We start from the raw sequence: 72,089 nt of genomic DNA, 5'->3' as shown, positions 1-72,089 counted from the left end.
AACAGAGTTTCCAACATTGCAAGATTGGTTTCCTAAAAAGTTTTCTTGCTAAAAATGGCATGTGACCACATTTCACTGACTGGCCAAAATCACAAGGATGTCTCAAACTAAATTCGACTAGATACGCTTATCGTACTGTCAGCTCTGGCCTTCCTGATGGAATGATCTCCTTTTGGAAACACAGAAACGATGGGCTTAATTAGGCGTTGAACTAAATCTTCATGAGGAATAGCACATAATTACGTCACATTAAACTTTAAACAAATAGCTCCCCGGTTAACGTCTAAGATTTGTTCACTGATACTTATACTGATACTGACATCATGTTCGCGTTTATAGCATATAGCTCTAAACTTTTCGTCTGTGCTTTCCAATAAATGTGAGATATAGTCTTACCTTAAACAAAAACAATGAAGTTGGTTTATTTGGTTAAAGTTATTTACGCCTTGCTCTAGAATATTTCACATACGACGGCGGCCAACATTATGGTGGAGGAAACCCGGAATTAAGAGCCCTGAAAAAAGCACGACCATCCGCAGGGTTGCATAAACTGGACTTGAACTCACAACGATTGCGTTGGTGAAAGTCTCTCGGTTACGGAGGTTTAATAACTACCAGAACATGGAGGCCTCAAACAGAGTATGGTTAACGTGTAAAACAGGCGGATCGTATGGAAATTATACCACTGTCATTGTGGATGATTACTGGATTTTGTTTGTGTAAGTGGATTTTCCAATATTATATTATAACACTGAAACATTTCAGATTCCTTTGTTACCCTCAGATTACAGACACGTGTGATGCTTGAGAAACACTGAGGTAAAAGCCAGGGTCTTACTCTAACCATTCATGTAAATGCATAAATAGTAGCAAATTACAGGTTCCCTACCACCATGGCTTAAGCAGAACTAGGTAAAAAATGAAGTTATGTCATTTGCCATTTATTAGACGCCTAGAATTAGTCAACATGTTGTGTTGTCATCACATTTGTCGTATAGTCACATTAAAACAGTGCAGAGGGACGAGGAATCGGGGTGCTTAGTCCACCTGCTAGTTACAAAATAACTAAGGTGTAAAACTATTTAATGGAATAATTATGAGTCAAGAATCATATGGCAACAGATTGTGGAATTTCTTTGAACGCCCAAGAAACTTTTTGGCCTTGGACATGGCGTGAAGTTAGCTGCATAGTAAATTAGAACTCCTAAATGAGATTGTAACATAGCACCCTAAAATGTGGTAATTTAAATTCTTAGACTGAGATTTCCTCTGTGAATAAACGAGGATGAACCATTCCGTCCATACTGAAGACTTTTTCACAATGGGCAGATTTATCGGTGGATAAAACTGAGGTTCCCTGAGTAAACCACCCCATTTCTTCCGCAACCTGGCGAATCTCCTGACTTAAAATATTAGCCAAAACAAAGCTTTTAGAAGCAGAATTCTCGATGTTACTATTTTAGCATTCACATAAATTGTGGACTGAGAAGGTCACATTTTCTTTGCCAATATATCGATTTTGATTTACACCTGAACGGCTGAAATGTACACAAATTGCAAAATAATGAATGCTAGTGCATGTCTATTCAGACAGATGAGTTTATTAATTTTAGATAAACAAGTGAAAGTCACATTTTTTTAATATTTACTTTCTGAAACAGAGAGTAAATCTAATAGTCATACGTTAATTGTACTGCTAATAAAACTCGTATATTATGCCAAAGGCACAAAAGAGGATGTGTAATATTCCTTATGACAATCGGAGATGCGTTTCCGTTCTGCAAGTTAGATGCACTAGATTTTATTAGAAGACTCGATGACCTCTAGCTGAATCTAACTGAACACAGCTGAATCTATCAGAAGAAATTCTGATTCTTCTTTCACGTGCACATTCCCGAAAACAACTAGGCCTAAAGACGTAGATTGATCAGTGAGGATGCTGCTTAATTTGTCATCGAAAATTATTGGGGGACCATTGTTTGGCTTGTATGATTGCAAGTATATTAGAACTGTAGGTGTAAATGTTTATAAAGGTTTTTGTTTTGAACAGAAAGTCATTCCGCTAAGGTTTCAGGTTAGACTTACAAATGTATACGTAGCACGACATTCTAGACCACTCCGCTGTTTATAACTCCTTACTTCTGTTGTTTGACGTGGACGCTTGTAGCAGGCACATGCAGTCGACATAATTTTTTTAAAATGCAAACTCAGAAAACTCTGACTTGAATGAGTGAATGTTTATTTGTCTGAATGAAATGTATACCAGGCAATATGTAGCATTTCAGCCAGTTCATTGATCTGTAAATCATTGTATCCCGAATTCTCATCCCAGTCCTTGCGTATATAAGTAATGTTGCTTTAGTGAAACTATCCTTTGCATGTTGAAATACCACATCCCTTGGGTCCAAGGAAACAGTGTCCATAAAGCAAACAACAAGCTGTACATTGTACCTCTGGATCCACCCTATACAGCTCTATCCATACAAAACATCTGCGGTACCCTGTAAGTGTTACGCTAAATATCCGTTGCTGGATTTAACATTAAACAATTCAGGAAGAACATCCGATGTACACAGCTGTGCAGTCTTCCCACAAAGTCATTCCAATGTGGGACAAAGCAGCAGCATTAACTTTAAACTGCATGGTTTATATTCAAACCCTTTTAATATGCGTAGAGCATTCAGTACTTAAATGGAGTACCTTTGCAATTAACGAATATTTGTACTCAAACCAGAGTGGTATCTGTCCGTGCCTAATTGTACGTGACAATTGTCGTATAAGACAAACAGCATGGTAAATCTAAACTAACACTGGATTGAACAATATACAGCTGGATTTGGGCCTGGATTGATCGGGAACGTGTGCTCTATATAAGTATGAGGGAGTACTTTCCATAAGTGAAAAATGGATGCAAATATGACTTTGTTCTAATATTTCCTCTTTAATAAGTAAAGTTATAAAGTTAATTGTTATGCTATATGCATAACCATTTGTTTTTAATCAAAAACGTTTTATTCATCCAACAGTCTTGATCAAAGAAATGCGACTGTAAATTTAAGAAGGCAACACATTACAAAATATTAGCTAATATAGTATAGACAGCAAATATACATTTGTTAACACGTTGTATGATTTGACTTCAGCTTTTTTTTATAATTTAAGTAAAAAGCGCTTTTGTTTCACAAACATAGATAGTTTAGCACATATTCTTTGAGAATACTTTCAGGATTTGTGCTTAAGATGCTCTGAATTAAGAATACTATAGCGTATACTCTAGTACAAGTTTTATTCAGCTTTAAGTGGTACTTTTTGCTCATAAATATTTTGTTTAGGGTCTAAAGGAAATTGTTAAAGGAATCATAATGACGTCAACACAAAGCCAACTGTAGTTATAAGAGGAGGGAATCTTTATCTTAACACTACAAAACTGGGAGAAGTAAGTGTCACCTATTACGAAAAGAATGCAGGTTGGAGTAAGGCATGGAATGGGTGGTGCGAGTAGATATGTAGGTAACTGAAAACACCCAGTGGCCCGTAGTGTGGAGAAACACTTAGACGATGAGCTGACTCTTGGGAACTATTTGGACAATCCGGCGAATGAGGTTTCCACAATATAAAGCTATTTGCCACAATTTAGCACGGCTATTCTCCAGCTCGTCATATTGGGTTCCAGCGTCAGACAAGAATTAAGATACTATTCGATGAGAAAGGAGGCCTGTTGTTACCTACCCACCGTGCAAAGTTCTCACCCCAGAGGCGAGCCGGGAAAAGGTGAAAGGCCAGGGAGAGTGGTGGGCGCCATCTGTCGGATGAAGACGATACGAGGTGCAAAAATCAACTGCAGATTTTCACTCTTTTCTCGGCTTCTTGTGGCTTTCGAGTGACATCAAAAGAGTTCTGTATTTGTTTTCTTTATCCCAGGACAAGCTTCTTCTATGGCCATACTATCTAAGTATCCGGCGGTATTGCCAAGCAAGGCGAATGCAACACATAGTTTCATCAATAAAGAATATAAAGCTGTTTACAACTTTGATGTGTCGGCATATACTGTTGTGATAATATTTAGTCCTTATGTTACACCTGGTCTTATCTTGTATTTTATTTTTTTACGCCTCCCTATAGGTTCCGGGAGCAAGGAAAGCAGTACCACTGGGATATGCAAGAAGTCGGGAACATACGCTTGCACAGCCGCATTGGGGGTACTTGTTTCGCCGCCCCCATCACAGTAGAGGGATCATTAACAGCATTGCAGGGATATTTCTGCTTCAGCGGCCACTTGGGATTTCGGATGAACAATATTCGTTTTAACTAATCATATATATGTATATATTTCTGGGTCAAGAGTCTGTGTTAATTTCTGAACACACAAGACGTTTCCATGCACAAAACTGTTCAAGCTAATTTGCAAATCTACATAATTTATTGTATGCAATAGAAATTTTGATACACATTCATTAATGTAAATCATGGATAGATTTTTAACAATTTTCCTGTTAACAAAATCACAAAATTTGAACCTAAGCTCTATAGTGAACTTTTAGTATAAAGATCATTATGTGTGCACTCGCACAATTTGCTTCAAGTACACTGGAATACGTGAATAAAATATCACACATGAACAAAAATATTATTTACTTATTTATTTATTTCCTTTATGCCATATTGAAGAATATACCAATATTTTACAAGTTTCAAAAATTACTCAGTGCATGAGACACAAATTTGTCTCCGTTTCACTTTCATGAAACATTGAAACAAACGTTATTATTATACCTAATGACCACTGTAAAGCTTTTCAATTCCACGGGGGCTATCTAAGCATGCATAGCAGACACACAGTATTGAATTCATCGCCCATACTTAAGTTCACTGTCTTAAAGGGACGTTCTAAATCAACTTGCATCTATGAATTATACCTGAATCAATATTTGACAAAATATCTGAGGAACTAAGGAAGAAAGGAAATCATTTAAACGAAAACAGATGAAAAGTACCATTTGTGTAAACTGTATCACTTGTCAGGTTGATCGCCTTTTTTAAGGTTTAGCAATATTTGTAATGTAAGGCACAACTTTTGTCTAAATAGGTGTATATCGGTAAGATCTAAGCGTTGTTTCCAAATGTCAGCGTGCATGGGAGGTTGTTCTACCTTGACTGACATCTTGCACCTTGTGCCTAGCGTTACTTGAAGGAGATTTTAGGAAGAATAAAATCATGTTTTAAATGATCGATAGCCTTCAGATGACACTTTCTATTTACCTATCTATCTGGCGTTAATGTATAGTTCTTGTTATTCCAAGCCGCGGCAAACTTCAAAGAAATGAGTCATGCATACAAGGATTAAAATCATTCACATCTGCCATACATACCTTACTTGATTTGTAATTTATATTTGTATATTTCAAAAATAACCTCTGTTAAATAGACAAACAGTAAAGCTATTAGTATCGCTAACTACATGTATAACATTTTTTCGTTTATATAAGTTTGTATCATTTTTCAGTTGTATATGATTGTGATACTGAAAATGAATTATTACACGAAGGAAGTGGTTAGTTTTTACCATTCTAAAATAACATTTAGTGCAAGAATAATGAGCTTATTATTGTACTTAAACCTATCATGTTATTTACCCACCTATACCCCATTGGTTGAGTGGTGAAACACCATGCATTTTTTACATTTTTAAGTGACGACCCAATTGAGCATGTAGTATACCTCAACGACGTTAGTACAGTATGATGGCTAGTTGAAAGTGAGAAATTCTTTACGAAAAGCCCTAATGATTATCTAATGAAACGCGAACAGTTTCTTGTTACGTGCATCTTTACATAAAGACGTATTAGTAAATAAAGATTATCGAGAAAACGTGATGGCATAGTCACTATGCATCCATATGAACTGATGGCAAGCAAATATACAATTGTTGAGAAAAACACTCGTATTGTAAAAATGCGCTTTGAACAAAACTGAAGAAGATCTAGCTAATTCGGAATCAACGAATGGACCTTCAAACAATCTCAGCACAACTCAATATTATTAATTATGTTAAGAAACTGTACAAATGCTATGGAAAAAATCATAAATTCAGAAAATTATAAAACAGAAACAAAAATATATAAAAACGTATTTTAAACTTTTAAACAACCTTTTCATTTTTCATGAAACATATCTACAACATAAATACATCATTCTGTTGGTCTGGTTTCTCAATTTCTTACAACAGTCTGAAACAGTAGACCATGGGCATGAAGGTTTATCTTACTTTTCATCTTCCAGTGCATGCAAAAACAACTATTTTATGTTAAGAATGTCGATGTCAATGATTGACAAAACGTACCAAATATTGTCCTCTTGAAGTACCTAGAGATAAGGACAAGAGGCTTGTTAGACCAGATTCTGGGCACAAATCTCAAAACCATCGTCACCTCTTCAAATCGTACCACCCACGATACGATCGCCCATCGCACTTTTCAAAGGACGTTATACTGCCATGTGGGTGGTTAAATTTAAAGCTTCGGCGTGAGAAATCTATTGCAATTCTATAGCGGACATTTGTTTTGTCAATACTAAGTTCATGGTAGAGACATATCAATGACATATATGAACGGATGATGTCTATAGCGCTTAGGATATTACCTATGGCAAGTTAGACAACTCAACATGTTGCCGTACACACAAACAAGTTGTAAGGCTGGTGTGCATTTCATGAGACAAACAGATCTGTGGAACTTCTGGCGGGCAGAGAGAGTTAATGCATTGACATTGTGGTATAGCAGAGGTATACTGTGGATAGCCTCATGAAGCGGACATTATAGTACAAATGAAACAGATTGTTGAATACCCCTTTAGCTAAATGTCATTTTTGCTGTGTTTTTTTTTAGGGGGGGGAGCTGTAATTGAATTAACATGCAACAGTTTGTTGAGTATACCTTCAGCTGAGACAATTTTTCTACATGGGGCAGAGAAAACGACAGATTGTTCATAAAATTCGTGCCGGGGTTGCCCTATTTCTCCTGGCCTGATTTAAGTCGAAAGGCTAGACTTGAATTTCAATCTAGTCAGATGATGAATTTTTTGTTTTAGGACATCGGCTTTACTGTTTTAATGATTTTCGATCTAAGAGTAAAGTATATACGACTGGTCTGCTTTACTGAAGGAAATACTTCATATGTAATGTAAAATGTTACATTATGCCTTGAATGAATAAAGTAGTATCCACTTTGACACGAAAATTTGATACATTCAAAACCTATTGAGCATATTTGTGAGCGTCTTTGTAAAGCGAAAGGTTTTGCGAAAATAAATATTCCCGTAGGCTTTATAGACGAACACAATTTTTTTTATAAATGACAAGATAACCTATGCTCTGCATGGTACAAAACACGATCCATGTATTGAATGTGGTCAGACCACGTGCATGTACACACAACTACAACGTCTTGTCTTATCAGACAATCGTCTAAAGTTTCAACTCTTAAACAATTATTCTCTTGATATAGATGAAATATTTAGTCAAATCAATGCCATTATAGCCTCTTCATACTATCTATCGACATAAATAGTTATTAAGATCACACAGTTCGCTCTGGTAAGAATTAATTATTTATATGTTTAATGGGAAGTATCGCGTTACGGGATCACGATCGTGGTCTCATGTAGCCTTATAAACAATGTTGAAAGTTCATTAAGTCTTCTATTAATAAACTGTGAAACAGAAGCTCAAGCAAGGACCAAGTTTTAGTGTATGAAGAATTACAAACAAAACCTCAAAGGCCGCTCATTGCAAGGAACATATTTATTTGCACATATACATATATCATGATTTCTAACCTCATAGCATATATACCTAAGGGAACATTTAAAAGATTTTTTTAAATGGAGTGTTGAAAATAATAAATAAACTACGATAATATATTGTTAGCAAACATACATTTCAGACAAATCGAATTATATAAAACATACAAAGTTATAATTTTAAAGAACGGAATCAATCAATCAAATGATCGTCTTTACATTGCTAAACTCGCATGTATCTACACGGATGTGCATAGTGCATGGTAACTCGCTAAATCGTGTCATTGTGCTTTTGTCTCTAAAGTCCACATGCCGATATACTTCTGAAAATGGTAGAGGTGAGTTTCTGAATTACAAACTTTATGTGCACCATCGTGTAGATGTGATATCAATTGGTGCTGTAACCTCTTCACAATCTACTGTTAAGGTTATTCTACATCAAAGCCGTGTATATAATGACCGGCTTCAGATTCTGAAATGGATTTACAGCATCGAAACTGTAGTTTTGTGGTCACTGCCTTTGGAATCAAATTTGTTTGATAGTGAACAGATTTTTGGTCGGATGGAAAAGTGACATTTCTTAAATCCAGGATTGCTTTTAAAATAACGTCCGGCTATTAAATCCAACACGTCTGACTTTTAAACAATTATTGAAAGAAGAGCTCTGGTTTGTATTTTGACTTTCCAATGCTTAACCCAAAGCAAGAAAGTTAGTACCAATGTACTGCGACTCGATTTTACGGCCGAATTTTTAGTGTGGCATATACCAGATATAGGCCTGAATGTTAATATTGTACTTAAATCCTAGATGAAGTTATTCAAAAGGATTTAAAGCGCAAATTGCAGATTAATAACCAATTTCCTCTTATCGCTGGATACAGCCTAAACGTCATTTTGGCCTCGTACCAAAATTATGGACGACGATGAATCTGACTCCTAGTAAATAGCATGGCAGCAACCTGCAAAGAAAATTAAAGCTATTTACGTCTTTTCATTGTCCGTTATATACGTGTACACCAGCTATACCATCTGAACGCGACGCGTTTAATCTAGATTGTAAGTTAGGAAGTTAGCTTGTGCTGAAGTTGGAGCACATATTAATGCGCTGGAAAGAGCTATCTCCTTTCGTCGATATCAGTTGCAAAGCTTTTTTCCCGGATGCATAGGCCTATGATAGCAACATCTGCCCACACAGAGGAACAAACATCTGCACTTCCCAAGAACATCAGGCAGTAACAGCCGAGTAGTTCAGCACCAGTAACAGTAATTGTTTGACAAGCCTTAACATTGTAAAGACATTTTCATTTGACTTAATCTCGAGCCATGCCTTTTTAATATAATAACATTTAAGAAGCAAATTTGTGTATTGGTCGTAACAGTTGTAAAATTGTTAAGGCCGTGGTATATGGTCATTCAGGTATATGGAACATGTTATACCTATTTATTTACAAGGGCGTTCCAGCTTAACTTATTATTTTGTATAACCACAACCCTACCCACTCCACCACAGGAGTTTCATGCCGTCTGGATACACTGTAGCAAAACTGCACACCATATTTCTCACACATGTTTGTATCTCACGAAAAGGTCCACCGCCCGGGCAGCTGTGTGTAACTATATTTAAAGGCAAATACAGACGGAACTTTAAACTGGTGCGAAACAACGATAATAGCCACTGAAAAATCTGTCATCGTTAAAATGTTCAAATCTGGAATGTGTCAATTCTTCTCATGGAAGACAGTTTCCCATTGTACAAAATCTCTGACTTAGTTTTCTCGAGTCTACAATGTTTCAAACTCCGTCATACCTCCCAAGCGCAAGTGTGGTTCTTGTTTGGGCCTCGGGTGAGAGGACCGGGTTTACTGGCCGGGGGCTCGGTGCTGTCCCAGCCGGCCTGGCCTTGGAATTCGGCCCCACTGAGACATCCAGCTCTACCACATAGATTCTATTCAACATCGCTTTTATTGTGGACAACAGGTTTTCTCCCTTAACCACACGCAAAACATATAGGTTTTGAAAAACGATAAGTTTTCGTCGATATCTGGGATAATGAAATACTGACAGAGGTCAGCTAAATTGTGTTGTAAGCCTTTATATTCAACATTTGCGTCTACCCTGATAAAGAAACATAAAAGTGAGTGTATATACTTGTATTTGTGTTTTTTGAGTAAATTTTCGTGGTTTTCAAAATTTTAATGCCAACTGTATGACTTCTTTCCGACCCAAAAAGTTGTCACATTTCTTTGCCACCATTGGATGATAAGTGTCAAAAATGCATGTGTCGATTTAGAACGATTAGTCTGTGCAACAGAGCAATCCTAGAAGCTAACAAGCTGGTGGAATATTCACGAACGACTTCACCAATCTTCAACCATATGTTTATTGCTCGTGTCTACTTTATAGCAATCAAGCAGCTGCAATTATACTGCATCTGCTGAAACAGATCACGTCAATCCAATCCCTAGAGTGCTTTTTCAAAGTTTTTGTGATAAAGAAACATCGGTAATGTTAAAAAATTATCTCCTAGCAATGTAGCAATGATAACAGAAATTATTTTTCAACAGTCATAAAAAATTCTGCTTGGAATTTATAATAGATGTGGATTAGATTGGTTGAAAATCATATATATATATATATATATATATATATATATATATATATATATATATATATATATATACAGGTAAGAAAAACTTAACACTTGTGTGTATAGGTTGAAGGTTACCTGCCAGTTATAGGCTCTGGGGTGCACCCTACAGGATGGCGTTGTATTCTGACAATAGCTCACGCCCCGGGGGAGACAATTGGGTACCAATACACCTCTCGACCTGCTATGAGTTCAACTGTCATCTAAGAAACATTATGTTCCCTTTGTTTCAACATGATACACAAACATTGTGGATGGCGCGGCAGCTGGAAGCAATCGATGGTGAAACAGTTACCCGGCTTCAGTACTTAGAACAATCCGGAGCCTTAGGGCTCACTCGCTGGAGGTCTTAGTTATCCGAAACCGTGTGTGCTGCTGACACCAGTGAAACGTCCTTTAGTAAAGTTGCTTGTAACAATAAATTCATCATGCACACAAGTAGTACAAGCCTTGCTACGCTTAACTTTTTGGCAAGGTACATGTTCTAGGTTTCTAAATAATTTGGTTAATAAATGTTTGTAATAGTTTGAAAGAGGAATAAGACCATCGGAATTTCTAATGAGGAACTCGTTACACACGTATATATGTTTAATAAATGTTCACCAGTCGTCAGTTCAAAAGTATGAAATACTTGGGAAGATATTTAACTGTAGTGCTAAAATAACCTCCTCCACCCAAGAGTTAGTAATTAAGCATCTAGTACAATGCATTTAGTATTTCCTTATGTTTGTTGTATGTGTTGATATGTGCTCGTAAAATATTTAACTATTAAATGCATTCTTTGTGTTAGGAATATTTGCTAAATTGCTTAAAATAATTCCTTGCACATAACCTTAGATTTCTAGAGCCATCAGTAACTCAGCGAACAATAATACTGATGGAATAATTCAAGGCTGGAAAACATACTCAAACATCACCTGACCTGAAGGTTTTAGATTAGTCCATCATATCATCTTCATGCCATTTTTTGTCACGCAGTTAAAAACGAACTCTGACGCACAAGTGCGATGGGTTTCTGCGATTCTTCTCTTTTATTTTCTCGGAATCGATGTGTATTTGTCTGAGTCTCTTTGGCGAGGGATAACTGTCAACTTTGTTACTTTGTATAGCTTGAAACGTGTCTAGAAAGGGTGCATAAACACGCACCTTGGATAGTCGGAATCGAAGCAGTAGGCTGTAGCCAAACATCAATGTACTACTGTCACATATTCCATTTCTGTCAATAGTTTTGCCATTCACCGAGTTCGTTATCGCACGAGGTCTGGCCACCCAATACCTATCATTCATCCCCCCCACCACCCTCCCACCCCATCCCCGTCAGGACGATAGCCTGTTTCTTTGTCACAGGAGACACTGTTGGACAGGTAATCCTTATAACTTCATCCTTCTCACAATGTGCAGTTTCAATAAATACTGGTGTCTGCGGGGTCTTGCTTGTAATTCTAGAGTGGGCAAAGCATCTGGGCCAAGCGTGTTATGTATTCCCAATTAAACGCTACCCAAATGCTTTCGCTAGTCAAGAGTACACAAAAGCGGGGTGTGTCGATGACAAAAGATCACAAAAGATATGTTCTTGTCTGATTACAAAGTTGCTCAATTACCGATCATTGTGGGCCAACTAGAGACAGTAATCGCACAGTGTGTATGTTGCAACAACGTCAGAGTCCAGCAAAACCCCGCACGTTATTAGGTTTTATTAACTTTAGTCGAGTAAATGCGGGTCTTTGTTTGGTGACTAGTCTCCGCGGAGAGCGGAGAGGAGGCGGCAGGCGTGGAACCCAGCTGCTAGCACAAACTTCAATTTGGGAAGGTAAATAACACAGCGGATGAGCGCGAAATCAGATACCGGTATCCCAACCGGCAGATACTTGCAGACATTCACAATAGCTATGTTCCATCAGGCACCTCGGAATTACAGTATCGCCCGCATCACTTAAAGGTAACGCTTTGAATTTTAAGTAACGCTGCACCTTTGACCAAAAACCCATTTTGCTCTCCAGAGAGCATTCCCTGGTCTCAAGAGTAAGGTGGCCAAAATTTCCGATCTCGCTCAGGTTTGAAGCTTTACTGTTATATGTTCCCTAGTGCGGGTGAACATGAGAATACCACATACAGGATCATATGTCCGAAACGTCTGTCTAAAGAGAAAGAATTGCCAAACGCATAGTTTTCTAACATATGGACAGTCACGTCGTTCTAATGCGTTATTTAGAAGAAAGTTGTATTTGAACTTCACAAGCAAAGTGAAACAAGGATAGGAAGCCTCTGTAAAGTGTGACGTTCCATGAGCTTCCCCAATATCCAAGGTTAGAGAGCCAGTCATCGGGTTTCTACTCACATTTCAACCCAATAATATGAATAACAATCTCTCCAGACGTTTACACAAAATGCAAAAGCATAAACGATGAAAAAGACAATTAAAACTACGCTTGCAAATAATTTGCTCAATGTGGCCCGTGGGATTTTTGTAAGTGTTGAAGGTTAACAAAACCATGAGTTTTGCGATGTTCTTCCAGGAAGGGACACATGCCATGACGTCGGAAACCCACCATCTTCGGCTCGCGGGTGACCCAATCACCAGCGGTGTCCACTGGCCGGGCCACAGTCTTGAACGACTTAAGAAAACAATGCCAGTCTAGTGGGAGGAGTATACCAATTGTAAGGAAAATGTAATCGTGTAAAATGCTCAGTTAGATATACAAACACAGTCGCAGCCAAAGCTCGTGGGTGTCCGTGGTGAGAAGAGGCTGTGTCTGGTCACTATTGGCAGATCCTTCCTGACCCCAATGTAACATACTGAGTCAAGGAGAACCAGACTTGTTTCCCGAGGGCCTGCGTTTGTTTTGGGTCGCCAGCTATAGTAAGTGCAAGAATGTATCTGCACTAAACAAGGAGGCGGCGCACTGCATTAAATGTAAACCTTCAAAAACTCTTTTCCCTCTTTGTGTCCCAACCCGCCCTCTGTGTTGTCATTCCGAGCTTTATTACCCTTACAAAAAACCACTGGGGAGGTTGATAGAAAGACCTGAAGAGTAGTTGATACGTGCCCAATCCGTCTGGTTGTCATCAGTTATATTTTAGGCCGAGGAAGGAATGACTTGCACGCTGCATATAGCTCGGCTGAGAATAACAATCAGCTGGTCACAGGCTATTCCTCTTGACTATCAAGATTCACAAGATGCTGCCAATCGGTGCAAATATCTTAACAAGCAACTCTTCTCTGGATTATAAGTAGATACAGTCCCTGCGTCTCCGCCCGTCTAGTGTGGGTAAGCCAGTGAAGCATCGTGGAGCCGATTCTCCAGTGAATCTAGGGCTTCGCTAGAGTCGACTCATTTACCCCACCCGTCCGCTTGCCTTCAGATACACACATTTTGTTAAGAAATCGACCCTCCGGGAATAATTAAGTTCTGCCAAAATACCTCTCTGTTTGTTTAAACCCAAAAGAACCTGGAAATGTAGCGTTTTAGCAGACCTGTGTTGCGTTCAAGTCTAACAGATGTACCAGTCACAACTGGCAACCATCGACGTAAAAAAGTCAGATTTACAACAGATTGGCAGCGAACTCATGGGCGGGAGGGAAGTATCGAGATCTATGAAAATGATAGTTTATTAGTAGGTGTAAAAAACTGGCTGAACCGTAAGATGGATCCATTTGGAAATGTCAACGGTGGCTTGTCTCAGCTGCCCACAGAAGCGGACATGTCAAATTCCCGCGGCTCATTTGCACTTAGTTAACTCGTAGACGTTGTATATTTATTTAAGTGTGGGGTAAATGCTCTCGACTTGGAGAGTTTGTCGATGGCAACCATCTTGGACTAAGTCCAATCCCGCTTTGTTTCCCTCTCTTTCCGTATCCGTCACACACTATTTTCGATGGCGTCTCTTTCAGTCTGATTTCTAAGGCCAGCATGGGACATGGGACGGATATCGCTTACCCGCTAACAAGGTTTGTTATTATGAAGAAAAAGAAAGTAACACGGAAATAGCAACAAGGTAACAGCAGTGTATTCGGGATAAATGATATGGCACTTAATCCCCGCTAATGCCAGAGACATGTCAAATGGACATGCAGACCTCAGCGAGTGAATTATAGAAATGGCTTTCTGAGCAAGATCTCCGAGCGGGCCACAGTCGATGGTTTGTTATCCCTGGCCTGGACGTTTTTGCTACAAGGGATGGGATTACTGGCTAATTGGTCGTGTCAGAGTCAGTCATCGGTTCATTATCAGGAAGGGAAAAGTAGCAATTACACATACACTGGAACTAGATCAACACCGGGCAATCCCCCCTGTGATGTGGCGGTGCCGCTTCCCTGGATGTTGTATCAAACTGTAATCGTGCGCTGTCAAAACCCAGGCCCGAAATCCCCCTCAACGTGATGTAACAACCACAGAAGGTCTTTATGGCTTTCGACAAATATCCACCCCGTCCTAACCTCTCAGAGGAGGCAAAGGATCATGGCGATATCAAAAGATAGCGTATCCAGACGGTTGTTTGAGACGAGTGATTAAAATGTCTCCAGTCTAAGATGTTACTTAAAACACGTGAAATCGCAACAATACAAAAATTAAAGTGACAGTTAAGTGTAATAAAACAACAAGGAAAATTGACCCATGACTAAATCGACAACAATGGTATAACCTTTTTGGAAAAGGTTATCAATATGTATAATGTTAAACTACATGTATATATGATAGGTTTTACTTTCTTTGAGTTTACCACGGAAAACGGATGGAGTGACATAAGAGACCTATATGATATGTAAATTTCCATGTCAGACAAACAACAACTTTGGGAACCGATACTTATGTGGTATAATTGTGTGGGTTTTAACGGCCTGCAAATTATATCTAACCTGGCTTTCAAACTGGCAATGAAAATAGAATGTTTCATTGTTCGAAGGGTCCTGGTGACAAGAAGCACTCGATGGCATTCGTCGAGCATTTGAGTCAGTTTTTTGACGGCTTACTGTCTTCAAGCAAACAGCGTGCACGTTTGTGCGTCACAGATGGTAACTGATTGTCACCGACTTTTCCAAAGTCACCATGGTTCCATTAACCAGAAAAATGAAACAAAAGAAAAAAAATCTATTCTGACCTAAAGTAGTAAATTTTTGCACTGTGTGCAACATTCAGATTTCGCATTGGACGACATTAAAACGTCAAAATTAATATATGCTCATTGAGCAACAGTTGCTATTTGTGGATAGGTTGATATTTGTTAAACAGAAACTTTTGATTGCCGATTTTAATATACCTTAAATGATTGAGTAGTAAGGCAAAGGAAACAACCCCAATGCAATATAGGAAATTCGGGGCATTCCAAATACTTCACAATGTTATACGTCTTCATATAAATGTACAGCATGGAAAGTAAAACGGAGCAGCGACGACAGCGTGATGGTCGGCAAATGCATGGTCACACGTAAGCGGTGAAATACAGCAATTTGTCAGTATATCTCAGTCTGGGTTTTATTCTAAGTTTTTATCACTTACGCTTTTTATTTGTGTAGGTCTGTCGATCTTTTCCCATTCAGAAACATACATCGGACCTGAATCTAGGAGCTTACAAACGCTGTGGGATAGCCTCGGAGGTGCAATGCTTCGCTGTCCACTTTGGAAGCTGTTTGAACTTGCAGGGTAACCCGGTTCAGATAATATGAGTTTTCATTGTTCCATCGTTTGTATCCAAACTGAAATATTTCCCTGCACGAAGTTATGGGACATTTTCTAACTGTTCACGTAAATGCTTAAATGGTAGCAAATTACAAACCCCCTAGGATCATGGCTTCAGTAGAGTTAGGTATAGAAAATGTAGTCATATTAATTGCTATTTATTAGACGTCAGTAGTCTAAAAATGAATAAAAATGCAGTGCATGTTGTCATCACATTTAACATACAATAGCATTAAAACAATACAAAGAAACCATGCCTCTGGAATGCTTATTTCACCAGCAGAATTTGCTTTATGCAGGAATACAATTTAAAATAAATCTGACACTTATTCATTTCTGGCTGACGATTTATCTACATGAATGGCAATTACTTTGCTATACTTCCACATTTAGGTAAAGCATGAAATATAAGTGGCTGTAAGCAGATATTATTAACAAAGTAATGTGGACAGTACAGGCAGCTTTTCGTATGTGGTGATCACTAATGTCTGTTGTGTTATTGCAACATAACAATGAACACTTCCCCCCGATAGTTATAATCACCTTGTAATTTGAGTATGCATCTGGTACACCAGTATAGACAGTGTACCTTTATAAACAGGTATACCAGTCGGTACAAAGCAAATTTGTTGCATTCCTTTTAGCAGGAACATCCTGTTTGTGTTGATCCCAAAGATCTTCATCTTCAGATTTCTGTTAATACGCTAATATAATTCTTATCACTGAGCTAGTCAGAAGATCTGTGATTACTCAGGCCAAATCTACCCGGACCACCCAGTACGAAAATCATAGTTTTAGCCTCTCTCGATCTCCAAGTGTCCGGTATGTCGACTGACAGGTCAGAGTGTTATCAGTTTCACGACTTCAAACCAACGCCTCGAGTGTAATTAGAGAGTTCCAGTTGGACAGTCTCTGAACCGGACTCAGTCTAGTTATGCTACATGTACATCACTTCAGTTGAACAGGGGCGATTCCAAAAAGCCCTTTCCGACTTCAGTCAAAATTTTAAAACTTGCTTTGTTTTTGGTACTAGGAGTTGAAATTTGGACACAAAATTTCTAAAACCCCAAAATAAGCTTTGAGATCGTACTTCAAATTCTGACATAAGTTAGAAATGGCTTTGTGGAAACCGCCCCAGAGATTTAACTAAAGTCTGCTTTCAGATATCATTGCAAGGTAAACTTTTAAAAATACAGATGAAATGCGTGCTTGGGAGCCTTGCGCCTTGAAATCAGTGAAAGATTTCTGAAATATGTCTTCAGAGCTGAGTGCAGTGATAGCCAACATTATATCAGCAATAATATTAGCAATTCATAAATTAATAAATCTGAAACCACAATTAGTTCTGATGTTTTATATTTGATTTTGATTTAATTTATGCTCGGTCTCTACTACATAGGTGACTATGTCGTCTTGCTTTTCTTGCCAATCGACCAAAGTTAATACAGAAACACGTGTCAGCCAATCCAAATGTCAAATGTCTTATCCATCCCAGATACAACATATCAACTGCTTCCGGATTAAATGACTTACACAAATAGTGTTATGTAGCAGTGTGTATACATATAAATCAACATGTCAATACCAAGCTAACGTACCGCTGCAAAATATCAATTTCCTAGGTAAAGTTGTGTGAATGTTTATGAAGATCAAATATTTTAGAAACAACGACAATTATTGAATACTGAATTTCGTGCTCCGTTGTTTCATATCTTGATTTTTAGAGAACTTTTGTCAGTGCGTTTATTTTCAGATAGATTTTAAGACGATCAGAGTACCATAAACAGTGAAAACCCAATGACTATTCTATTAACTGTTGAAGCACATAAATATTTCCTGATCTGGTTCAAACAGGTAAAGTTTCTTCAATCAGGCAAAAGTGTGTATATTTTGCAGTAAATTACCGTAAATGTCAAGTACTTAAGATACAAGCAACAAAATGAATAGTTCAGCACATACAGTGTATTTACTTGATGTGCCAGCATGCACTTTCATGTTATGAATACACACAATTTATGTGTTTCAATGGTTTTCAGAAAAGATTTAACAATTAGAATGAAGGTCAACATGATTTGAAACAGTTTACATAGATAATTCATCCAATTATACACACGTCTGGCTTATTTAACTTTTTCTATGCCGTAAAGACGCTTTTATTTGATTGTAAATTAGCCAGGACTGGCGATAAAGTGAAACTTTCTACATGGTGGGCGACCGATATAATGAGGGTTTAAATTTTCAAATTTTCCGTATTTTTTTCTGTTATATAACCACAAGGGTTAAAGAATGCATGTGGGTGGAGTTTGACATTGCTGACTCCCTGGGTTGTAATTATTCAAAAATATTTGCACCACCCCCATTTGTCTAATCAAGATTTGAATCTTTCGCAATGTTATGGCTGATGGTGAAATATCACAGTAAAATTTCAGGGGGCGAGAATCACAACCCAGTCAAGACGGATACAGCATGGGAAACGCTGACTTAATTGCTGTCATTTATTTGTTGAGCTGTTAACATTTGTCTCTGTTAATTTAGGGTATACAGGCTAAACCGTGGGTGTTTAACCCAATATTATTCAATTATGTGTCACACATGTTTCCTATTTATTAAGTAATATACGGTATCGCATTTATAATAAGCTCATTATATAAATCCATTTGGATAAATGATGTACCTGTATGAGATTTTGGTATGAGTGATAGCATGTCAAAACTTGTTCTAAAGCAAAGCTATATGACACTATACAAGATCAATTTCATTTTGTGTATTAAATACATGTAATAGGCCTACCGAGGTACATCCTAATAAAACACGTGACAGCAACGAGATAATCTGTCCTTCGGCCAGTTTCCTTACCGAATCAGGAAACATGTTATACATGTTATTAAGATTTCTAACATTATCACAAAGGTTCGACTGAGATGGACTAATACTTCATGTTATGCTGTGATGTAAGCACTTCACCTTCCACACATTGTTATGAACGAGAAAGTGTGTGTTTTTTTCACAAACTCGGTTTGTTAAAGCTACAATCAAATAACTACAGTTGTAAAGGCAATATTTTGTTTCGTGTAGTGAGGGCATTAACAAATTACATTTTCTTATTTAAAGATGAATTATGAACATACTGCCCTTTTCTCGGTTTATATATATATATATATATATATATATATATATATATATATATATATATATATATATATATATATATATATATATATATAAATTTATAATATATTAGTTATATTAGTTATATATGTATATATAAACCGAGAAAAGGACAGTATGTTCATAATTCATCTTTAAATAAGAAAGTGTATCAAATCATACAATATTAGTACCTATGAAAATTTATATGCACTGTAAGGTTGTGTGAATGCTGGGAATCAAAACAGTATATTATTAATGTAGTCCCAAAGATGTCAATGAAAGTATTTTTAAAATGGAAACAATCCAAGTAGAATGGATAGAACTAGAAGGCGGCAAGTATCTCCCCAGCGTTCCTATCAGCATGAGTGTTTAGAAAGCCGGCAGGAGACTGGGTCCTTAATGTCTGAGCTTGTGAGAGGTAAGGAAAAAGTCAAATGTCAGGGGGTCTGGCTGGCGTTAAGCAGTGATACCTTAGACACAAGTAATGTCAGCTCTACAACAAGAAAACAAGAAAAAGAAAAAAGATACTCGGTCTAAGGTTTTTGCCACTTATTCTTTTCCGGGCGTCAAATCTGGTCCACAGCGATGGTGCTTTGCTTCATTTTGAATTCTAACCAACTTACGCAAGAGAGATGGATCTTAAGCTGCAGGCGTTCAATATTGTCAGTACAAAATATTGGCAGAATACTGCTTAAAATACATAATCAGAAACAAAATGCTACAGATTGTGAAATAAGTATTGACACTTTTCGCATTGTGATCGATGTACTTGGTTGAAGTTGTCTTTAACTTTGAAAAACATCTTTAAAACAAATATTAATCAAGGTATTCTGCTGACACAATTCATATCTAGTAAATATTGTGTATTTGGGTAATGCTTGGAAATCTTAAGATATCATGCAAATGTGTATTAAGCTGTACGTGCCAAAGCACACTTTAGAGGTACATAGTATACACATTATAGGCACACTTTGCGTAAATACATACAGAGGACAGTACTTCTGTATAAATATTCGCTATTTTGTAGCCGTTTAAATTGTAACCCTCTACTAGTCAAATGTTATTCTGTTATGTCTTTCAGTATTTGCAGCGTTTTCTTCGATCACTGCTTACCCTTCTTATATTTGCTTCTTCCCCAGACTTATTTATACGTCAAAATTACATTTAGTCAGTTCCCAGACAATTGTGTGTACAAAAATGGTACTTGGCATTTAACATATAACATAATAATATCATTTCACCAACAATTTGCTCCCCAACCGCTTACACAGACGCATGTGTTTTCTGTTCACCTCGTCACCCCTTCAGCAATACAATTTTAATCGGTACAGCTTATAACAGCTTTCCCCGCCCATGACTCACGTTCCCAGGTTAGCGCCCATGTGGGCACAAATCAGCCCGCTGTATGTATACACACACAGTCACATTTTCAGCATATGTACCCGTGTGCACTGCTCCAGTCATCCGCAGTATTCCTATTGCCAGCATACCGCCGTGACTGGACACTTTTCCTACCTCAAAAGGGTGGAGAGGTTTCCTTACCGGAAGTCACTCCAGAAATAAAAACGTTTGGACAAAAAGACGCCAGATTTTTGACGTTTGGTGAATTATATTTTATGGCAGTTTCCATTATCGTTCTCTGACGAAATGTGTGGCATTGGTAGAAGATATCGAATGAATACTTATAACACAATTCAGATGTCACCTCGAGCAACCTTTACTCGAGTATACCACTACCTCACACTAATATGGCGACATGCACAGAACATGGAACAAAAACGCCTAAGCAAAACGTTTCATTCTTTCTTTCCTAGTTTCAGAGGAAAGAACGCCCAGTCTTTAATGAATACCTATCTATGTACTTACCACGTTGTTCTGGATAATTTCTGATGATTTTTTTACATTATCACATTTCCACGCCATTATGTAAATATTTAGAAAAACCGATGTAGGTCTGGTCCGGGTTTGACATTTTGAAAGTGCTCTTTTTCTCGGGTCCTGCCATACCCAGCCGCTAAGTTTATCGAAAACAATCTCATAGAATGGTAAAGAAGCACCATTAGTGATAACCATTTGCTCCATGTGAGTAACTTGGAGCATTGTGTATGCTTAGAACTACAAGTGTTTAGCAGAATGTAAAATTCTCTGAAAGTTGTATATCTTACAGGAGGAATTATGCTGTTCAGATGTATAGGCATTGGTTAAAAGGAATTTAGGTAAAAATGCCAATTTCAGTGGATGTGCTTTTTAGCTAATGACAAAATCAAAAACAAGTTCCGTTGCGTACTTGAGTAAAATGACATACTATGCTAATGCAGGAAAACAAATTTCGTGGAAGTCACTGGCTTGGAAAGATGCAATTTATAATATTAGTTTATACCATACCGTGTATGGTTACATCTACAAGTAACAGTTCATTAAAAAAGAATATCCTGTAGATTTGGTATAGATATATATCTCCGCGTTACGACTTTCCCTACAACTTATATCAATTTGTCGTTTTGTCATTTTGATGTGTATTTTTTATTTTTGCTTTTAAGTTTTGTCTTGGAATCTACATAATTCAAGATGTAATGTTCAGTTTTATAGACCCGGAAGTGTTCTTGTTTACGCAAAGTGCTGAAAGCTTTCAGGCGCAAACGATGCATCCATTATAATCCAGGTTTTGTTTGGTTGTGTGGCGAAACAGAGGCTGGTCTGACATTCGTCACTTCATCGAAACTGTCACCTTGCAGTCTGTTAGTAAACCCAGGTGAAGCGACGACGCTAATTGAAGGGCTACCGTATACACGAGTCTCTGTACGCTGCACAACTTGGAAACGTTTATTGACATTGCCTTAACCATCCGTTCATTTCTCCCACGGCCAGCTCTGCGGGGCACCTTCAATTAGAACGTCTAGAATCTCTCCGTGGCTGTATCCATGTACACTACACACCGTCTAAGATCAACCAGCAACCGAGATGTTTCTTTGGCTGAACCGGATAGTTTACAAAAGATGCTATCGCTTGGACAGATTTTCCATTTACCGCCGATCCTTTTGACAGCCTGGCTCATAGCGAGCCTTTCAAACGGACGAGCCACTTCAGGCTGTCCATCCAACTCAACACACGTGAATACGGCGAGAAAATACGAGACTATCCGATGATATTCTACACCAGACGCAGGAGTTCTTTTTCTGCAGATTTTATTTGTCCACAGGGTTTCTCTCCGAAGTGCTGAGATAGAAACAAGAAAAGGCAAAGCATCGCGGGAGAGTTGTCGACATAATTATTTGAGTGATACCACACAAGTTAACCTGGCTACTCGCATTCGCCAAAGCTGTACACTCGTGCAAGCAGGCGCCATTTGTATAAAGGGCCAACAGTGCGATGCTATCATTTAATTGACGTCTTACAGCTAAACAAGAAACAAATATACTGGGTATTGTGTCTCTACCGACGTGTGTGTTTATATATTGTGAACTATATACTCTATCTATTCCACAGATATTTGTTGAACAGATTGTCTTACGTATCCACACATACAAACACCAGAAAACGGTCGACAGACAGGCCTTTTTTGTTCACGAATGAACAAATAAACTTATGGTCCAGAAATCCTTGGATTTAAAACCACAGAAACACGTATTTTGGTAGAAAGCTGACAAACGAAAGAAATAAATATTAACCCATTCGGGACATAAATGAAGTACATTCCAAACAAAACAAAAATATTAACTAAATTTTATTACAGGCATTGAGTAATGTAGGGGTAACTTTTCACTATGATGTACATTTATTATACATTCACCTTAAATATTCTTCTGTATTCTTGTTCATCCTTGACCACCCATACATATGTACAAGTAAGTGTGTTTCCTGGCTTGTCCGCTGCACAGATATAAGTATAATCAAGGTATCAAATCATTAATGAGGGTGGATCTTGATTCCACTCACTGATATTTTTCTCAAAGTGCTGCGTGTACTACATCAAATTTTCCATTGATCATTTCAATAAGTGTTAAAATGTAAATCAATTTATTACGTTTCTAAGCGCGACCATTGTACATCTGATTCTGGATCTGCGCTTTTGAACATTTGTCTCAAATTTATCTTCAGTTTTCACAATCACAATTTTGCACAGAACTGTGAATGTGTGTTGTTCAAACGTGTAGTTGTTTTCCAAAATAAGCCTGCAGAATTGTGACTGTATATACTCCATACATTTCTGGATACCTGAAAGTATTTGGTATAATTTTCCCAGGTATAGAGTTATTTAGCTTATTGACGTCACTTGTCGTTTCGGTAATACATGATGTCGTTCCCCGGAGAGTCGGCTTTAGCACCGTGTGTAAATCGCCTGTCAGGTATGTGTTTGTCTGTATCGACACAACCGTCAAGGATTAGGGGGGCTATATTTAATCCCAGTGCTTTACCTCTGTCGTATCAGCTGACAAGCCCGACCGTTTATTCAGCCTCTAGCCTGCGGGTCAGCGTTCAGTCGGTCTGTATCAGTGGTTCGGTTTATACCACAAAGCATATAGATCAATGTAGGTATTCGGTAGTTTCGTAACACAACACCGCACATCAACCCACATGACAACCAGTAATACTGCATTATATGATTCTGGATTCATTGACTGGACGTGCAAGTGATATTTCGTTTAGGCGGACAGATTGATAATTGTATTTATTATTTTATCTACTCGTTAGTAAGCCAGGTTGGTTGAATTAGTTAGTGGTGTATTGATTTTCACCTATGCACGTTTATTCATTAAAACATCGACTGACTGAGTGACTGACTGATTTTGGCAAAAGTACAAAATTCTGAATGATGACCTCACTTAAAAGTGACTATAAGTATGCATTTGACGTAGTAGCTCATTCATTTACTCTTTTCTTCATTTGTGACACATGGCTGAATTGATTGATGGGACGGATAAAGGAATTAATAACTGCTGCCTGTTGTAGAATTTTAGCAGTTTATCTTACAGGCAAATTGAGCTTAAGAGTTCAGATAATACGATATGATAAATGATTAGCCATTTGATTGATTGAACGGAGAATGAATTTTAATTGATACTATTTGCGTGATCAGTTGTAAAGTAAGTCGCCATTTTATCTGAACGAAAATAAGTTAAGCGTCTTTCACATACCATATTTCGAAATACTATTAAGGAAAAGTTCGTATTAGGAAAATAATTATTGAGTATGAAGAAACATTCTTGTCCATATTCATGATTACTCTCAACTCGCCATGGAGTATTGAAGTTTGCTCCTAAATTAAAAGCTCTTGTAGGAGACCTTGGGTGGTGTACTAAATTCCGGATTTTCGTTCATAAATCCGATTTGGTCATCTAAGTCATATATATTTTCAATAGGGGATCACCGCGTCAAGTAAACTGATATTTTGATTTTCCTGAAAAACGCTATCCTTGAGGTATCTAGAACGGCATTTGTGGTAAGATGAAGGTATTTAGTCATCATCCATGCGTTAACCATTGAAGAGCGATAACATGCATACCAAATCCAAAATTTACCCTAAGGATTGCTAAAAATATAAACCCCATACAAAAACAAACTACACGTCATGTATCTATTTAATTGTGGTTGGTAAAATACTTGCGAGATTTGATAGTATTTGCCGTGCGTGGTAGAGGAATCAAACTTGCGATAAAACAAGTTGAAACAGGCTGTGACTACGCAGCTCATCAAAAGTAAAGGGATATTTAAAAACGCCATACATGCGGTGGTCGTTTGTTACTTGCATGTTTGCTGACGATCTCTATCTCTCTACCTGTCCCTACAAATGTCAGGTGTGGGAGACAACTGATAGGGCTGAGGAGGTGACATGGGGGGCCGGGTGCGCGCGCGAGAGAAACATTAGCTTAGAATACACAGTACGGATATAGCCAGGTAAATCAAAGACAATTTATATAACGTGGGTTAGGCAAACTCGGAGGATTTATCCTAAATGAGTTTCATCGAAACGAAGACAATGCGCGGCGATAGTTTGATTCTATCGAGCGTTACCGACGCCACAGACATTAAAAATGATATCCTAGTGCGTCAGGATGATGACTCCTATATATATGGGGTAGGACCAACCACGGACAACACAATACAACAAGTATTGGTATAAACGCCGTTAACAATATAATTAGTTTCAGTGCACATTTGAATACATAGCATACCGATAAACTTTGTATAGGGAGATGTATGCCTCCATTTAAAGATCCTTGGATAATGGCCGCCCCACTGTCAAGTAGTTAGATAGATCAAGTAGGTAGACGTACATACATTTAACATATGTGAAGGGAAACGGTGCGTAAACATTTCTTAACGGACAATTTTATACCATATTGTCCCAACATCAAATGACACATTCAATAAAGCACAATGAACTATGGGATATATACATAATCGAAGACACCGACAGCCCAAGTTTCTGTTCTCCCGATGATAAAGCAATGATACTGAAATCCATGTCAGTGGTAGCTCTTTTTTTGCAAAATATATTTGACTTGTTAATTTAGAGATTAAAGGCATTGATTTCATTGAAATCAATGGAATTGATTTTAACTTGTATTAATGGGTATTTATTTGATTGCGGTTTAACGGAGGTCACTTTTATAGGTTATCAGGGTAAACTTTTCCCACAATTTGCCACATGTGATGCACAGATTTCAACAAAGGGATCGACCAGTAGATAGAAAGTAAGTGATCTCCAACAAACACTAATATCCCGAGAACGGTGGAGGTAAGGGAACCTCGATGATTCTCTATCCTGGGATTAAACCAACAATAATAATGTCAACCACTCCGCCTCCACCGACCCATCTGTGAATTATGTAATAGAGATATAATGATATTATTTTTTTTATCCCATTTTACATCACTGAAAAAAAACGCTTCTATTTAACAAGAAACAGAAAATATTTTTGTTCTGGGTGTCTCTAATCATGGCAACAATTCTACTACGGAAGTTTACTACCTTATATATATTATACAAGAAATATTATTACAACGCCTGTACGAGAAGACATTTTTAAAATCTCCATTATGTATGGACGTCAAAATAGACATTTGCTATGTAGTACAAAATGAATTACGTTTGAAACTGAAATGACAAAGTAAAGTGATGAGCATAATTTGGCTTGTCCCTCGTTTATTCATAAGTGGTACTATGTTACTTTACACTGTGCAGGAATTTGATTAATACCAATATCCGACAGCAATATCTCCTAATTTTGGATAAAAAAGTTTCTGAACAACAGTCCCAAGATTGGGACATATGGTTGTCTAAATTGGAAATGCCCATAAAACCTTCTATAATGCTTTCCTTTGAGACGTAATCACCTTTCTGTATGTTGGAAATTTCAAGTTTTTATCTGAACTATAATCCAAGCATCTATTCAGTGAGTTATCCAATGGTTTTTCAAATGGAAAAAGGTTCAAGAATTCAGTAGATGATAGTTGTGTTTACTGATATACAACCAGTATTCACCTAATACTATCGATCAGATGTCTGAAGTCGAACTGGAGTCAGTGATTTTGTTCCCATTCACTTTTATAAGTGCCCTGTATCATGAAGAGAAAGGGCGTTCGGTAGATAGTCTCAGGTCTTCGTCGAAGTCAGTGCTCTGCCGTGTTAGACGCCTGTGTACTCACTCCCTGGCACTTTCCCTGACTATGTTGACGAATGTATTCAATTCATTGTTACCCTCCAACACTCGAGTCACTTTCGTTGTGACAAGCCTGTGCCCACAAAGAACAGACTATCTTTGCACGGGAAGCATGGAACCCCGTCGCCCCAAACACTCGCACAGACAAGTATAAAACTCAGATTTTGTTAAAGTATAGACGTTTGTGTACCAGGGATGTTTGGCTAAGGGGGTATTGCCGGCAAGAAGGTAAACACACAAACTAAAGTGTTCTTTTCAGCTAAAAGCGCAAACAGCGACCATCATTCATTGCTGACAGCTTACGGACAGTGATAGTCATACACGATACTCCCATTGATTCCCGTCCTACCTTACCCTTACCCTACCCTTACCCCGCCCTGACCAATCCCACCCCACGCGCCCCTGTACTGGAGAGTTATCACCTCGTCGTAAAACCAGTCATTTGGCTCAAACTCAGCGCAATCACAAGTTAATCTCTGGCTGCCTGCAACCATAACAGACCTTCTGTACCTCTATGCTGGGAAGGTCAAAAGGGGAAACAATAACCATCAAGCGGAAATCACAAAAGCTGACTATCAAGCTGACGGCGTGGATGTTTTCCAAGCTGTCTGGAGCGCCTTACCCATGTCAGTTTAGCCGCTTGAGTGAAAACAGAAGGCGTAAACTCCAAATTATATCTCGATAAACTTAATCGCGAAGATAGTTGATGTGCTTGATAGCCAATGTTTATAGAATTTGTTCTTCTCATAGGCACAGTGCCCAAGTTGCAATGCTTCGTAATATCTTCAATCAGAGATATATTTTCTATCACATTCTATTTTTATTGTAAGTTTAATATTCAGAACTTAAATAGTTTTGCAGTACTGTCGGTTAGTTTTAGGTTTAAAACCCCCGCGTCCAAAAGCAGACAATTTCATTTGTTGACACCAATGTATGTTACTTATCAGATGTCAAACAGGTGGCTTTAGTGACACACTATTGTGGGGCAAGATTGTTCACATTCTAGACATCACTAATTGAAAGGGAACATATTGTGCTGAATGTCCAAATATCTGACGAGAGAATTACATTTATCAAATAAATGTAGTCACGAATTAAACAGATGCATGGTGGGAAATCGGGCCATCTTATGAATAAACCTAAATTGGAAAAGAAAACATCTCCGAAGAAAATGCAAGTATATCACATATAATTAGTAGGCCGCACCACAGTCTTGTACAAACACATTCCAAACAATCTACTATATAGGAGAACCTCTAGTGACCTTTGGCCCTGGATAATCCGCTTGAAGGAAATAAAACAATAAATAATAAAAAATATTTCTTCGACCACAGCGTAAGGAAGACACAAAGGAGTTTTAACTGCATGCTACCATAACATTGTGTTCCCTTAGACCATTTTTATGGTGTCTCCTTTTGTTCAGACTTTAGTTGAGGCTGCAATTTATATTTCATTGTTTCTATATCTGAACGATCTATCAGATTCTTCCAAAAAGCCTATTTGTGGATGAATCCTCAGGTTTTCATTAATTTGTAGTCATCATTAAAACTGAGTAAATTTGTAGATTTCCCATCTCCGACTTCTTTTGGGGCATTTATGACAACACGTTTCTGTGGCCGTTGACGACCACTTGTCTTTCGCCAGTACTGTGTACATATCTGTATTTCATACGTGGGAAAGTTTGCAAGTAACGTGCCAAAGGGCAGTGGTTTACCACAGGCAATCCAGTTTTTTCTCTCACAAAACTGACAGCCAGCGAAAAAATGAATAACTCTAGTGTATGGCGATTATAAAATATTAAAAAAAATAAAAATGAACGAGTATATTGGAGATGAATCAGCTTATCCTTCACATTTACCAGACAGCTGTATGCTGCCTGAGACACAACTTGTATTTAGTGTAACAGATCGTAGAAAGACACATGACGTGTATACTATCAGAGAAACATGACATGTACACTATGAGACACATGTCGTGTATACAGTCAGAGACATGTGACGTGTGTATTATCTGACACGTGAGAAACACGAGAGACCCGACGTGTATACTGTCTTGGAGATATCACGTGTATACTGTCAGACACATGTCGTTTTTGCTGTCAGTCACATGACGTGTACACTGTCTGGGAGACATCTCGTGTATACTGTTAGAGACACACGTAGTACTTACTGTATGAGACACACAACGTGTATACTGTCAGAGACACGACGTGAATGCTGCCTGAGATACACGTCGTGTTTACTGCCAGAGACCCACGACGTGTATACTGTCTGAGACATATCACGGGTATACTGCCAGAGATGCCTTGTACACTGTATGAAACATATGATTTTTATACTTTAAGAGATACATGAGGTTTATGCTTTCTGAGACATCTGACTTGTATAAAGGAAGGAACACATCACTTCTATTCTGCTTGAGAAACATAATTAAGGCTTGCGGCTAAATGATCTTCACCACTGAATAGAAATATTATTAATCGTTGTTACCATGAATTGTTTTCCTATTGCGTCGACAGAAGTTCTGCAATTACCCTCCCTCTAAGGATAATACGCTCTTCCTGGAGACTATGCAAGGAAGGAACATTTATCTTGAATAATGTTAAAACTTCGTCATGAGACATCGATATTTTGGTTTGATGTATTGTAAAAACACTAAAACAAAGCAATCAAATTAATTAGGTTTTACGGCACTTTACCGACCACACGTCCTTTGTATAGGACACAATGAGTTATATCAAAATGACCAAGAATTGAATAGATTTTAAGACGTTGACTTTAATTATGACTTTTATAATCCTTCTCATGATGGATATTGTACACTACTTTCGCCATTTACTTTATACAGACATAAAATACAAATTGTACCTCAGAAGAGTTATCTTGAGTCTAATAATCTAATGTCTTGTGACCAAGACTTACATTTCTCGAGTCATACCCCAGTTTCACATTTACGTCACACATCTTTCTGTTACCTTTTACCTTTGTATGCTCTATCACTCTTACACAGCAATATTAAATATGTTATTCATTCATACATTCCATAAGCCATTAACCCTACAAATCTACTGTAACCACTGACAATAATTAGCAAATTGACAGATTTGTAGTAATATATGTACACCTATATCTTAAAAAGTTTGATAGGAATCATGTTTTGATGTAAAAGGTACGTCATATTTAAACGCTCTGAGTAGCACTCCACTAGCAGTTAGTGACATCTATTATTCCACCTAGCTGTTGCACCATTAATGATAATCGCCAAGAGCTCAAACATTGGACACGAACATTTATGCATTATCCCAGCTAGCTGAATAATGCAGATACATTATACGTACAGCGTCAGCTATATATACATGTAGATACACTTCTCAATGACATAACTGCTAATTGAGATAAGATTCTTTTGCAGCCACAACTACATACATCCATGCGAGTAGCATTTAAGAGTTCACATGAAAGCAAAGGTAAGAAATCGTCTTGTATTTTTCCTCGTGATTTCCCAAATGTCAAAGCTTCAGTAGATGATAACACAAAGTGTTACTGGTCAAAAATGTGTACCCGATCCAAATCACAATCTGACTGGTTACGTGAATGGTATACTTGAAAGTAAATAAACGAGATGTGAAATTTTTCAGAAGCTAAAGAAAGCAACCAATCAGGAATCTTCCTATTCATCCGAGTTAAGGAGATTTTGATACAATTATTCATATCAATTAACATATAAATTCGACAGCTGACTCAAGAAGTCCCTTCATCAGACCATTGATTGTTCTGATCAATGAAAATTATATCAACAGCAACAATGTAACTGGGTGTATCGGTTTCTGTCAATGTTCCTAAAACTTCTGGGCATCCTCTATTAGCAATAATAACATAACAACAACCACACAGTGTGTGAACTGGCATCAAATTCGCGACATAGCTCGATCGTTAATCAGTGTCTTTGAGATCTCGATCGTCCCAACCATCAGAAGCTCTGTCAGAATCAGTCATTGGTGATTTTTCACTGCCCTTGTCTGGCGTCCTGGTGCGAGGCGGAGACGTCGAAAGAGTCATAGGTCGGTACGGGTTTAGAAAAAATGGGGATGACACTGAGAAGTTGCCGTGCAGTGACGTAGGAATGGCTCCCAATGATGCGTATCCAAAGTGCGGCGCTGCCGTCAGTAGTTCTGATCTAGAAGGATGCTGGAAAAATGGTGCTCGTAGAGCATCCGGGGTAAATCCTGCTGTGCCCTGGGGTGAAAATGCCGAGTGGATGCCGTTTAAGGAGGTAGTGGGTGTCAGTGGGGTAAAAGCAGATTTCAAACCACCATAAGCTATTTTATTTGTGCCGTTCATTGGGCGGAATGGTGAGCTAGCGTTGACATACGGAGAAAACCTCGGCTCTGATCTGCCATGCAGTACGGCGTGTTGCTGAGCTAACAATGTGTCCTGAGCCGACAAAAAATGTTCAATGGCTTTCACCAAATCTCCATTACAACCCTGCAAGACTAACTCCAACACTGACTTCCTCTGTAAGGGGAAAACGCGCTCCAGAATCTCTAGGTTGGACAATCGACCAGGTCGAAAGCCAGTTGGTGCAGTGGCGGAGTCAGAAGAGGAAATTTTCCCGCTGTGGGTGGACGACGGCTGCTGCTGCTGTTGTTGAAGTTGCTGTTTGGGCGGCGTCTTGGGTTTGGGCGGTGGCTGGGTGGACTCAACCACGGGAGTGCTGGTTGTAGGTGATTCTCTTTCATTGTCACTGCTGCTATCAATGTCCGACTTGCCGCAACCATCTGCAAAATAAAAAAGAACAACATTGTATTGAGTGGGTATGCTCTACAGGTAGCAATTAGCTCACGGAAAGTCAGGAATTCTTACTTATGTACACCGTGTGGAATATCCGATCCAAGTTTTACCTTTCCACGTGAATGTACCCAAGCACTTATGAAAATCAATTGTCCTAACATTTCCATTGCACTTCCGATCATAGGTTACTTTGTAAGTATACCTGCTGCATTCCGAATACGATGACTGCGTGGCGCGAAACTCTCTTGATTAAAAAATACGAATACAACACAAAATTCCTTCGTAATTAAAATTATTCATTAGTGTATATTTGTGTGAACATGAATTTTCCCTGGTTATAAAATCTGGTTTACTGCTCTGGTGTAGAATGTATTTTGTGTACATGACAGAAACTTCTCCTTCGTTGTATGCTGTGTTACTACAACATTGTATGCTATACAGCAGCCATTGTACAGAAAGTAAGCAGTAAGCAACTGCACGAATCATTACTCCACAGAACTGTGTGCATGGCCACTCACTTGTGGCACTGACGTGAAAGTGCCTCTAGAAGAAGTTCCTCACAGTATTCTGTGCTTTGGTTAGAAGCCTGTGTTTACCGGAGTTCACGTTTGGGCTGTGTCTACTAAACGTTCTGATTTCCGACTGGTTCAGCTTGCACATTTGTTGGAGTAAAAATGGACATCTTTGCCTTGATGCATAAAAAGCTAGAAAAATTGTGTCTTCCACAAAACATTTGAGACAAGCCAGATATAAACATCCATCCAAATACATTGCAAGCAATGCTCCATTTGATCTATACGGTGACACATACAATAGGATATATACGTATCTATATCAACAACTCAGAGTGCTTCTTGTAAATTTATAACTTAAACGACACCTTTCCAATGTGGTAAGATCGGTAGATCGGTTATTATTTTATTCTCAATTCTGAACAAATTTTGTGTGGGACTTGAATGGCTCTTGCAGTGGCGACAGTATGTTTTACTTTCACATAATGCATTTGCCTGACAAGAGTTACTTAAAAGGTCATAGTGTAAACCAGGTTGATCTTGGCGGAAGGGATAATTAAAATAAATTCACTGTTTGATATATAAGATTGACATTGATAGCGTATGATCCATTTTACAAAGGAATGAATGATTATGGCTTTACATCTGCCGGATATGGCTCCGAATGCATAAAAGAAGAGTATCAAGATACAGTTGAGAACAATACCACATCTATTGATTTTAGAAATAAAATCGCCCTTTTGGAGAAATTTGGAAATTTATATACTGTATATGTCTTGAATTACTTCAAATCCTAAGGTGAAAGAGGTGAAAGAGCTAAGCACAATGACTGTATCGCTGAACCACGCAGGCGTCATTATAAAAGAAACGTCTATTTCCGTCTTTGAAGACAGATACAGCTCGGCCTGTCCCCCCGGGGTCCAGCGGGCGGCCGACTGACAGATGTTTACACGTCCATCCCTGGACCGGAAGCCAAGTCTGGAGCTGAGTTGGCTGGGTCTATTTGACCCAGGTGAAAAAGCCAACACTGGCTGTACCATTTAGCCGGAAGATGATGCCACTGATTCCTGTTACAAACGAGACAGCTTCCGCTTCCGTAATTCTATAGTTATATCTTAGGTTTTCTTTTCGTGGCCGAACACTTCCAAAAGTAAATGTAAATGGTGGATGCATTAGTGAAGGAAACAGCAGAAAGTGACAATGACATATCATCTCTTCTCTTATGAATGAAGGTCAATTATAATGTCAGGAGATTGAAATTGTAATAAGAAAACATTTACCGTTAATTTCATAATTTATGATGTTAAGTTGAGCTCTTACATAGAAATTCGATGAGAATCCAGGTCATGCTTCATTTGATCTAATATCGCGCATGATTCAAAACTGAGCTAAGGTTGATATGATCAAAACATTCCAAACAATATTCTTGACCTATCATTACAATACATGGCACATCATAAAAAGTTCCGAGGCGAAAATATATAAAATGCTTTGTGTTTATGGTTGGAATTCCAATTTTACTCAGCGGATTATGATGTATAAGAACTGCTGAATACAGTAAACGTCTATAGCTGCGTATATTATGCGCAGGATTTACACCATGAAATGTGAAAAAAATACACAAGGTACGGCTAAATACATTTTTGGCTACCATGTTTTAAGTAAACTTATTCCCTCAAACAAGACGTTTGTGCTATGTTATACTACAGAAAAACGATCACCAAGAAAGTAGACAACAACTGATAATTTCCCCGGCGAAGAGCTAAATCAATTACTTTGTAGAATTTTTATTTTCCGAATGAAATGTTTTGCTTTAATTTAGGTGTGATATAACACAGAATTCAATTTACAATGTAGGATAGCATTTATTAAATGGACGTGGGGTCAAAAATCCATGCATTTAATACAATATACCAATTCTAAGCATCGGGTGTCAAGCCAGTGTGTTTCCAAACTTGTGTTCAATTGTTTTAGTATTCTGATCTATTTTGACACATTTTCTCCACATGGAAGATTATCCTTCAAGTTAACTGGCTATTAACAACAGAAAAACAGGTTTTCTGAGCGCTTCAATTTCCCCTCAAGGGTCGGGTGGCCCCAGTGTGGCACGTAGCCTGCCGAGGCCAATCTACCGGCTCCAGTGGCACAGTGGCTCCTTTTCCCCTATTATTAAATTGTATACAGATATAGCCATAAAAATGTTTGCTGAGAGAAACACACACACACACACACACACACACACACACACACACACACACACACACACACACACATATATATATATATATATATATATATATATATATATATATATATATATATATATATATATATATATATATATATACGGTCAAGCTGTTTAAACTTATATTACATGATAACCGAAGCTCCTGAATTTCAATATTTGTCACAGCTTGCAAAATAAAATATTTACAATAATACTTAGAACATTATTTATGGACAAAAGTCTTCAAGAAACGATACTTTAAAATGTTGAATCAAATGTATTCACGTAGGGTAAGTATGCTTAAGTTACTGAATTGTTGAGATAAAGCCGTATAATATTAGGGTGCCATGGAAAATCAAAGCAAAGTGGTATTTGAAATAGATTAAATAGTTGTAATTATGATGTTTCTTGATTTCTACACTGACGTTTAAGCTCAGCATATCTCCTACATGAAATTGTTCGGAGATTTCAGCTGCACCCGGTATGGTCGAGTCACCGGCATGGTCGAGCATTGAATTGCACTGGCAAAGTGTTCGTCAGTTGGTTTGTGCGAAAAGAAAGTGGTGGCGTACTACAGAAATATGTGCCATAATTGGAGATTTACTGAACATTGTTCATTTGAAAACATTAAAGTTCGCCACATTGCTATGCTTTGCGCAATATACACTGACAACTTTAGATAACTATATGTAGGTTCACATTTTAGAAAGCAGCAGAACCACGTACTGGAAAATTTGAGAAACAATATAAAGTTGATTTCCAGACCTCATTAAATTAATTTAAAGTACTACACTGTTAAGAAAATAATGGTATGTATATTAACCATGACTATTCGACTTATTACACACTAACACACAAGAAACGTTTTCCAAGTCTCAGCTCTTTCACGTATCAGGTATGTCTATATAAGCTGAGAGTCGATAACCGACCTGACCTGCTGTAGGTTTCTCTGTTATGGTGGTCTCCAGTCAGAGAGCAAGCCATGTGTCAATAACACCCGAGGGTCAGACTGGAATCGTCCCCTCTCTCCCCAGTTCACATGTGGTACGGATAAGCCAACAAATACTTCCCTTGCCGCCAAATTGTGCATTTTATATCCTCCGAACCCCTGGAACGTTCTGTTATTATTTGTCTGCACCGTATGAAAATACCTAAGGGAATATATACAATTTAGGAATTTCATATTTTAACAGGATCTACATGGTTCAAGCCGGTATCTCACATTCCTTAACGCTCGTAATTCCTGTAATCACCTCACCAACGTCAACCACTGTTGAAAATGCTTCCCCCCTTTTTTTGCGTTTTCCTTTTCGCATAGAATGTTCTCAGAAAACAATGAAATGGCTTCTGACTCTTATCCCGCATTGTTTTTTTCACCAGGCCTTTACGAACGTAAAAGCACTCACTCGACTTCGAATAGAATTTTAATCTTTGTGTATAATTCTCTTCGACTTCGCCACAAAGTCCCGATACTTTTTAAGCGGGGCAGTTATATGTACCGCGCAATGCGCAGAATTTTGAGTGCTCTACCAGACAAGTACCAGTTAAAAGGAAAATGTTTCTCTTGCTTGTACGGGAGAAATAGAAGAAAAAACACGCCTAGTTTTCGTGACAATGTACTCTGCCGAAAGTGGAATTTTGATACTTTCCATGAAGTGCTTGTCTTTATTCCTCAACCTGACAAGCACAGGTTCGGAATTGGGGGTGTTGTTCAAGGCACAGTTTAGAAGCCCAACGCCAAAAAAAAAAAAAAACGTTTATGCCCGTTAAGCTGTCGAGACCCTTGTACTTAACCGCTGTGTTCGCTCGCCCCATCATGGCGCGCACGTGCAGAGCGAAGCAACAGAAACTTGCTCTAAGCCACTGACAAATTGTAAGCAGAAAAATGTGTCAAGAAAAAGGCTTGTAATTGCTTAAATGTTAGCGCTGTCAGACGGCTGTTTTCACAGGCCAAGTCAGAGATTAAAGAATAACTTCTTGGCATTTTAAAAACATGGATGTCCCATGGAGGCGATCACCGGTAGAGACTATAGTCCAGACAGTTGTACGGACACTTTATTCAGCTGAAAGTATATAACGTGGTGTCATTCATAGATGCTATGCCCTCAAATTGGTGCATATACACCTGTAATCGCGAAGTGCTGAACCCATGATGATACTATAGATACAATTCCAAACAGAATTCTTAAAATTTGTTAAAATGTTGTCATCCTTGAAAGAATGTTTAATGTAGAGTTTCCCGATTCCTTGGAAACATCATGTTTGCGGTTTCTATGGTTTATATATTGATGCTGATGTTACTGACAAGAATCAAATAAAACCAGGCTAATTGCAGAATATCTACCACTCTGAATACCATATTTGAGATTATTTACATGTTATCGTGTAAGAAACATTTAAGGGCTGACTCTAAAATATTTCTGAGTGATACAGTTTATCTACAGTCCCATACTGTCATTTTAAAAACACTCCAGTCAGTTTAAACCGTTTTAAATGCTCCCATAAATAAACACAAAAAATATATAGCACAGGTAAAATCACTAACTTTCCATTTCAATACACTAATTCGAAACAGATCGTTTTCTATATACATTTCATTTTGCTTGTATATATTGCTTTAGACAAATGCGAGATATTTTTTTTACATTTATAGTTTCCCCAATGTCGAACCGTAAAATATATAAATCAATAAAGATTCTAACCAAATTAAAACAGTTAAAGACCACAAAACTAGACAATGGGTGACATATTGCATGAAGTTTGTGGTAGATCTTATATATACATGAGGTCTACCAAAAACTGCATACGTTCATCCTATTGTTTTGGTGTCCTTGAAAACCTTCAAAGCTGGTTTGCTCAGTTTTTTTGAAAGCGTAGGCATTTAAACTCTCACATCTATATATTTGCAACCAACCTTTTTGTAACGCAAATTTCTAGTTGTTGAAGAGACTGCCTGTAAACTTTTTAAACCAACAAATTACTATTACTTTACATATTAGAATTTTGCAATCATGGAATAGATGTAAAAAAGTTTTGGCTCTTATAGTATTTGTTTTCAAGTTTTACTCTTTACTTTATTATAAACGTCCATCCACAAAAATATTCCCCACGTTAAAACAACAATCCCATTTTGATGTGATTTTTAAAAAAATCATTAAATGCTTAAATTAAAAAATCATTTAAATGCTTCTAAAACATGTTTTATAAGCAATTAAATGTAACTCATAAATTTGAACATTTAAAGTTAAATTATTTTATATGTGATGAATAATGATGTGTTGCATAGTTATACAAAGAGAATTATTATAGTTCCTTCACTGTGACACGGAAGAAATCAACATACAAGTTGAGCAATGGCAAAATAAGGTATCGTTTAATAATGTCTTAAAATATTAAATGGTTTTTATAAAATTTACAATCACTGTAGTATGCAAAAATGACTAATGATGACATGCGTGCTTATAACAGGCTTTTACATTCGTATTATAAAATATTTAAGACTCACCGAATAGTATATTGGTCTATACGTACAAATGTTAGACAGCAAATGCTTCGCCGTAGCAACATGCCATTCATGCATGAAGCAATATACACAGTTTTAATTCTCTGACCTCTATTTATATACTTGACTATATCGCTGGAATATTGAATACTTTCATCTTAAGGCATTGCCTTTCTTTATGGCGTATTATACCATTAAAATTTGAATAGTAGAATACTGAATGATCCTGTATTGCTGAAATCGTACAGTTTCCGCGACAAGCAATTCTTGGAGAAAGAGATAATGACAAAGTATGCCGATATAATTCATTGGTAGGCCAAAAGACATTCATGTATGTTCCGATATTCAGTAACACGTATCCTACTTCATCTCGCCAATACATATATCAAGACAATGACACGTCACCTTCACGCAGAAAGAATTTATATTATATGTAACTTTGACAGTTGTGTCAGTTGTTTAGAACTGAATTAATGTGAGACATTAATTCTATTTTACCGAATAATTGAGAATAATACATCGAAAGTGCAAAACCATTTACAGTCGACTATCAAATGACCTGCTGTGTTAAAGTTGACGTCATCAGTTTGTACTAAGAGACACATTTCCCTCGTAACCTGCCGCGCATATATGATATTTAACACAACCAGCAAAGCGATAACTAGATGCATTTATTAGACAGCCAGCCTATATCTATATATGTAACTCTACGTGCCAAAGCGAACAGTTGTCACTGTCATTTAGACGCACTAAACTATTTACACTGTTCAGTGTTTTCCCTGGGCCTAAAGTTTGGACAGTTTGTAACTCAGTTCAAACAAACACCGATCGTGTCACCCATGAGTTCGACACTTATGGTGGTCTTAAAGCACCCTTCCCACCAACACACGCACTCATCCCTTGAGCCACGGGGATTTTTCACTGACGGACACATCTGCCCACTATCTGTTTCCACTATATTCAGTCTGATGTATGTATGATTTAAGACATTCTCCTACGTGTATTACAATGATTAAATCTGAATCATTTAGTTTCTTGAATTGTATTTATTAAATGCGCTCAATTATACGACTGAGAAGCGATCAGTAGTGTCACGAGAAGAACAGTAGTATATTGTCTATAGTAGTGTCTGTAGTTATGTAGTAAACATATATAAAGTGATGTAACCTTTGAGAGGGCTATGAGTAAGAAAATAAAAAAAAATATGACACAAAATAATACACATTCCACAAGCACAAATTATTAAATTTAATCAGTAGTTATTTATTCCTTGAGCTACAGATTTATAGGCAAAAAGATTGGTCGTGCCTTACGATAGGTATTTCACACGTGGGTTTTCTCACATACATTGATATATCTATATATATACATATATATTGGCCGACATTTAAATGCAAACATGACGAACCCAGCTCAAGAAATTTGCCATAAGTACTTCTCACAATATACGATAACTTTCACTTAACATCCTATACATTTCAATGTTTTATTGTGACGTGACCAAATTATCACACAGTTTATATGCTGACATAACAATTTTTAAATTCCAGGAAGTTTATTTCAACAAAATATATATACTTGAGTTTCTAACACTATACCTAAAATGTTCATGGTGTCTATAGAGGCATGACCCTAAACTCGTTATATACCATGAATTGAAAGCATTCCAATATTTTTACCGAGATTTTGAGATATAGACAGATTTTGCTCAGTACACAGCGTTCTAAAAGTTACCAGCTAATTCACATTTCCGTGTGAGGATAATTTGTTTCACAACTCATGGGAAACAGTAATTGTGCGCAGTCGGCGGCATCATATATATGCTTATTACTATTATCGTGTCGTCATCAAAATGATGTCGTGTGATTGTATACACAAACACGTATTTTAGACTCTGTAAAACCTGTATTTCGCAATCGTTTTAGCTTTTACTATTTGTATTTATCTCTAAACAAGTTAGAAATTATGACGTTTTAGAGGAGTGTAAAATATATGGCTCGTTATGTAGTTTTACTATTTTCTCTTTATCAAAGTTTATTAACACAGTACAGCCATGCTAGGGAAAAATAAGAACCGGTCAACGTTATAAACCCATAGACGTTTACATTTATTTAACTGTAGCGTAAAACTAAAATGTTGGTATTTTAAAAATTCGTGTAGTTGTAATGAATGAACGAGTAGCTCGCCCTAATTCATTCAACATTTATAGCCTTTATGTAGTGAAAAACCAACCGGTACAACATGCACAGCATTATATAGCGTTTCACCAGAATATTACGTTTCATTATTGTGACTTCTCAACGTTCAATAATACGTTGTCATTAAAATGATTAAACATGGATATGACAGCTAAGAGTCAGATTGTCAGTCTCTATCACTAGCGTCTCTAATTAAAATATCAAACGGATAGAACGGGTTCATATTCATATCTGACAACCTTTGTTAGCCTTATACATGTAATTTGAAAAACATAAGCTTAGCGTGGATCGATTGTGCAATACAATTTAGAACCTTCGGTATGGCCGACTTTAATAGTGTGTCATTACACAACAATATAATTCGGCTTGCAGAAGACAGATTATCGGGAACATGTGAAAATACCAAAAGAACTGCAAATTTTAAAAAAAAGTTGTCACGCTTAAATCTGTTTTTTAAGATTTTTGTTTTTAAGATAGATAGGCAAATTCAAAAGCATTAAGAACATCAGCTTATGTTTAAAATCAAGGTAAAGGATGTACATAAAATATAACAATAATCCTCGAACAGCTGGCTTTCTCGCCTAGGGTATTGCAGGAACTTATTTTAAAGTCAATAGCACAATCCCGATGGTCTGCTACGGTAATTTACCTTCCCTTCACTCAGAATACAGAACGCCGCGACTTTAAGCACAGTTCAATATTTACCAGGTGTTCTTTTACAATCATTTTAGTGAATTTGAAAGCTGAAACTTTGTCCACACCGAGAAAAAGCTTTTTAGGTCAAACTCCCTTTAATAACCGAACAACAGTGATCGTTTATATAGGTATCAACTATAGGCTCATAGACCCAGCAATATTGAGGTGCATCCCTGCAGGGAACGGTGCATACAGATTTTAATACCCCCTTAGCTATAAAGTAAATTTATTTATCACAAATATGAGGGAAGGAAACTCTGTGATGGGGATTGTGTTTACATCAAATATTTAATACAACTAGATGAAAATTTACTGACCTCAAAAATTCAAATTGCGGTGTTTCAGTTTGTTATAGTAAATCTTCGCACTTTATAAGGCTTCTGTTCTAAAATCAGATAGTTTAACGGCGTAATACGTAATGACAACACAGGTGTTGGTATGACACCTTCAAATACATAATGGTGTAGGTGCACATTTATCCCGTATTTACAAATAAAATTGTTATCACCCACGCAACAGATTACATATCTGAATTAGTTTGGTTTACCTACTCACACCTGCAATAATAGACCATCAAGACCGAGGGTTAATCTCCTGGGGGTGGGGAATGTGCATACATGCACATTTAACAGGGATGTGTGTCTAGGCCTTAGGTTTAAGCAATATAAACCGCATGTTCTGCGACATCGTTCAAGGAATGAAATTACCATGCTAGGGATAGGTTATTATAATCCGTTAAATTTTTATAATGGTTATAAGAACTGAAAAATATTTCTTTCTTTTGGAGAGGTAAAAGAACAACACATTTATACCGTGAAGAATGTATGCATTTTATTACAACAACACATAACTTCTACATACATTACACACATGTATATGTTCTCCATGTATTCATCACAGAGCAAAAACTATCCATGTAAATCTCCGACCAGGTATCCTTTATACTATTTTTGATTTGGTTTCAGAAACGATACATCTCCAGGCACAAGTCAAAATACACTTCCGAAGACGAATCGGAATAATAATTCGACTATAGTTTCCAGAGATCTTGAAACTGGAAAGCAAATCAAAATGACAGTATTTTCCTACGATGGGAGCAAATATATTAGTTCTGGTGTAATTTCCAACACTGAAATCCACAGATGCTATAAACATACTGATTCAAGCGACAGTCAAACCACTAATTCCAATGGCCTCTGGAGATTTCACTTGTTGGGAATCATGTCAAAATTGAATTATTTTTTCGCCAAACAAAGACCAAAATTATTTTTCATCAAATTTGATATGATATCCACTCCTGGCAACTAGTCACACAAGTGAAAACGCTGTCTTAATTGTGGCACGAAACATTCATTTCAGTATTGCCTGTAGATTTCAGGTTTGGAAGTCATGTCAAACTTAGGATTTTTTTTCAAATATAGATAATTATTATTGCATCAGTTTTGATATTGTTTCTACCACTGGATTCTTCAGACAAGCTAAAACAGCTGAATCAAGTTACACTTGAAACAATAATACATCTTGTCTGAAGAATTCGAAGTTAGAAACCATATCAAATTTTCTCAAATACTTTCTATGTTCATATGGTGTCAGAAATGACCTAATTAGCATTTTAAACCCAATAAAGTATAGATTAACATGATTTAAGAGGATATTAATTGGCACACGAATGTCAAATAATTTGCTTGACATTCAAGATAAATCAAACACTGTTCACTTTTACTTTTACAATACATGTAAACTATTAAAAATATATATGTATATATATCAAAATTATAACAGGAAATCATGTTTTACAGTCTTACCCATGTCTTCCATGTCTGCGAGGTCCTTGATGGAGTCCACGACAGGGCTGGAGACAGTTCCCGGGCCCCACAAGGGCCCTGGGGTCATCATGGGCAGTCCTGTCTCAGTGGCACAGGCCCTTAACCCTAGGGCAATAGCGTCTTCAGCAGCCTGCTGTCTCTTGAGTGCCACCTGGGCAGCCATCACACGCTGTCGTTCTGCAATAAGGTTACATTTCGGACAGGTACAATCTTTAAATCGACAATGTCGTTTATGTCCCTTCAGCCACGAAACCATCCCGTGATTTCGACATCGGGCGCATTTGGGCTTCCTAGTGCCCTTTTCAGTGAGGGGATAAAGAGCCGATGTCGGGTTCATAGTGTCAGCTTGGAGCGGCTGAACTGTCCCGCCGTTTTCACGTAACCAAGTGTGTTTGGATGAAGCAGTGTCAGTAACTTGTATACATTCAGGCGCCTCCCAATCGGCTTCCAACTCGGCGACCACACAGAGCCGACCGCACTGCCACCCGGCCCAGATTTCGCCCGTTAATTGGCTCACAAGTAGCCGTTCGGATTAGCTTTCAGTGTGGAGGCTTCTGATTGGTCAGTGGAATCGGGCTCTGGCATATCACACCTTGATACATACATTTGGACTAGCAGAACATAAACTCCTCACCACCGGCGTTGAAATCGGGCTGTCAGCTGGATCGTGCGTAGAAAAAACAGGCTATAACTTACTCTCATAATAACCCTGGCGAAGTCTTGCGTTTTTCCGGCCTTCTGTGATAAGTGCTGCCACTTTTTCTTTCGAAAGCGAACCGCGTTTGGCGTTGGCTAGAATAAACGTCCTGGTTGTGACACGCATTTGCCGGCAGTACAACGCCCAGTCGAACGACGGTCACGAAATATCAGCGGCTAAAACATCAACAAAAGCCAGATCAGAAAATTTTTAGGCATTACTACTGTGTTATTAGACTCCGCCCCGTTTTCTGAATTATTAAAACCATGATCGTTATGATACTGCGGGCAAGATCGTTGACTACTCTCGGGCTCACCAGGTTAGGCGGACAAAACGAATTCTCGTGGACTAACCAATAAATAAACACCACCGTTTGTAGAGTGCACGTGTTTTGAAACAAACCATGGCCAACCAGAGAAAATCCTGCATGTTTGTTGCTGTGGCGGATTCGAGCGAAAACAGATGAAGACATGAATGTTAGCAATACAATGAACCAAAGGCATGCATCTATAGTGAAGCGATTATGCGTTACAGTGGACTCGGTATATATCGAGAGGCACACCATTGGGGAAAAGTGTATTAGTATGCCACCCCGATGCTTTACCTTCATGAATATTTTTTTCGCCAAAAAGTCTGGTAGATATTTTTATTTTTTATTTTCGCTTTATCACTGTATCATAAATAGGAAAATGAGCCCAGGATTTAATAATTAGTCATACAACCCACCTCGATCAGGGTGGCATTTTACCTAATGCCTTCAAGAGCCGAAGTATAGGCTATACATGTGATGAGGCTTCGTTGCGTTAACAACGGAAAATGTCACGATGTAAAATTGAAATTTGCTTTAAATTTCTAAATAAAAATTCAAACGAAAAAAAAAAAAAAAAAATGATTGGTCACCTAACTATGTTGTGATGACATATTCCTTCAATATTAAAGTTGAAAACTGAGCGTTTTTGTCATGTTACCTGTGGTAACAAACTATATATGGTTCTTAGCTGTATATATAATGCGAATACTTTCATCAATGAATTCATTCTGCTAATTTGACTCTACGTAAAACAAACTGTACATCGTGTATCAAGAATCAAAAGTCTGAAAAATCAATTTCCTTAAAAATACGTTAATGGAAATTCATCAGAGATCAACTATATATCTCTATAGCTGTATCCTATGCAATGCGTGCATTCTCCTAGTCGATTTATGAATAACTGTGAGAAACATTGTGGTATACATGTTTCTATAGTTAGACTGGGGCGCTGTTGGTAGATACATTTGTGTGTTTTGTTCATGCTATATATATTTTGCTCATTTTCCAAGAAACACAGCATAAATGCTATATCGAAGATATTATACTATACTGTATGTAAACAGATCTAATATATTCTGCATGGTGTATATGTATGTATGTATAGAGTATAATACTCAATGACACATTGATCTTGTGGATTATATTTGCACAAATTTTCACTAAAGTAAAGAGAGCTGGCCATATACTGATCCTTTTAACCAGCTGCTATAAAAGTTGCATGACGCATCGATCTCATAGATTTAACTGGATATTGCACTGCTCGTCGAGTTTTGAGTGATACGGTTACATATACCTGGCGGTATAAAACAATGTAATGGTTTGTCTTAAGCCACAAAACCGATTCTGATGCCCTTTTTCTCACATTGTCTGGTGAACGTAGAATATTTCGTCAGTAGCCTCCATCGGGTGCACCAGGTTAAGCGGATGTTCAGACCTTGTGAAGTACTGTATGCATGACAGCTACAGATATACAGAATTTAAGGCTTTTGCAGTTACATGCGTTACGGTGAGAGGGCAAATATATATACATTTATGGTGATACTAATTTAGCATATCGATTTGAGACTCAGATTTAAACAATAGTTAAACTGGAGACATTATATGCCTCTAATTGTCTTAGAGCCTGACATGCAGCAAAGAAATACATCAATTTACAAAATTTATCTACTTTTGAGGACCATAACGTTTTGTCTTAAAGGCTTGCTGTTATTATCTAACACAGAATGCCGTATTAACAGGCGAATCCCCATGGAGGATGCATCAGATATTCATTATGAAAAACTACAGCATAAAGAATAAAACTAGAGCGGAAACGACAGCGTGATAGTTGGCAAATGGTCACACGTGTATCTGGGGAAATACAGCATCTTAACAACTGACCATATCGCATGTTGAAAATACGCCAAATGTCCTTCGGAGCTTATTTTACAATAATACACTCGATACATTTCCATGGCCATAAATCTCAAAACATACCAATTAACAATCAAGTTTGTGAGAGCAGAATCACTAAATACTTTTCGTCGCACTGTTTATTAGGGACTGTAATTTCGACAAAAATCTCTTAAGTTTGGCATTACCTTACCAAACTCTCTGAATATGAAATCCAAAACCTTACAATATAATAAAAGACTTACATAATAGGGAGTAAAATCAGAGCAGCGACGTCAGTGTAATAGTTGGCAAATGGCCACACATCATTGGTGAAATAGGGACTCTTGTCAGTTTACCTCAGTTAGAGTAGCGTTCTACTCTAACGGTACATGCATGCAAGCACTTTTGATAGTAGCAAATTAAACGCCCTCTGGCAACTATGGCCTTTTGATATAACAAAACAAGTTAGTGGTGGGTCACAATACTCGTGTAACCACGAAAGCTCTCGTGTATTTCATCTAGAGTCAAGAACTTCAGACACCCTATACATATGATCTATAGGCCTACAGTCTGTGTAGGACTGTATTAAACTTATTTTAAATAAAAATAATATTGAAAGCTACCGAAAAAATCCTTGCGACGTATATGGCTATCACGTTTACGGCATATTTATGTGCTTAAAAAGATTTTTATAATGTTCATGCTTATCTAGGGTGTGAGACTGACACATAGTCCAACACCTTTAACTTTTTTTTTACGTATCCATGGTTTTGTATAACGTCAATTTCCTATACAGCAAAGATCCTGATGGGTCTTATCGATAAAACTATTCGCGGTTTGTTTTAACAGCCGTAACTATGGCAACCCTCGTGGAGAGCCTGTCGTCGCCCTGCTTGGCCTGCGCACACGTAACAGCTTATATCGCGCAGCTCTATGCAAATTTGCTGACGAGTTTTCGTGCCTGAGCAGAGCGGCGATTTCTCCCGACTAAACCTGGCAAGGCACTGTGACAGACGGAGTGGCTGTCCAGCAGGGGTCGGCCGAACACAGTGCTAACCTGCAAACCGGTTACATATCAAGGCAGCCTCGCTAATCAGTTCGACAAACGCCTCACGATCCGATGTCAAAACTAAAACAAACTGGTGCGAGCTGTCTCGATACACACTTTGACACGCGGCTATCTCAGAAACTCAGATTGCCAGTTGTCTGTCGCGTTATCCGCCATGTGCCAGCAGACATCTACATCAACACCTTTCAGGCAGCCAACTACCAAGTCAGGAGGCGAATTTGCTGATTTCTTAACTTGTCACTGGAATATTAGCTGTATTGCATGCTATAGGTATCAGTTATAGGTTGTATGCATTTCTTCCATATAATTAATCACCCATCCTATTGGTGCATGACGATCATCATGGTATGAATTCTCAGCAGGAACGCGGAGCGACAAAAGATTCTCCATTTCGTATTGTATTTCACTTAATTTAATTTAATGATGTAAATTATTTCCATTTGTCTTATCGCTTACCAAGACCTGCATTATTTACGAGGCCTTATATGTACTTGATTGCATTGGGTTAAACGCGGAACTTCAAGCAAGTTATCATTCATAAAAAAGAGGAACCCTAAAACCATGAAAGGTGGGTTCAAGCCGATAAGCATAAGACCCATTTCCGAAACAACCGAAAACACCAGTATACAAAACAATTAAAGTATTGTATAAGTGGTTCATAAGGCTGATAACATGTAAGAAAGAAGCAACCATTTTCATTTATGCAGCCCTGGATTGAGACAGTCAGTTTTAGACGATATTTAAAATCAAATTTCAAACTCATGGTCCATGAATAACTTCAAGGTTGAAATGCAAATATATGTATCTGATTGCAACTCTTCATAAAATCGGGCCTCCTCGGCGCAACGACTCAGGAGCGTCTCGCCAATGCGTTTGCTGTCAGTTCAAGTTCAGCTCATGCTGGCTTCCTCCCCGACCGAAAATGGGACAGTCTGACATCATCCTGCGGATGATTGTGGGTTTCCCCGGGGCTCTGTCTGGTTTCCTCCCACTATAATGATGTACACCGTAATATAATTGAAATATTCTGGAGTACGGCGTAAAACACCAGTCAAATAAATTAACAAATAAATGTTTATGAATGCATAAAGTAGATGTAAAACCCCTAGCACATGGTTATGTGGAATTAGGCATATTGCAAGTTATTTCCAAGGAACTTAATTAAAGACATATGAATGGCCACATACCATGTATGAGCACTGTCGATGGCATATATTGCTCTCCAAGTTCCAGAGGAACCTCGAGGATTCCCTCTCAGAGGCTGGGATTCAACCTGTCGTGTGCGCTATAGAGACTAAAGAACAACTCGTTTCCAGTGCAGCACCAATAATTTCATCTGTTATACTTAATAACCCCTGTTTTATTTACATATTTCCTCAATGCACTTTAGGGCGGGAATATACCCTAGAAGACGATCAGTTCTTAAGGATTGGGTCATTAAAAGAAGAGACAACGCTGGATCAAATGCACCCCATCACGTGAAGTTTAAGACGCATAACTTTTTGACACTGTGATGTTGTATAACTGATGTATCACACACAAAGAGTCAAAAGAACCGCCATCTTATTACATTAGATCAATCAGGTGGTAGTTATCTCTATTCCGCTTACGTCACTAGAAACGTGGTGTGGCTTTTATAACAAGATGATAATGAGCTTGGGGTACGAGTGACCCGACAACGAACTGCAGATTGCTTTATCATGGCATGGCCTCGTAAGATCTGTTTTCACCCTTCTTCTTGAATAAATCAGGTTATAGTATTTGTTGCCTTTTTTTAACCTTGTAGTCCTGCTGATATCGCACATAAAGGGTTTTTTTGCTTGCTACCGTGTCAAAATACACTGAGGAGCTGGGTTGGTTTGAAGGCAAATTTGGTTAAGTCGGTTTATATAGTTCAGCAAGGATATGTCGCGAAGAAAGGTTGTCGTATATAGGTGGCGGACAGTGAACAGCACAAATTCATACAAAATATTTTTCGGGGTGGATACATATAGTCACAATAAAGCGTATGCAGTATAACATATTAAATCATCTTGAACAGGCATACAGTTGCAAATATATTGACCTACGTCCGTATTTGGTTAGAGTTACTCCCCAAGTTTGGAATAAAAATAAACAAGCATATACATTTACCTCTAGTAAAAGTATATATTATAACATCGCAGGAGCGAGGTGTCTGGCCGTTATCAACTTGTACCGTGCACTGTATGGATTTTCCATTTTCATTTCAATTTTACATGCATGGAATGATACAAGACTGAATTCACACATGCATCTCCTATACATACACTGTATATAATAAAGCAGTGAAGAAATACGTTGATGGCATGCATGTGCTTTTTGTTTCACGTGTAAGCATTAGTGAGTACTTCTAGGATCACCCCTAGGAGATGCATATTTCTCTATGCAGTGTAATTGTATATACATTATACAGCTCTTGATGTGTCTCGAGTACATGCATTGAACCTGTGACAGGAAAGACTGTCAAAATGTACACTATTAATTTCATACAATTTCTGAGCTTCAGGCTTGAAAATTGTGTTCTGGGATTGTGTTCTTCTACAGTGTTATATTTATGCGCAGAAATTGTAACTACCTTAATAACAAATGCCTTTGTGCACGTTGTACCATACATAACGAGGGGAAATCACCTTATTTGAACACAGATTTGTAAAGAATAACCCAGCAATTTTATATCATATGCAACTGTTTGTAAATCGTAATGCCCAATAATGACATCTGATGGTTTGTAGTTTAATACAATCAAAGATTTTATATTTATTCTTTATTAACTTTTAAATGATTGACCTAAGAAAGGTCACCTGCAATGATATATGCTTAAAGGCATATTTTACTGTTACTCTTACTGCAGTAATTAAAGGGTTCTATTTAATTATTATTTGGAAAACTTGAGCATGTATATGGTACGACATAAAAAAAACATCTACCAAGTGATGGTATTAATTACATAAATTTACTCATTATATTATCCTAATGGTCTTCTTTCAAGATAAATCCATCCTTCTGAAATAACACATGCAGCCATTGGAACCAAACGATAATAACTAATTACAAATACATCATGTATAAACTCAGTCTTAATTAAGCCGCCATAATTTACATGTGTAATTTTGTAGCTTGCAAACGTTTACGTTATTTCACACGTACATGTATGTACAGCTGTTTGCTGATAAATGTGTTGCAGCAAGTCGTTTAAAAAGGCAAACTAATCAATTCTGCAGGTGAAATTATAGGATAGCAGATAAACCTTCTGTAAACAAAAACATCTAGATTTTTTTCGAGGCACTTACCTTTTTTTCCATAAGGAACATACACAAATTTGAACTCGTATTTCGTGTCAAGTCATATATCTGTACTTCTTTCTCGAGGAAGAGATGACTTAAACACCACCCAGAAATAAAGTGCCAATCAAACTGACAAAACCACATTTCCAGTTACTCGAGTGTCCAGATAAGCATTGGAATGTCCACCCACAATCATTTAATTATGACATTAGGACTGCACAAAAGTGCATCAGCTGTATAGTATCAAATAACCTATGATAAATGTTGAGTTTGTGATGTATATGTCAACATAAGTGCATTCGCTTTATACACATACATGAGTGTATTAACAAAAAGAGAGATGAAAGAAATATTTTGATCAAATTTGAGATTGATTTCATCATATACAGTTCTTGTTGGGTCCACATCAAGATAATGCGGGCTTAAAATATACGTGTATGTGAAATGGGCTATAAGGACATCACAGAGCGAATTTTAGATAGAGAAGAAAAAAACATCCATGTCACCCTTAGTATAAGACATACTTTTGAATCACTTTTTGCATTATATATGATGAACTAAGCTATTTTTAAAATTAAACCAGTAAAAAAAATGTGACGTAAAAGTGAACAAGGCAGTCTGTCGCTATGGTTTTCTGGACACGGTAGTAGTTAGACAGATCTACAGGCATACCAACTTCTAGACCAAAGTCTTAGCTAGTTAGACTATATAAATTTTCGATCTGCAAGATGTGGTTAGCCCCATTTGTACATTTAATCACTCTCAAATCCCACAATAATGCTAACTACCATCGTATAAGTAAAATATTCTTGAGTACGGTTTGCAACACAAATCAAATAAATAAATAAATAATCCTTCTCACAGCTTAAAACCCAGAGCATATGCATTACCCGGCCAGGATCTGATACAAACGTTATCAGAAAAGAAGTATATATACGCAATTTTTTACATACACAATGAGGCTTTGTCACAAAAACGGCGATGTTTTCTTCGTGCCATTGAATAAAAAACTTTTTTTACTATAAATATCCAAACTATCTTTTGATCATAATGTGACTCAAAATAGTTAAAATAGAAATAGTTGGTCTTTATGTATATTTAATTAGATAATGGATATTTTTAAAGGTGGAGAAAACATAAACATTATTACATGATGTTCAGAGGAGAGTTTGAAAAGTCAATAGTAATATAATCTTAAATATTTTTTCCATTTTTCTTTCGTGAACAAAAGGCACTCGAAAAAAAATCTTGTATATTGGGTATTTGGGACCACCCAAATATATCATTTTTCTAAATGTGGATATAACGCATGTTTAATAAATATTTTTGGGCTAAAATTTGTTCTTATCAACTAACAACCAGAATTTTCATCATATTTATATTTTTAATGAATTCATTATTATTATCATAATTCAGATTAAATACATGTTTGTGGATAAAAACAACAAATTCATTAGACATCAATCACACATTTACATAGAACATTATAATGCAAAGACGATATATACAAAGAAATGGTTCCAAATACCCACCCACCCAAGAATATTTTCAATTACCCTTTTATTCTGAAAGATCGAATGGAAAAAATATGAAGGCCACATTTGCAATTATCTTTTCATGCTCTTTCATCTGACATTGGCATAAGTTTTATGTTTTCTTTTCCTTTCAACAGATGGAAAATATACCTTTAGGAGGCTCCACACTTAAACTAGAGGTACGAAATGCAAAATGCTCCGACGGTTTATTATAATTATTTTATTACTTATTTTATTTAATTTGTCTCATGTCTCGTGTATGCCCACTTGTGTATGAAGGTAGTGGACTTGCAGTCAAGGGGAGGTAATCACTTTCGAAACGATGGGACTATTTTTTGTTGCTATGGTGGCGCGAGGCAAGTTGTGAATATTATAAAATACATTCGATATAAAACTTCTACTAATTACAAAGCAAAATAAATGTATTGCGATTCTTTTCAACTCAAATATCACCTGCGTTCAAACTCCACAGCTCATTATATTATTGACAATGGTACTACTTTAGGACAGCGTTGCTATGCACGGTTGAAAATCAGTATATAAACACTGTGACGGAAGAGTCAAACGTGGCTGTCAAACGCAAGTGTTAGTACTCTGAAAGCGTGATCGGTATTTGATTTCACCTTAACCATGTCTTGGGCTGCTGGAACTCTTGTCACAACACACAATGCCACCTACATACCACCCAGATTCATGCCAGGGTAAGTACTTTATATCAAAAGCTTTCACTGCAGACATGTTTCGAAAATTGGTCCGTGAATAGTTATAGTGTGTCCAACGGTATCCTCTCTCGACAAGATTTGAGGTACTGTAACCAATGTAGGCCTATAGGCTACGGCTGTGTAGCCTGACAAATCATCGATGATCAACCACAGACTGGGCATTTCCCGATTGTTGAAAAATATATAGAAAGTGATTTAAGCAGCTTGAACCAATGGGTTAATTTGCAAATTGGGTTGCCTCTCACAATAATGCTGGCCGTCGTATGAGTGAAATACGCTCTTGTACGTGAATACGGCATTAAACACCAATCAAATAAATGAACGAAAAAATTGCAAAGACAGGTTTTATCAGTCTGTGATATCAAACAAGTGTCCTTCTAATTTTTTTTTACAGGTATCGGGGTCATTGCCCTACTCTGAAATATGATTATGGGGAAACATATGGAAATGCAACATCAAAATATTTCCAGGACTATCGATCCGAAGTTCTGAATAGTTCAAAGTTTCCTTATTGTCGTGGTGGTCAGTTCCCAACATACTACACCCACAATCCAGACATGGTCATTGGTAACAGGACTCGGACCAGGGACAGGTGGATCACTGCACCAAAATATGAGCTCTCAAATATCAACCATGACAGAAAAGAGGAACTGTATCAGTTTGACAAAGTAAGAAATTATATGATATTAAAGTTTTATCAGTTCCAGTGTCATTCAGGACTTATTACAAAATTTACAACTGCTATATCTGCACTTGTGTCTTCAGTTTAGTACTTGGCCCCAGGGTCATTGATATGCCTTAGATTTAAGTCATTCTTAATTTCATAACAGTTAACTGCACTAAATTTGTGACCTTTCAAATGTTTATTTTAATGCCAAAAAGTTGTCAGAACTTTCTGGACAAAAATGAAAATTAACATTTTACGTTCAAAATATAAGTTATAACTTAAGACTTAGCTATAAGACAGCTTTGTGATCCTCTAATATGCATTCTATGAATTGTCCCTCAGATCTATTGGCCACATGCACCATTGGAAGAAAATCTGCAAATCAGTATTTTTTTAACTACTTCAACCACCAGGTGATCAATGTAGTGTGGTGACAGTGATTTTTTAAAATTAATCAATTTTGCAAGTAGCCAATAACGACAGTGTTCTTTTTGACTCATAGTTAAATAAATGTCATTTGCATACAAGGTTATTTATAATTTTTATGTTTCAGCTGGCACAAGGGCAGAGAGAATTTTACTCTGATAAAAGTGGCACTGTTAAGAAAGTTGATTATTTTCAACTCCCGGTTAAAGCAGAAGATCAGTTTAAGAAACAGGTGCCATTGTAAGTATGGGTGTACAAAATAACAAGTGTGCAGCATTTTTTTCTGTTCTTACTGCTTTCTAACATATTCTGTATGGATAATTGCAATGTTTTTGTGTGTCTCACTTTTGAGAGGAAAAAAAAATAGTGACTTCCATAGTAGTGTGACTTTCTTTTGAGATAACAGGATTTGTGTAAGCGCATGAAACATTTCAGAACCATTGCATTCATCCATTTATTCTGTTTCACTAATCAACTGCATGACAAATATGCCTTATATTGCACATTCACATTTGAGTTCAAGAGGTATTTTTTTTAATGCATGGTACTTTTAGGTTTGCTGTAATAACCATAGAAGTTTCAGTGTATGTTTCACCTTATTACATACAAACATATTTACTCTGTGCATGTACCTGTAGCTCCTTAAGGCTATTAGGTACATATAGGCCTACAGGTAAATGGAAAGTTTAATATACACAATTGTACATAATATTCATGTACCCATATAATGATCATTGCAAGTCTACATGGCTATTTATGTGCATTTAGATGGCATCAGTGTATATTCTACTGGCCAAACTTCAAGGCTTACCAACAATGCTTATTATTTAATTATCTGGGCAGAAGAGTACATGGGAATTCAATATTTTGAACATATAACATATTCAAGGTGAGAAGCAATGCATGGTAAGAGTTCAGATTCCCAGACCTGTGCTCATTAGTGAGCAGTAAAAAAAAAAAATTGGTCTGTATCCATGTTTCAGGCCAATGTTACTGGTAAATATAATAAAGAGCACACAAAAATAAATGAATAAGATTTCCAAGAATCCTAGAGCATGACAGCTTGGATGAATTTCCTAACCAGATCAAGATATCATGGATCTAGTACTTCACTAAATGCAGCGTTATAAACAGTCTGTCATCATAGTTAGTGAGCAACATGAATAGCTGTTAGTAAAAAAAAAATTGGTCTGTATCCATGTTTCAGGCCAACGTTATTGGTAAATATAATAAAGAGCACACAAAAATAAATGAATAAGATTTCCAAGAATCCTAGAGCATGACAGCTGGGATGAATTTCCTAACCAAATCAAGATATCATGGATCTAGTACTTCACTAAATGCAGCGTTATAAACAGTCTGTCATCATAGTTAGTGAGCAACATGAATAGCTGTTAGTAGTAGAGCAGAGACCAGTAAGACATAAGTTATAACAACTTGTTAATGATCTGTCAAACAAATGCATGAGAGGTATATAGCTAACTACATGTATTAGAAGTACATGTATTTGACAACTAAATGGGCTTACAAAAGTGAACATGCCATGTGTTAACAAATTCTAGACAAGCTCGTCGGAATGCACCATGATTTAACTTATCAATACTTGAGGTAGGTCAACCGTATAACTGTATAATATTTCATGTAGGTCATGCTCACCCCATGGTAGTGAATGTAGATTAACATTCTTAATTTTTACATACATATAGACTGCTTTCATGAAATCATTGTATGCTACATGTATCTTATTACTTGGTAAACACTTCTTAAAAGCATGCTGTTGCCATTTCCATGTTTAGTTGTTCAGTTCTTATTTTCTTATAAAACTTTTTCTTTTCTGTTTCCTGCTTCTGCTGCAATATATTTTCAAGTACACCCATACTTTTGAAAATTAAATGGTTAAAAAATAATTGAAAACAAAGTTAAACATTGATATGAAATCTGTTGTTGAATTCACCTATACAGTAATCATCTGAACTACTTGTAAGCCTCGGCAAGTACACCCATACTTTTGAATATTAAAAGGTTAAAAATATAATTGAAACAAAGTTAAACATTAATATGAAATCTGTTGTTGAATTCACATATACAGTATGTAATCATCTGAACTACTTGTAAGCCTCGGCTGACCATAAAGTTGACTTAGTAAATTTCCTATACTCCTCAAATTAAACCCGTTAAGATTCAAATAAGTCTGAAGGTGTTATATTGAGTTTGCCTCTGATGTCAACATGTACTATTCAGCACTCATCGGGATCATCTGTTCAGTACAAAGGTAAGAATTTGTAGTAAATCTGGCATTTGAAAACTGATGGAGATTTCGGCCATCCCTTTTATGTAGCGTATATAGCACATGTATTATGATAGCATTAAATTCAGCAATTTTTCATGATGACAACAGGATTTAATCCCTGTCCAGAATTTTCAAGACATGGAGTTGCTTATTAGCCAACATTTCCTCTAAAATGAGTTTATAGGATACATGAAAGGTTCTGTAAATGACAAGTATGGTTTTAAAGAAAATGGCGCAATATATTTCTTCTATAAATCCTTGTATTTTACGCATATTTTTTATCAGTGGTTGGAAATAGTCAAATTGACAGCAGTGAACACAAAGGGGAAGCTGGACCAGCTTAGCGCCCCCAATTCAGGCACTAAATTCTTTTGACAGTTATTATTGTTGACGTCACCACAGCAGGCTACTGAAACTCTATTCTTTATTGAATTGATCTTGCACCTGATCAATAAAATTTCACCAATATGACAGTGGTTTATCGGCAGATGGTTGGTAGTGGAACTATCGCAGTCAGGTACAGGTATATCAGTCTACGACCTCAAAGATGCAGCTAAAGCAGCAGTAAAAGGTTTCAATACTGAAGTCTGCTTGCTGTCATGTTTGTATTTGTGTTATAATATCACAATGTTAACATAAGAGTGCAGAACAATATTGTTTGCTAATTGGATTACTAATACATATATTCTTACCCTACATTTTGTTCGGGCAGCTAAAACAATAATACAAAACTGATGTTATTTGGTGCATTTTTTTTTAAACTTTGATTAAGGGACACTGTTCACTTGGTTTAAGCATATACATTTACCCCTTCAAGAAATCACAAGTTGTTTCAGAGACAAAATGAACAACATCCCACAACAGGTTGACAACTGAAATTTGGACTGAGGAAGATATTGTTTAATATTGTCTTTACAGTAAACATACACAGACTTGACCCTATCTTCTCCTTCATGTGCCAGAGGTATTCACTGAATATCTGGAGTGTCCTAAAGCAGTTCTCAATGTAGCTTTGCTGAAAGTAAAAATTTGCCAAAGTGTTACACTTTGCAGGTGATAGGGTTCAATTTTTCATCCATTGTTCATCAGTGACAGTGGTTGACAGAAGTGAAGACATCTGGAAATTAAGGCACTGGCAAGGGCAGAAATATTTCATTTGTATTGGCTTGCACTGCAGAAGTCATTATTCAGCCAGATGTAATTAATTGCACACAACAGAAAATACATCTTCACTCAGCAATTTTAAGAGAAAAAAAATATACTTGGGTCCATCACATTATAAAATGTGACTTCTATGTCTCAATTTCAGCATGATTCTGTCAACGCGGTACACACATGACCAGCAGGCTGATCAGCGCCCAGAAAACAGGCTCTCCCTCAGAAAACCAATCCTAAAGCAGATCCTCCCAAAGCGCAGTGTGCGCGACAGAGGCATGAGAGATGTCTATTTTGAAGAGAGATAATACGATTTCTTTACATAGTTATTAGGATCTATTTTTGCAGCAAAAAACATGTACTAGGAATATTCTGATACATGCCAAAACCTTTCAGCACATTTTCTGACTTGCAAATCTTTTGTTATTGTTTGGAAATGGTATACCCTTTATGACATGTTTGTGAATTTACAGCAGGAGTCCCTGAAGAAAAAAAAAAAAAAATTAAGGCAGTGCCCGTTTTTACAAAGTTGTACCAGTATTTGCAAAGCTATGTTTTTCTTTAGTTTATTTTGGATTACCCCTGTCAAAATACTGTGGACAAATGTACCAGATTAACCATTTTGTCGGCTGGAATCCTGTATGAATAATATAAAAGTTCAACACACTCTTCCCTCCCCAGATTTTCGCTTTTTGCTCTTGTGAGGGAGGTATGTCTGTAGCCTTTGCCTCCATTGATATTTTGGGAATCATTTTTTATTTATCTACATAAATTATTATAATAACTTATTGTAATGGGACAAATAGAACCTTTCTGCCTTCTTTACATTTACAAGGCAAGTATTTCATTATTCATTCTAAATAAAATAATACTATCTTCGAGTGACTTGTTTTGTTTTTCATTGTTTTTATTTGCATTGGCTGTTGCCAACAGACTGATGTACACACTTCCCACATAAATATTTCCCTTGTCAAACAACCATGATTGCAGTTCACATGTGTAAGAGCTTTAAAGTTGTACAAAATTTTATAAGAAACAAAAGGTTGTTCATGCCTTGCTACTGACTTAACGACTCTTAGTTTGATCTTTTATGCAATTTATTTGATTGGTGTTTTACGACACTCAAGAATATTTCCCTTATACGACGGCGACCAGCATTATGGTGGGAGGAAACCGGGCAGAGCCCGGTGAAAACCCACAACTGTACACAGGTTGCTGACAGACCTTGTAATGTATGTAATGTTTATTTATTTATTTGATTGGTGTTTTACGCTGTACTCAAGAATATTTCACTTATACAACCGCAACAGGTTTTATAAGTAATAACATAATGACTAGTGTATTTTGGGTCCTATCACAACATTATGTTACAACAGCCTTTTGCGTTACCACATCATTTGTAAGGTTAAGAGAAAAAATCCTTTTGGAATTATGAAGCCAAAGTCTGTATCAGCTGTGAGATAAAACAGTTTTGTCGCAGACGGCAGAACGGAGGGTAATTGACCAGTTACATGCAGATAGCAGAGAAACTACTCTGATGGATAAGACTGTGGTGCGTTTGAATCTAGTTCCTGGAGGCTTAATTTGCCGTGGGTTGAGTACCTAGTGACAGATGATGAGCACTGGTTTCCACAGCGCTCTGCATGGTTTTCTCCTTCTAAAACAATCCTGTCACAGATATTAAGTAATACACACTATACTACTCAAATAAAATACTTAAAATTGGTTTGCCTTAAATTAAGCTGATGTTTGACACCTACTCTCACAGCTACAGATTGTGAATGAACATGACCCAAGCAACTACCAGGTAACTTGATTTGTTGCGAATAGTGTTTCAATTATTTTTCTTCCTTTTTTTTTTTTTTTTTTCATTCGTATATCTGAAATTGACTTTCAAGTCATTCAAAATCATTCAAAAGTTATTACAAGGGAAGACTGATTTATTTATTAACTTCACTGGTGTTTTATGCTGTACTCAAGAATATTTCACTTATATGACAGTGGCCAGTGTTATGGTGGGATGAAACAAGGCAGAGTCCGGTGGAATCCCCAAACCATCCACAGGTTGCTGACAGACCTTCCCATCTATGGCTGGAGAGGGAAGAAGAACCACACCTATAAATCGGTCTCATGAACACATCCAATTCTTCATACTATACAAGGCTATGAAATGACAAGACAGGACTGTATTTCTAAATACAGTCTTGTTCAAAACGATTTAACAAAAAAACAGGTATTATATGTTTGCATTTTAATAAAATATGATGAACATGTCTTAAGAATGCACATGTCCGTCCATCATGTATATAAACATTTCCCAGTCTGAATAAGAACTGCAAAACTGTTATGAATAGGTATTTCAATGGCTGTTTGAAGTACTCCCAGTGTTCGCTCTGATTCAAGTGTCTTGTCCGACAAAATCACATCAAGATACTGCACAACCTTTAACACTTAACACTGTCAAAGTGCAGATCCATTCCTGTTACCTTGTTCTCAACATCTCAAACACTATCTTTCTCATTTTCATTGTGGTTTGTTTTTACAAATGGAGCCTTACACCAAGTTCTAGAGATGAGCACAAGCCATCTTCATTCATATTAACAGGAGCATAAATAGATGGACAATAGTGACTACACAGTTGGTGACATGGACGACAAGTCATGGACACCGTCCTTGTCCACCAGCCTCACTTTGAAACTAGGTAGATTGACGATGAATCTTCGGCTTATCTGAAAATGGCAAAAAAAGGACCATTTAATTTACTTACTAATGCCATACTCAACAAATTTTCACTTATACAAATTTCTGGAATAAATCACTGACCGATGTAACTGATTTCTCCTGTGCTGTAGTGACCTGAACAGCACATAGGTGGAAGACAATATGTAAGTTTCAAGATATGACATTGTGACGTCCCTTTGCAAACTAATGTTGCTTTACAGCATGGTATGATAAATCTGCCTATTTTAATATGGGGTGGTACAAGAGATATAAACTTAGATCTGGTAGCAAGGCTACCAAAGTGACCTCTAGGAGACACATGAATGTCAAACTTTAGCTAAATAAGTAAAGTAATGAAGTTGTGAATCTCGGTAATTTACGGTAATTAATATGCACACAGTGAATCAATCATGGAACATCATCCTTATGTTACTGTGCTCTACATGTGTGTAAAATCCCAGCTCAATACATGCAGTACTTTTTAATATACCACCCATAAAATTTTGTTCAAGGTTGTTTTCTCTGATATTGGATGTCGCTGATGCTCAGGGTGTGACATAATCATCACCTGTTGGTCCTTTCAGTTAAACTCCAACACTGTCATGTTAAAAGATAAGCAAGTAGCCCTACCAGGACTTAAACTGGCGATATCATTTTACACTGGGACATACGCATACTGGACTTCAACAAACATGTTTTTTTTTTATTCTTCAGTCAGGAGACTTTCACTATTTTATACAATGTCAATAGGGAGAAAAAGATACTTCTTGTGTTCCAGTGAACAAAACAATAAGTTATTCTAAACATATTATGTATTAAAGATACAGGCACATCAAGCAGAAGTAAAATTCAATTTGGTCTGAAAAGCTTACCTCTGTAATACACATTTGTAGGAGTTTCATCGCTTCCTCCTTTGATAAATCTAAAATTGAGAATGTTTTGTGCTCAGCATTATTTCACACCAGTTTACCCTAGTTTAGATAAATACTTCACACGACTTTCATGTAGTTTAGCATGCAAAGGTTATCAGAACTCTTCTCTTTAACATTAAAATGTAACTACAACAAATACATGACTGCATCACAACAATTCTTGTGTACTGTTAATTCAAAATGTCACAAAATTATATTATGCTGCTGGTTAAGGTGAAAACATACATTATAACAATTATAAGATTGTAACATTGTATTCAATGGTGCATGATGTGCAGTTAGCAGATAGTGCTAAGCATTAATAGATCATAAATACCCAAGCAGAAAGGAGAAAATTACTTTCTGCTCTTTAATTAACTATCTAACCAGATTTTTTGAGGATGCATGAATTTGGAAGGGGTAGGTTATGCACCTACATTATTTATTACATGCAAAAATAACATGGAAGTCAAATGTAGATCTAAGAATCTCTGCAGACCTGTCTATTTCAATCTAGAGCTCCCGTGAAAGATGGGTTCCCTTCTTTGAATCATTCCTCCCAGCACGGCAGTGCCCGTATGCTTGCTCACTTATTCTTTCAATACAACTGTGTATGTCTGCCAACCAATGTGAAGGGGATCTAATACCAGCTATGGATTTGAGTCCATGTTTCTACCACTAGACTAAATGGGAATCTTCAGGCAGTGATAACCTCCAATTCATAAAATGATAAAAATAAGGTACAGAACAGCCAAGAAAACAACTATGCTCACAACTAACTTACCTTCCTTGTAATGCCGGTCCATGATGGACAGGGTGAAGAATCCACCATAACCATGGACAGCATATGGGATTTTGTTCAGAGATGCCAAATAATCCATATAATACAGAGAAGGCCCATCACCTTTGTCATAACCAGCCAACAGGAGATTAACCATGTATGGAGTCTAAAAATTAAACAAATATGACTTTAATTCACCCATTACACTTCACAAAAAAATACGCAGTCCTTTGTTTATCAATACAGCAGGAGGATCAATGATGCCCAATACTGGTAGTTTCACGAACCTAAAGCAAGCAACACTAAATACATGCAATATGAACACAAGCTGCAAAATTATAATATCTCCCTATCAGTGTGGTGGCTGACGCTTCATTTTGGCTCTGTCTGAGTTGCAGTATATCAACACTTCACTGACTCGGTACAATCTCCCTGTTGAGAGTGTCAAGAAAGAAGTACCACGAGCACCAATTTTACAGGCTTTTGACTTAACCATGCTTCCATCTTGGGGACTGTACACTTTCACATTTATTTATGTCACCACATTATGGCATATGGCGATTCATTCATTGTTTCACTGGGATTATGAATGCTGTGCTCAAGAAATTTACTAATATACAGTGTATGACAGCAATCACCTCTTATTGTTGGGGTAAACCGGGATGCCTTGAGTAACCACTGACTTTAGGCAAGTAATTAATATACAATAAACTTTCTCATGTGATGTGCATGTTTTCACCTTCAAACATACACCATGTTGTTCCTGCATTATTGATGGAAGACAAGAATTTCAGGCAAGACCCACTTAACCTGCCCTTTATGAGCTGTTGAATGAGTTTTGCCACAAAGGCCCCTGGAACAGTGGACCTGAGGTGATAGTAGGTCATACTCAAAGTGATAAAAGATTTCCTATTAAAGGATGGGACTAAACCAACCCCTCATCATGTATCCTGGCAATTACTGAAATACACAATCACAAAAAAGAAAAACACATAATAGTTGGAGATACATTGTATACATCCATTTCACTACATGAAATGAAAATTAACTGATTTTTACCACAAAATGATATGGATCTTCCACTTACATCACAAACCAGGTGATGCCCTAAACCCAAACCACAAGGTTTTGTATACTTCATTTACCAAAAACATGATGCAAGAATGAACATATACATATGTGCCCTACATGACCTAAAATTTCGTCCATGACTAGGTTGCACATTTTTCCATATTCTAGGAGCTATTAATTTTAGAATGGTGCTTTGAGAAGTGTTTGGAAGGTAAATTTTTGCACCAGAAATAATATCTCATGACATTTATTTGCTTTCAAAAATCCTCTTTTGTGATTGAATTTTTAAGTCATTTAGGGTATGTGTGCTTTAGGCTTAAGCGCATGCTTAACAATTTGTCTATCCAAGCAAAACATAAGAAACCACACCTTTCCATATGAGTGGATGTTAGCTTTAATACAGCTTTTATCCCATCCTTTCTTAATGATTTAGAATTTTATCACTTTGGCAGACTTACTCCATATAAATTGAATTTAACAAACTTGCCTGACTCCTTAAAAAATCGGCCAGATTTTTCCTTGTGAAATTAGCTGCAGCATGGGGTGAAAGCTCATAACCTGAAAGTACCAAACCAAAATTAAATCTTCAACAAACTGCATGCAAAATATTAGTTAAAGTAACTGTTACATTGGAACAGAAAACAATGGTACTGTGGAAAATGTACTTAGTTATAGAGTGCATCACTGTCAATTAAAATGAAATATATTTTCAAAAACATTTAAAATGTGTTCCTCTTTCTATCCTCTTTATGTTCTTATAATTTCTTATTATTTGCAAACTAACCATTTCTCATTTTATATAGCTGAATGTTTTTTCCAATGTATTCTGCAAACTGTACAGTATCTCCAGGTTCACCACTTGCCAACATCAAAAGGTGATCATTGAGTTTGAACATCTTGTCATAATCTAAAATAAAAACAAAAGAAAAAATCACTGTCTTGGATTAATTGTTTCACTGAAGTTTAACTTTGCTTTCAGTAAAAAAAAAAATTTTTTTCAGTCATCATTTAAAACGTTTGGTCATTCACTAAAATTCCAATATAAAAATGATCACAAATGGAGCTCAGACCATCACAAGATGACTTTGAATCATGCAAATATTAATAATTTCAGGCACATAAATGATTGCTTGCTGTATTTCACTCACTTTCGTGTTACTTTGCAATGTCTCCAATGAAATCAAATAGATTTCGTAACTTTAAATCATTCTGCACGACCAGAATTTGTGTCAAGGTCACCATCCCACTCAGCTTGAATATCTTGACCTCTGTAGATGTCTACTGATTGTCACATGCCTCACACGTCAAACCTATTGTTACCCACTTCTCAACTGCACGACTGCCAAGTAAATTGGCCTGTCCTCTTAATATATCATTATTTGCCTGGTAAATCTGCACATTTCATCATAGCCACATTAAAATGTCAAATTGTTGTGTCTGGTTTCCAAAATTTTAATTAATACAAATAAATCTAATAATTTATAAAATAAATACACACTAATGCTTTCATACGTAATACTAAAATTTATCCTTACATCTACCAAAAATTATACTTCTTATTTCACTTGAAAATTGTAAACCATTTTTATGAGGTTGATAACATCTGACAAGATTTTTTAATTAAGACCTTTGTACATTCAGAATTATCCTAAAGACCAGCTTGGGGTTAATGTGTTTAGAAGACATGCCACAGAGACCACCATACAGTAAAACTAACCAATGAATTTATTATCTGATTGGTGTTTGACTCCGTACTCAAGAATATTTCACTTATACGACGACAGCTATTCCAAAAAAAACGTGACATAAGCAGTCCGTGTGCAAGCAATGGCAAGTACAATTCAAGCGTGAACGGAGAAGAGGTGTCAAAGATTTCCTTTGTCAAAATATTGTTCAAAATGGACTTGCCCGTCAAAAACGAACTATGGATAAGGAGAGAATGACTTCTTGAATGTAGGTGAAACAAGAAGGTAAGGTGGGTAATTCAGCCTTAGCAACACTGGAAACTCTTAATTGTTACCCAAACATCATCCTACCTTCCAAATACTGAAAGCACCATTCTGATGGTTCATATGGAGCGACATCTGGCTAGATGACAGCTTTATGGTGGGAGGAAAGCGGGCAGAGCCCAAACACACGACCATCCACAAGTTGCTGGATGACATTCCCACGTACAGATGAAGAGGAAATCAGTATGGGCTGGACTTGAACTCACTGCGACCCCATTGAGGAGAGGTTCCTGGGTCATTATGCCACGCTGGCACACTAACAACCTCAGCCATGGGTCCCCCCCCCCCACCAACTGATGTAGGAGGAAATGTATTTGAATGGTATAAAAAGAAATGTCTATGTATGCTCCAATAGTTGAAATGACAATGTTGAATGGAGAGTGAAATAAAGATGTTGTAAATTACAGCCATTTTTGGATGTTCAGCTACGTGGATGAAATATGGAGATTGACAGCTCAAGATTTTAACGGTATGGTGGTCTAAGACCCTAAGCATTATAAAGGCACAACTGAACAGGCTAGGGAATTGACTGAAAATTTACTATTTACTATTTCAGTCCACATCGCTATGCTTTAATCTGGCAGTAGGCAAGATCGCACTGACTTGCATGGAACTCTCTATCAAAGATATGTTCTTAATGTTCCTACATGTATACTTAGTAAAACCCACATATTGTTTGGTCATTGGCCTACCCTGTTAGAAAGAAAACCAAAGATAAACATCAAAACTCTGGTATGACGTTTCCCTTCTCCATACTTGACTTTGCTTTGAGGTCAGCACATCTATTCTAGAAAAACGTCGACCAAATTCTATGCCTGGAACAAATGTTTGAAGCCATATTGGAGCGCTTTAGCTATAGCAGCCTTTGTTAACAAAACTCCAATATGGCTACCTGTCAATTGTTCTACCAAGGTGATGACATCACCAGCCCTAAAATTATCAGTGTGTGAAATATCACACCAGTTCACTGAACTTCTCTGTTGGAGTGTCCCACAGGATGCTCATGTTATGTTAAGAACAAACAACATTGAACTTTCAATGTAACTGTGATAATGAAATGGATTAAAAAGTCACTCAGTCAATGGTTCACTCAACTTTAATGTTCGACAGAATGCACACTCATACATTTCTAATAAAACACGTGAGCATTATGAAAGTGGTTAGTGAGGGAATGTACAAGTCATAGATTGTAGAGAGTTATAATCTCCCAGACGACCTTCCCAGAATAAAACAAGTGGCGGAGAGCGTAAACAAAGCTGTCAGTTAATAAAAACACAGCAAAAGTTACAATGACTTTTACTACAGAAACTGTCAAATTATATTACATTACAAATCTTTCATTTCCTGACTACTGTTGGCAAATGGGAGTATGTTCACCTCATTTACAGCAGTGCTAACGGATACTCGAACCAAACGAGCGTTCGCCGCTTAATTTCAGCCCTGGTCACATGCAACCCCTCTTTTGGAGGTTTTCCTAGAGTAGTCTACCCACATCAAAACAATATTTACTAAAAATTCGTGTAAGAAAATTCAGTGCGATCTCGCCTACCACCAGGTTTAAGCATACCAATTTGGTAGAATCAGACTGTAAAGGTTAGCTCTAGAACTGTGGTAGAGCACACCATGACAATGCAAGCGACTGAACAATCATAAAAAAAGGCGAACATAGCTCTCCAGGGCTATATGAAGCTTTGGTCGCTACTTTCACTATGGTACCTTTCAAGACACTAGATCTGTGTATCATGTAGAAATGGTGTTAAATTACTGCTCTTAAAAACGTTACAAGCATAACTGTGTGCATTAAAAAATGAAAAATGAAAGCAATGCATATTACACAGGGTGCAGTTTTCGCCACCTATGACAAAACATTACCTTGTTTCATGGACATGATACTTCTGCCAGAAATCATGTCAGAAGCGACAAGAACAAAGTCCTTTCCCTGGATACCAATTAGGCACTCCATTTCAAAACGTATGAATGCGTCTTTGAATGGTTAAACCCTACTTCCACCACACTTCAGTTTAACAGCATGAATTCGCGGATTTTCGCTGTTTGATAGTACCGCAGAAACCAAGCAAGTAATAATGCAAGATTTTAATTGGTCCAACCCAGAGAATACTTCAGTTTCAAGAGAATCGTATCTTGAGACAAATAGTTTACATTCAAGCATGAAAATTATTTCAATATTTTTTAATAATCCGTAATTGTTCTCTACAGGAACTGTACGAAAGTAATAAATACAGATATTTTATTGGATATATTTGACCACGTGATCCAGTTTGAACTCTGGTGAAGAGACGAACAGACAGAGCGTATCAAAGGTTATTTCATGCGAATATTGTTGGGAGCGGTTTTGTCGACGCGAGACAGGTTTGGCCACCATGAATTCTTTTCTAATGTGACAAAACCTATGTTTATGTCCGACTGTCAGATGTTGTTAATTTTTGTAAACGTTCCATTGTTTGGTAATACAACTTCCTAGGAACGCCTATGAATTGTATGAAATTTTCCAAAAATTGGCACTGGGACATCCACATTTGATCAGAACCGGCGTTTAGTAGTACATTCCTGATCGTGTGAAGGCTTCTTGAGACATTTGCCGAATAGTTATAGAGAGCTGTTGCTATACTATTGCACAGAACTCAGAGAAATTCGAAGAAAACAACATAAAAGCAACAGCAGCAAACTTTTATACACTTCAAGACTTGTACAGTGCAAGGTACAACAACAACAACGCTGTGCACTAAATTACTGCTTAAAGGATTCATAAAATGTAAATACGAAAATGAATTTTGAAGGTTCAATATATAAGCTAACAATACAGAAATGAATGGATTTTTTGATGCACATTTTCCATTCGCAGATAGGTGGGTTCAGAATCTGTATAATGGGCACAGGAAGGTGATACAAATCCTTACCACACATCAATGAAATTGAATGTATGAATGGATATGACACTTTCAGCATATCACAAGCTGAAATTTGGGAGCCTGTCTACCCTTTAATCTAACGTCTGGATTGATTGTTACTTGGCAATGTACGATTAAAAGTAAACTTCAGTGGCACATATCTGTCTAGTTTTCGAAGGTGTTGGCAATGACCACAGTTTATCCCATACTCAACAGTTCCTACTGAATAAGCCTAATGGGCATTTCTGGGTCTCAGTTGGTCATGAAGATAGGTTGGTTGGTGGTGAAGGGGGGGGGGGGGGGGGGCTCTCACACACTTCCACAGGTAAAAGACGGGATTTTACATCCAGTGCCAACAGCAGGTTTTACTAAGTATACATGAAGGAAGAAGTCATACTCCGTAACTCTTGTTGATCGATGCTGAGAGTTACATTCTACAACTATGTATAAGTGTATTGGAGATTAACTTATTTTTGCTAAAATATGTATGATCCCTCGATTTTGTGCAAGTATGACCCATTGTTTTCTCCACAAATCTGGAAACTGGTGTTGCTTTACGTTACATTTTGACAGTTTACTTTTTAAAGGAAACATTCCCTAGTTCATAGGCCACTGAATTGAATGCATATATTTCTTGTTTAATGTTTACTGCATGACCTGTTGAGTTGGACCATATTCTCAACAAAGGAAGCAAGTCTCACGCTGCCAATAGTACAATCGATAGTACCTTCACTATACATTATCTTCAATTGAATACTTCATGTAAATTTACTTAATTCACTGAAAGCAGTTACACACACAAATTTTAAATGAGTGACTTATATTTACTACAACATTTCTTTGTGGAATCTAACTTTGCATCATACATGTACATTGCGCACAATCTCTGTTGTATTTACATAGATCTATGGATTCATAGCAATATAGCAAACAGACTTGCACATCTATGACTTGGGTGGCAAATGTCCTACTAATGGCTTATTGGAGATTATCAAGCAAAACAACAGACATTAGATTATCAAAACACCATGTTCTGATGACACACAATCTAAATCATGGAATTGCTGTATTTGAAGCTGAATTTTGTGTCATTTTTGAAATTTCTCTTCCGAATCACATCGTCGTCGTCATATGACTGAAAAATTGTTGAGTACGACTTTAAACCCCAAGCACTCGCTCACTCACTCCGAATCACATCGATGTATGGTATTATGGTTTAGACAGTGATATATTCACAAAAGATCATTATGGTTAATACAAAAGGGTAAATGTCAGTGGCTGGAGCCGTATGTTGATTGGAGAAAGCAACAATGTAATTCAGTCACCTTTTGTGAAATGACATGTTATACACACAAGATAAAATATTATTTAAATGATTGATATGCCAATTAGATACTTGTGATAAAATCAAACATCATAGCCAGAAACACCATTGTTTCTGAGAGATATAAGTAAATTACTTTCAGACTTGTTTTTACAGATAAACCATGGCTGTGAACGTTGTCCATACAAGTGCCACGACAGATAATTTGAGCCGGCATGACATTTTGGCATGGGTCAATGGTGTGCTACAGACAAACTACACAAAGATAGAAGAACTGTGTACAGGTGGGCAAAGCTTTCCAGCCTTTAATAAAATTCCTTTTAATTTTGATTAAATTCCTGCAATTATTTTTCGCAAGAGTGATTGCTCTTGTAAAATGAATGTGCTTTCTTAATTGATTTTGTGAGAGCAATCGCTAGGTTCTATTCAGATGGTGTCCAGTTGGTTTCTTAACAGGGCTACATACAAATTTTATTTGGTCTCAGTTTGTGGATGGTTTTGTAACCAATATTCCATGCTGGTAAGGACGGATTATAACTATGTGTACAAGGGTTTTTCTAGGTTACCTTCTCTAAGAAACTCAATTTAAAACACCAGCTTTAAGAAATCAATATTTTGTGCACCCCAGTGCTACACAGGTTGGATTTTATTCACCTTTACACAACTAAAACTTGTTGACCCAACAAGGAGGCACAGTACAGGCACTCTAATGAACAAAGGCAACTTTAATGATTCCTTCGTTGTCATATGACTGAAAAATTGTTAAGTACGACTTTAAACCCCAAGCACTCACTCACTCACTCACTCACTGGAATTCCACATTGGGTCATTTCGCCTGTAGTTACTAAACTGGTGGCTCACAGGTGACGGCGGACTCGTGTTCTGTGGGAGCAAGGACAAAAACCTGTGATGTCAAATATCATGTAGGTTAGTGCTTGGTAGGATGCAGGGCTAAACTTAAGCACTTAGTTAACCCATTTTGACTTCGCATTTTGCTAAAAAAGAAAAGGCATGTTACCAGTTAAGGATATCCTGTGTTATTTTTATGAAAGCAGGTGTTCGGCAGTAATATTTCTTTAAGAATCAGTTCTTTCATTCAATGTTTTGAGGTCTGTTCAAAAGTCGGGATGTAACTGGGAAAACATAAGTTTCAGGAAGAAAAGTAATATTTTCGTCATTTATTCATCTTTAATTTATTTATTCGTCTTTAAGAAAGTTTCTTTGTGGACTGAATTTAATGTCATTTACCGTAAGAGTATTAAATATGGTGATGTACTTGACTTCCAATCACTGGGAGGCACAAGGTTTGTGTTCATAAAGACAGAGAATTGGTAGATTCCCCAGCTTTCGCGGCTTGTGGGTCCTAGGTGACATTGAGATGTTGAAACACTCGTGTGGCCATTTGCACAGCCTAGTTTGTTGAAGACCACTTGTGTTCCACCAATATGGTGTACGTGTCTGTACGTCACATGTAAGAAACATGTAGTTAGTAACTTGCCAAAGGTTGGGTGGTTTACTGTGAGCAATCTTTTGTTTTCCTTTATGCACAAAATTAACTGGATAACTGAAAATTCTTGAGCTTGGCATTAAACAACAATCGTATAAAGGAATAAAATATCTGTATGTATTGTAACTGTGTTCATGTGCATGCAGTTTTTAGATATGCTCAGTATCTTTAGATTAGAATAATATACATCTACATGTTTCAGTAAATGACAAAGCCTTGGAGAGAATGTATTTATGTAGCTTTGATGTTTGAAATTGGCCTTGCTTCTTATCACTTGTGACTTCTTAATACTTTTGGTTTCTTTATTTTAGGTGGAGCATATTGGTCAGTTTATGGATTGCTATTTCCAGGTAGGTTTTTGATATGCACATGAATGGTAAAAAAGGTTAATTTTAAGCACACATCTTGGTTTACTGTGAGCATACCTGTGGTCTTTGGAAACCACGGAAAATACATTGAGATGACATCTGGCTGTGACTCATCGAAGTAATGTCTTATTTTCTCAGACTGTAAAGTTTACACCAATTAAGTAATGTATTGGTATTCTTTGTTTTCCAAAGCAAATAGTGTGCATCCCTTGTTGTCCGATGAAGCCTTAGATTTCACTTAAAAGAAAAATGTGACTTACAAGATTCTGATCAGGCTGTTTAGTCCTATGAGTTGATTAAAGATAAAATGTAGAGCTTTTAATTTCATAAAAATGTCTACCAGCTTTCCTATTATTGTACAAGATTTTGGGAGTTTTCTTTATTAAAAAATTCTTGAAGTATTTTTAATGTAAAATGCTTAAAATTATTCATTATAACATTCTATGGAAAATGTCCATCTCATATCTGTTTTTGTGATGTTGCTACATCATTGGTGGTGTTTGTTATTCATGTTTACAAAAATGTAACATTTTTTGCTACATTGTTGACAGTCAGTACAATGAACCAGGGCCCAGTTGTTTGAAAATGTATTAGTTTATGCTGGTATTAAGTCCTATTTTATATTTTTTAAAACTCAGCAGCCAGTGTAGTTCTCCAAAGTCAGTATGACAGCAGCAGGTTTAGTTCATATTTAACATACTGGTACACAATTATTATTTTTAAGGCTCAAATACAAAACTGAAGACTTGGCTTGAAGTGAAATCTGGTATTAAGTCTTAAACCAGTTTGAACAACCTGGCCCAGGGTCACTTAGCATCACGACGTTCTAAAATCCAAGTGGAATAAGCGATGAGTTTTGAGCATGTCATAGACTGCACAGTTTTTTTTTGTTTTTTTTCCTGTTGAAATATAAGCTACAAACTGCACATTGGGCTAGAATTTTACTTCCTGCACAATTTGAGCGGGATCATCATAGGATTGCTCTGAATTACATCTTTTGTTACACCACAACGATTATGACAGAATGCGAGATTAATTTTTAAGGCGTGAAATTATGAGAAAGTGGGATCCATTCTAGTGGAGCTGGCAGTATGTAGGTTGTGCCACCACAATGATAAATATTTTCTAGGCAACAGAATGTGAAAACTCATGTCAGTTTTTCGGTGCATTACATCAGCCTTTGAGAGCTGCAGAAATACCCAGATATCTTAAATGAAATTGATGTTTTTCTGCTTGAGAGTTTTAGGAAGTTGTCTGTATTGTATTTAATGAGGGCAAGGATTTTAAAATACCTCTGAATGGATTAAAAACCCATATATAATATTTATCATGTGCTCTCCAAAATTAAAATGTGTCTTACCTTAACAAACTTGTCTATGTGTCAAAACTACAGTTTATGTGGCTTTAACTAAGAATCTTGCCCATTAGCCGTCTTCTGATGTCCCACCTAACCACAGCTCACTCCGAAAGAAAAAGGTGATTCGGTGCGGCCTGTTGACTGTTGGACAGATTGGGAAAAAGCCAGAAAACTGCTTGAGGCGGCTTTGTTTAAGCAGGTGTCCAGATATTCTTTTTAGCTCCTCTGTATTTTATGTCATACCCAAGTGTCACCCTTGGCACTCTTATAACAGGGAAAACAGTGTTGAAGTAATTATTAGGCATGGGATCTCGTGCTACATGTATTGAGTTTTGGGTTTCCACACATGTAGAGCACAGTAACACAATGGGTATGTTCCATCATTCATGAGCT

At 37.1% G+C, this 72,089-nt stretch overlaps 4 protein-coding genes across 5 annotated transcripts in view; 2 read left to right on the top strand and 2 right to left on the bottom strand.

The window, feature by feature from the left end:
* Window positions 1–29,745: 29,745 nt before the first annotated feature.
* Window positions 29,746–43,240, bottom strand: LOC135471563 (doublesex- and mab-3-related transcription factor A2-like). The gene is made up of 2 exons (XM_064750843.1): window positions 42,667–43,240; window positions 29,746–31,713 (listed from the first exon to the last, which is right to left on the bottom strand). The coding sequence occupies exons 1-2, from the start codon at window positions 43,022–43,024 to the stop codon at window positions 30,869–30,871; spliced, it is 1,203 nt and encodes a 400-aa protein (XP_064606913.1). The 5' UTR covers window positions 43,025–43,240; the 3' UTR covers window positions 29,746–30,868.
* An 8,800-nt stretch (window positions 43,241–52,040) lies between these two features.
* Window positions 52,041–57,619, top strand: LOC135470005 (ciliary microtubule inner protein 2C-like). Of its 2 annotated transcripts, XM_064748687.1 has the most exons (5): window positions 52,041–52,179; window positions 52,595–52,868; window positions 53,421–53,533; window positions 55,535–55,565; window positions 56,893–57,047. In XM_064748687.1, exons 1-5 carry the CDS (start codon window positions 52,109–52,111, stop codon window positions 56,920–56,922), a joined length of 519 nt encoding a protein of 172 aa, XP_064604757.1. In that variant the 5' UTR covers window positions 52,041–52,108; the 3' UTR covers window positions 56,923–57,047. The 2 variants fall into 2 exon arrangements, with proteins under 2 accessions (XP_064604757.1, XP_064604756.1); XM_064748686.1 differs by lacking the exon at window positions 55,535–55,565 and having other exon boundaries at window positions 56,893–57,619.
* Window positions 57,620–58,974: 1,355 nt separating this feature from the next.
* LOC135471194 (proteasome subunit beta type-2-like) lies at window positions 58,975–66,280 on the bottom strand. Its single transcript, XM_064750302.1, has 6 exons — window positions 66,104–66,280; window positions 63,007–63,129; window positions 62,710–62,780; window positions 61,155–61,317; window positions 60,332–60,381; window positions 58,975–59,467 (listed from the first exon to the last, which is right to left on the bottom strand). Exons 1-6 carry the CDS (start codon window positions 66,192–66,194, stop codon window positions 59,369–59,371), a joined length of 597 nt encoding a protein of 198 aa, XP_064606372.1. The 5' UTR covers window positions 66,195–66,280; the 3' UTR covers window positions 58,975–59,368.
* A 245-nt stretch (window positions 66,281–66,525) lies between these two features.
* LOC135471898 (microtubule-associated protein RP/EB family member 1-like) overlaps window positions 66,526–72,089 on the top strand; it is a 15,948-nt gene continuing 10,384 nt past the window's right edge. Inside the window, 3 exon segments of the mRNA XM_064751316.1 lie at window positions 66,526–66,601; window positions 68,621–68,748; window positions 70,283–70,325. Of these exon segments, the coding sequence (XP_064607386.1) occupies window positions 68,628–68,748; window positions 70,283–70,325 (164 nt within the window). The 5' untranslated portion in view covers window positions 66,526–66,601; window positions 68,621–68,627.

This window comes from Liolophura sinensis, chromosome 7 (assembly GCF_032854445.1).
Source record: "Liolophura sinensis isolate JHLJ2023 chromosome 7, CUHK_Ljap_v2, whole genome shotgun sequence".
In the NCBI taxonomy this organism is placed as follows: Eukaryota; Metazoa; Mollusca; class Polyplacophora; order Chitonida; family Chitonidae; genus Liolophura; species Liolophura sinensis.
Note: the sequence above shows the minus strand (reverse complement) of the source record. Positions and strands in the feature narration are given on the sequence as shown.

Coding starts and splice junctions, on each gene's coding strand:
- LOC135471563 (XM_064750843.1), bottom strand. CDS start 43,024: ATGAACCCGACATCGGCTCTTTATCCCCTCACTGAAAAGGGCACTAGG. Junction 31,714..42,666: donor CGCAGACATGGAAGACATGG/GTAAGACTGTAA, acceptor TTTATTTTGCAG/ATGGTTGCGGCAAGTCGGAC.
- LOC135470005 (XM_064748686.1), top strand. CDS start 52,109: ATGTCTTGGGCTGCTGGAACTCTTGTCACAACACACAATGCCACCTAC. Junction 52,180..52,594: donor CCACCCAGATTCATGCCAGG/GTAAGTACTTTA, acceptor TTTTTTTTACAG/GTATCGGGGTCATTGCCCTA. Junction 53,534..56,892: donor TTTAAGAAACAGGTGCCATT/GTAAGTATGGGT, acceptor TCTCAATTTCAG/CATGATTCTGTCAACGCGGT.
- LOC135471194 (XM_064750302.1), bottom strand. CDS start 66,194: ATGGAGTGCCTAATTGGTATCCAGGGAAAGGACTTTGTTCTTGTCGCT. Junction 61,318..62,709: donor CCGATTTTTTAAGGAGTCAG/GCAAGTTTGTTA, acceptor TTTAATTTTTAG/ACTCCATACATGGTTAATCT. Junction 59,468..60,331: donor TACAAATGTGTATTACAGAG/GTAAGCTTTTCA, acceptor TGCCATTTTCAG/ATAAGCCGAAGATTCATCGT.